Raw genomic sequence first — 72,089 nt, 5'->3', positions numbered from 1 at the left:
TCCTACTATACTGTGAAGCATGCCAAAGGCAAGGGTAATCTCTCTCATCATAGTATCTATTATAGCTTCAAAAGAGGCAATCTCTTGATCACACAAAATAAAATTGTAATCAAAAAGTTGTAATTGATTTACATTCACAATAAAGTGATTGCAAGTGACTACTACATTTCACTAAATAATTAACAAAAACTATGGAAACCCTCTATCCAACAAAATCTTATGCATAACTCCATACATGAAATTAATAAAGATGGCATTTCTCTGGGGGAAGCAAAATTGCCTCCACCTTGGCCGTGCCTGACTACTCAACAATCTATGATCCACTGCCTGCAGACCCTCTCAACTTCACAACACAGTTTAAGAAAAAAATAGATAAAAATACTTGAGCTTAAAACTTCAATTTCCCAGAGCAATCAACACCCCATTTTTGGCCTCAAATGGAGAGTTTGCAAGAATGATGATGATGATGATGATGATGATGGTGATGATGATAACAACAACAAAATATGACTGGGTTTTTTCTTCAATTGCCTAATAAATACAAGGCACAGTCAGGATTCAATGCCCCAGAGTTGTTCCCAAGGCAATTCCCTAAGCATTTCGATAATGGGGGAAATTTAGTATCTGTATGAATATAAAAATGGGTCAGATGTTTTCCTCATTGAAATATTAGTCTAGAACATGCCATTTCAAGTATAATGAAGCACAGTTGAAATCAGGAAATTAGTTTAATTATAACCCACATTATTATTCTAGTTTGGAGTTTTTCCTGTTCAGAAATCAGAACAGAAAAAAAAAAAATAGGGAAACAGGTTGCTATAGTTTGGATTTAAAATGTCCCTCAAGGGCCCATGTGGTAAATACTGGTCACCAGGGTGGTGGTATTGGGATCCTTTAAGAGGGGGACTCGTGGGAGGTCTTCTGATCACTGGGTGTGTACCCTTAAAGGGCAAAGGTGCTTACCAGTCCCTTTCTCTTTCTCCCTTTCATTTTCTGGCCCTAAGATGATCTGCTTTACTCTGCCATGTGCTTACTGCCATAATGTCCTGCCTCACCACAGCCCCAAAGCAAAAGGGCCAACTGACCATGGACTGAAACCTTCAAAAATGTGAGCCAAAGTATTAACTTTTCTCTTTACAAATTGATTTGTCTCCAGTATTTTTCACAGTGATAGAAAGCTGGCTAACATACAGGAGGAATCAAGGAGAGTTAGTGTACCACCACCAGGCAGTTTAAAAGTAGAGCAGATTGCTCCCATTCTAAGAAATGTTCAAAGAACTGAGTTTCAGAGAAATAAATGATAAATTGGGGCCTCCTTTGGTCCATGTCTCTTTCTGTTTTGGGTAATCTGCAACAGTTTACCCACTGAAGATTTACTCTAAGTAAAGACAATTAGTAGATTTCTGGCCCCCAAATAATTAGCATGTATTTTCACATAGTAGATTTCACAACTCTATCCTTTTGATTCAAATAATTCATCCTGAGCTCAAACACTGAGGTTTCTACATAAAAGAGAATGTTAATGAATCAAAAGAGTAAAAATCCAATTTCAAAAAAAAAATAATCTAAAGATGGTTATGAACACACAGATGAGTCAACCAAAAAATGCTAACAAATGATCTCAAAATCATTAATAATCAGAAAAATAAAATTAAAACAAAATGATATCACTTTCAGTCAAATACAATGCAATAATTTTCAAAATTTAGGCAGGTTTTATAGTAGGACATCAGAAAAAATTAAATTATCTTCACTTGAGATGAGGAAGGATAGAGCAGATTTTTGAGAAAAATCTAGATTTCTGGTGTTAGCACATTGACTTTGAGGTTCTATTAGATATTCAGGTGGAAAGGTCAAGAAGGTATAACCTTAGTTATACAAGACTGGAGCTTGAGTGACGATTTAGGCAGGGGACATAATTTAACTATTGTCAATGCATAGATGGCATCTAAATCTACGAACCTTGCTTAGATTATCAATGGAATAAGTATGGATAGAAAAGAAAAGAAGATCAAGATTGATCCATGGAGTTCTCCAAAAATACTATTAGGAATAAAAAGAGAGCCCAAGCAAAAGAGAAGGAAGATTCAGGGAGTAAAGGATAGATCAGAAAAATGGGGTCTCTGGAAATAAGAAGGGGTGACTGACCATGTCAAATACCACTGATGTCCATGGAATAGAAAGATAAGACTTGGTCCTTGAAAACAGGTTGATGTAAAACAAAATTTTTAAAGTGCAAAGGAAAGGTACTAGAGAATGAGAGTGATCAAATTATGTGTATGAACAAAGATGGCATAATGAATCCATTATGTATAATTATAATGTACCAATAAAAAAGGTTTTTAAACACTCAGTGGAAGAGAATTAGGAGGCTAAAGCATAGGAGCATTATTATCTTTTGCATTTTATTTCTATTATATGTTAACAGACAAGTAGAATGTTTATGAATCAAAAGTTAAACAACAGATTATTAAGTATGTCTGAGGAAGAGTTAGTAAGCCATTGGATACATTTAAAAATCATTACATTGCAACATAGAAATACCGGAAATTAAGAAGAGGGATAAGAATAAACCTAACCAAGTAGGTAAAAGACCTCTTCAATAAAAATCATAAAACACTGAAGGAAGAAGGAAGAAATTAAAGAAGACACTACAAGATGAAAAGACCTCCCATGTTCAGGACTGGGAGAATTAATATTGTTAAAATAGCCATATTACTGAAAGTGATCCACAGATTCAAATTGCAATTATCATCAAAATACCAATATCATTCTTCACAGAACTAGAAAAAAACAATCATAAAATTTCATAGAACCACAAAATACTCCAAATAACCAAAACAATTCTGAGAAAAAAAAAGCAATGCTAGAACTATCACAGTACCTGATTGGAAATATACCACAGAGCCATAGCAACAAAAACAACACAGAATTGGCATATCAGGAACATAATCAACAGAATAAAATAGAGGAACCAAAATAAACTGAAGCAGCAACAGCCATCTGATTCTAGACAAACATGCTCAAAACATATGCTGGAGAAAAAACATTCTTTTCACTAAATGATACTAGAAAAATTGGGTATTTACATGTAGCAGATTGACATGAGGTCTCTCTCTCTCCCATCCTGTACAAAAAATCAGTTCAAAGTGGATCAACTACCTGAAATTCTGAAACTGTTAGAGGAAAATACTTCAAGATATTGGCACAGGCAACAATTTCCTGAATAGGACACCTCACAAAATAAAAGCTAAAATTGAAAAATGGTATTACACCAAATTAAAAAGTCTCTGCACAGCCAAGGAAACTATCAAGAGACACAACCTACTGAATGGGAAAAAATCTTTTCCAGCTATTCAACTGACATAGGATTAATATCGCTCGAGTAGTGAAGGTCTGGGAATCGTTTCCCTAATGACCCATGCGCGCCTCCATCCCAGCATGAATCAATTTTGGTTTCAAATGTAGGTCTACCATTTTCCCTTTACTCTTTTGTGTGTGGTTCTTTTTGCTAAGGCTTATTTCTGAACTCTTAATTAATTACCTGATATATTAGTGAAGCTGCTGCAACCTGACTCTGCTGGAAACCTAATTTCTTCCAACATTGCCATTTAGCATCATCTTCAGTCTTTATAGCAGTCAAACTCTGCTAAGCCTTAAAGAGTCTCATCTGGTACATTCATATAAAAAAATGAATTTCCTCCAGGATTTTAGTATTCTCTCTCTAACACACACACATAATCACATTGCACCCACCATACATAACTCAGATATTCTTGTCCACAAAATTTCAACCACTATGATAATCTTGCACTTTGATAATTTTCTCCTTAACTCAGTATGACCACCATCTTACTTGAGCTTCATCTCCCTGTATAAGTGTGTTTTGTGCACCAGGCCTACAGTCATGTCTGAAATTAATACCTGAAAATGTTTAGTTTTTCTAGTTTTATACTCTTTTGTGTCAGGAAAACAAATCCAGTACAGTAGATCTATAACAGTTTCAAGCAAAAGTACTAAATTACTTATATCCTTGCCCATCAATAGTGGTAGAGGCACTTAGGTGAACTTACATAGAAACTGCAACATCTTACATACTCAACAACAATTTCATTGCCCATGGAACCCAAAATTAATTGAAAGACTAAACCCCAAAATGGATATCTGAAAAATAAACTGGTCAAAATTAGTAAGGCAGTCAGACTTAAGTAATCATATATTTTACCAATAGCACTAGCTTAAAAGTATGGGTCTACATTAACTAGAAAAATACAAGTTAATGCCTAGAGTCACAAAAGTTTCTATTACAATCCAATAGGCAGTCTCCAATGATGCTTTAATATTATATGATAGTTGTGAAATGATTACAAACTAATAATGAACATAATCTATTTGCATAATTAAAATGTTCTTCCCTGTATTATCTACAAAGTTTAGATACACTTCAAAATGTCCTGGAAAAGAAATTTCTTAACTCTCATCAAAATGAACTGCCAGGTTTTTTCCTACATTTCACATGACACAGTGTCAAGATTTCTAGTCCTGAATACACACTTTCTATAGGGAAGAGACATTTATCTTGGCAATTAACAGATCATTCATCTCATTTCATACAGCCAATTTTTTTCATAGGAAAAGAAATGTTTATGTATTTATTCTGCTGACTTTAATCTATAGTCTAATCAGGGATCAACAAACTTTTCCTGAAAAGCGACTGATAATAAATATATTAGACTTTGTAGGCAAGTCTTCATTGCTACTCAAGTGCCAGTGTAGCACAAAAACAGCCTAGACTGTGGGTAAATAATATAAGCTTCTGTGTTCTAATAAAACTTTGTTTACAAAAGCAAGTGTTATTGTTGGACACCGTGGTGTGCTCCAACAGTTGCAACTACTCAGAAAGCTGAGGCAGGAAGATTACTTGAGCCTAGGAGTTCAGGCCAGCCTGGGAAATATGAAGAGAGAGAGAGAGAGAGAGAGAGAGAGAGAGAGAGAGAGAGAGAGAGAGAGAAGAATGAAAAAAAAAAAGAAAGAGAAAAAAGGAAAAAAGAGAACAATTTAAAAAAACAGTGTCAGGCTGACAGCTATGATTTGCTCATCACTGTTCCAGAGCATTAATTAATGTTTATGCTCACAACAAATGTTTGGCTACGCTGTGTATATACATACATACATACATGAAAGCAATTTTGTTCTTTATGTTTGCTTTCTTTCATTTTTTCCATTTTTTTTGCTGATACATTATAGTGGTAAATCATGGCAGTATTTGTCATTACATATTTCCACATGCACAATATAACACTACAGTTTGGCCAATATCATTCCCCAGTATTTTCCCTTCACTCCTCCCTCTCCTGGTCCCTTTCCTACACTCTACTGATCTCCTTTTGATTTTCACTTTTCTTTTCCTTTTTCCTCTCTTGCTTTCACATACGAGAGAAAACATATGCTCCCTTGACCTTATGAGTTTAGCTTATTTTGTGTAACAGAATGTTCTCAAGTTTCATCCGTTTTCCAGCAAATGACATAATTCACCTTAATGGCTGAATAAAGCTCCATTGTGTGTATATGCCACATTTTCTTTATTTATTCATCCTTGATAAGCACCTAGTTTGGTTTCATAGTTTGGCAACTGTGAACTGTGCTGTTATAAACATGGGTATGCATGTACTACTCTAGTATTATGACTTTAATACTTTAGGATAAACATTGAGTAGTTGTATAGCTGGGTTATATGGTGGTTTCCTGCCTAGTCTTTTGAGGAACCTCCATACTGATTTCAATAGTGGTTATATTCATTTACAATCCTATCAACAGAGAAAAAAGTGTCCCTTCTTCTCCACATTCTCTCTAGCATTTATTATTGTTAATATTCTTTTTTTAAAGTAGTTGGACACAATACCTTTATTTTTATTTATTTATTTTTAATGTGGTGCTGAGGATCGAACCCAGGGCCTCGCACGTGCTAGACAAGCGATCTGCTGCTCAGCCACAACCCCAGCCCCATATCGTTTGCATTCTTGATGGCTGCTATTCTGATTAGAGTGAGATGAAAGCTCACTGTAGTTTTGATTTGCATTTCCCTAATTGCTAATGATGTTGAACATTTTCATAGATTTGTTGCCCATTTTTTATTTCTTCTTTTGAGAAGTAACTGTTTAATTCATTTGCCCAATTAAGCTAGGTTATGTGACGTTTTGATGTTAAGTTTTTTAAAGTTTCTTATATAGTCTGGATATTAATCCTGTGTCAAAAGAGTAGTTAGCAGGGCTGGGGATGTGGCTCAAGTGGTAGCGCGCTTGCCTGGCATGCATGCAGTCCAGGTTCGATCCTCAGCACCACATACAAACAAAGATGTTGTGTCTGCCAAAAACTAAAAAATAAATATTAAAAAATTCTCTCTCTCATTAAAAAAAAAAAAAAGTAGTTAGCAAATATTTTCTCCCATTCCGTAGGTTCTTCCTTCATGTTACTAATTGTTTCCTTTGCTGTGCAGAAGCTTTTTAATTTGATGCCATTCTGTTTATTAACTTTTGTTATTATTTTCTGAGCTTTAGGAGTTCTAATAAGAAAGTCATTGCCTGTACCTATATGCTGGAGTCTCAAACCTATATTCTCTTCCAAGGATTTGCATAGTTTCTGGTCTAATTCCTGGGCTTTTGATCTCTTTCAAGTTTGTACAGGGTCTAGTCTTATTTGTCTACATACGGATAACCAATTTTCCTGGCACCATTTGTTTAAAAGCCTGTCTTTTCTCCCAATATGTTTTGGCACCTTTGTCAAGTATCAGATGACTATGAACTGTGTTGGATCTTTTTCTGTGTCTTCTCTCCTCTCCCATTGGTCTATGTATCTGGTTTTATGTCGGAGCCATGCAATGGTTATTTCAATAGCTTTGTAGTATAATTTGAAGTCAGGTATTGTGATGATGCCTCCAGCTTGCTTTATTGACTTAGAATCGTTTTGGCTATTCTGAATATTTTATTCTTCCAAATGGATTTCAGGACTGTTTTTTCTAGTTCTGGAAAAATGACATTTATTATTATTATTACTATTATTATTATTATTATTATTATTATTATTATTAAATATATGTATGACAACAGAATGCATTACAATTCATATTACATATATAGAGCACAGTTTTTCATATCTCTGGTTGTATACAAAGTATGTTCACACCAATTTGTGGGTATTTTGATGGGAATTGCATCAAATCTGTATGTTGCTCATAAAACCAATTTCAAACATATACAATCATATTAGTAGTGATTTTAGTGTCCAAAAAGAGATCTACTAAACAATAATTACTGGGCTGGTTTGGTGACTTGTAGTCCTAACTACTCAGGAGGATTGCTTGAGTCCAGGAGTTGGAGATCAGGTTAGGCAACATAGCAAAACCCCCATCTTAAAAATAATAATAATTACTGATGTCAAAACACATCTCAATCATTATGATGTCACTAACTCTTCAGTGTTTTCCTTGAAATTCTAATATACAATTAGTGAATGTCAATTTAGGGCTAATTGTGCTGTTTTATAGAGGAGAAAGTTGATTATAATGGTAAATGAAATCACCTATCATGAACTGATTTGTGTTTATTTAATTACAATTATCATGCTGATGACTCTACATATTAAGTCTCCACCTATAGTCCCCTAGGTGCTAATTTTAAAAACATGAGTTTTCATTAAAATTAAGAAAATAAACCCCTCCATATGCATTTCAATAATTCAAATTATATCACAGTGCAAAAGAGGGAATAGTCTTGGAAAGGGAAGTAGAAAAATGTAAGATCCCTCTTAGATGTCAGAAAAAATAAATTAAAAAATGTGATTTTTTTTTAAAGGTAGTGTTATCTTGAAGTGGAAAACAAAAAGCAAAACACCTTTGAAGCAAAGTCAGTTGTGTTTACAAGGGCCTTTGGGTTTCTTTGATGTTTTAGTGCTTCTGGTTTTTAAAATGTTGATTTGTGGAGGATGGGCACAGGGGAATTGAATCTAGGTGCTTAACCACTGGTCCACATCACCAGCCCTTTTTTACATTTTTTTTTATTTTGAGATAGGAAATCCATAATTAATAAAGGCCTTGCTAAATTGCTGAGGGTGACTTTGAACTTAAGATCCTCCTGCCTCAGCCTCCAGAGCCACTGGGATTACAGTGTGCATCATGAAGCCCGGCCTTAAATGTTGATTTTATAATCCTTTCTTTTTAGCTGATAAGAGAAATTACAAAATACAGAATACTTGCAAACTACAAAATATAGGATACTTACAACTAAAGGTGCTTTGTTAAATGATCAGAGTTTAACTTAAGTTTCAAGCAGTGACTCTCAAACTGGGAGAGTGATACTATCTTATCAAGAGAAGTTTAGAAATGCCTGGGGGCATTTTGTTGTTGTTTCACCATGACTGAGGAAACTACTAACATTTTTTGGCCAGGCCCATAGATACTATATAACCTTCAGCTAGAAGGAAGTGTCCAAACCAAAGTACCAATAGAGTTCTATCAAGAAACCCTGATGCAAAAAAGTAATCTACCAAGGTCTCTTCCTTAACTGCAAGGAAAACACAGTTGCAGTTAAGTAAGAGAACAGAGCAGGTGCCGGGTGCAGTGCTGCATGTCTGTAATCCCAGTGGTTCTGGAGGCTGAGGCAGGAGGATCCTGAGTTCAAAGCCAGCCTCAGCAAAAGTAAGGCCCTAAACAATTCAGTGAGACCCTATCTCTAAATAAAATACAAAATAGGGCTGGAGATGTGGCTCAGTGGTCTAGAGCCCTTGAGTTCAATCCTTGTTACCAAAGAAAAATGGGCCACCCAGGTGACTTGTTTGTACCAGTAAGTCTACCTAAAATGAAAAGGGATTTTATGCAGACAAATTGTTTTATTATCTATTTAAATATAATTCTTTATTTCTTTATGTTTGTCAAGAAGTAAATATATTTAAGATAAAAATGAAAAATAATAAAAGAATGACAAGTGTAGGAACATAATGATGACTCACACTTTTTGATTACAGACTTGAGATTCATCTGAAATGACAATGCAATCCCTAGCTATTACAACAGAAATCTTAACCTCTGAGTGAAAAAAAAAGAGGGATGTTGAGATACCTTTAATCATCTTTTTTCACTTCTGCATAAGTACCAAGAAAGGTTGGCCAAAAATATTTTAAAACCTAAAACATACTTTTAAACTTGGCTTTTCTTTAAAATAAGTGCAAATATATGATATGGCCTAGTGTTAATTTACAATCCCTACTTTCTTATGCTGCGACTATCTTTAAATGTGCCCAGTTTGAACTGAGATGTGCCATAAGTCAGATATCAAAGACTTATTATGAAGAGTGTAAAATAACGGTTATATTTTTATTTTGATTACAAGTTAAAAGGATGATATTATGAATATATTGAATTATGTAAAATGTATTATTAAATGAAGCTCATCTGTCTTACTTTTTAAAATATGACTTCTAGAAAATTTAATTTACATGTAGAGTTAATATTATATTTCTATTGGTGGTTCTAAGGGATCAGTGAGAAATAAGAGAAAGATCATGTTCAGATTCTCTATTTCATCATTTGGGTTTGATGTCATTCACTGATCCTCTTATGTATTCCAAACCATTTCAAATTTCATGTGGATTTGGGTAAGACTGAGCTTTCATACTAATCGCAGAGAACTTACTTTCCCATATATGTTTGATCAGTGTCCCCCACTGAGTATAGTCTTCATAATAGTGTTTATGATACTGTTTCTAATTTTATACTGCATGCATCAGTTAAAATCCTGAAGATTCAGGAGGGCTTGCTTTGCTTCAATGTATGCTCTGGTAGACTATATGTTATCCCAAAGAACATATTTTCTCCTCTACTCTCCCTGTCTCCTCCAAGAGGTGCTTGTGATCTTCCAAGCACACTTTGGGAGGATGTTATCAGCCTTACTTTGTTTCAGTGAGAAGAGAACAGTTTCCAGAGTAGGCACTATCTAAAAATGGCTCCTTAGTGATGAAAGCATTTATTGCCAAGACTTTTGTTGCTTCGTCAATTGTCTATATTGGCTATAACAGCCAGGATTTTGCTGTTTAATTATTTAAACCACATAAATGGGCAATCTTTCATATATTATCTCATTTTCTTCTTAAAAAATGAACTATACAATTTTAACTTTGACCCATATTTGTGTAGATGAAATATCTGAGACTCAGAAAAGTTAATGATTTGCCTATAGTCACACAATTAGACTTCTGACTCTTACTACAATCCTATTGGCTATATTCCTTACTTCTGCTGTTGTTCTGGTAAGGAAGTAATTTATATTTCTGAAAACTAAATGGATCAAGCCAAACAGTGCAGGGCTGGGGATGCGGCTCAAGTGGTAGCATGCTCGCCTGGCATGCGTGGGGCCCGGGTTCGATCCTCGGCACCACATACAAACAAAGATGTTGTGTCTGCTGAAAACTAAAAAATAAATATTAAAAAATAGCCAAACAGTGCACTGTGTAAATTGAGATGTATAGGCCACATGTCCCCAATATCTGTTCTGCATTTATTTCAACACACCAAATATTTGACCTCCATGAAAAGAATGCCAAGGTAAATTAGGCAGAACCAGAAACAGGAACTCATATACATGCCATATATTAGTGGCAATTTCAGATGTTTGAGTTTCTTTCTTTGTACAGTTGAAAGTGGAATAATATTTGTCAGGGCTAGACAAACAGTAGATGCTGGCAGAAGACCTTGCCTTGTATATGACTCACTCCCATTAGTACAGTACACTTCGACATGACTTTTTAATTGTGGGGAATGCCTCAGCCCTACTGGTCATGCCCAGCCTAAAACTCCATCTTCCCTGGATTTAAGGACAAGATACTTGTTTAAATTCCACTTAAGTTATATGATCCCTTTACTTAAAGTCTAATATTTTCTGCATTTTTATTCTATTAAGTCTAAATCCTTATGCTTGATTTTCAAGGAATTTCATAATCTGACCTAAGCACACAAATATGTCATCCTTTATAGAATCCTTTCCTCTTAGCAAAATGAGGTGTCTTTACTGTCCTTTAAACATATTTCTTTCTGCTGAGTCTTTCTTATGCTGTTTAATTCACTTGCCTTTTATTCTCTTTTTAGAATCTGAATCCTATGTACTTATCCAGGTCTAACTCAAATCCCAAGACTCATCTCTTACTTTTAACTCTTTAGTGTTTACAATTTGTACCAAAATACATTTTAGAATTTATTTTGTGGCAGGATAGGGCCCTTGCCACCCTCCCACTACACTAACTCTTACCAAAGAGGAAACTGGTGTTACCAAGAAAGACCTGTTTATTTTTTAGGAGTTCCCACTCTTGAGATTATAATGAGGATCTAGAGTCACCTCCACCCTTGGAGATAGGTCCAAGATTGGGGTCCTTAGGCACAGGTGTAAAGGTTGATCCATTGCCTAAACCTCTTACACTGGCACAGTAGATGATGTACACACACACACACACACACACACACGCCAAAACTCAGAAAGGAAGGAAGGGAGGGAGGGAGAGAGGGAGGGAGGGCAAGGAAAGAAGGAAGGAGACCCTTTGAAATCCATTGAGAAATGATATTGTTCTGGTCAACCTGAAAGAAAATGGATATTTGTTGTCATTTTCTGACTTACCATATTGTGACCAAGCATAGTGCTCTTATTTTTATTAATTTTTTACTAAGACCTCTACTAGGATTCACCTGGTTTATAACTTTCTACCTTTAAATATAACTGAATCTGCTGGGAGGTGGTGGCAGAGTCTGTAATCCCAGATATTTAGGAGGCTGAGGCTGGAGGATCGCAAGTTTGAGGTAAACTTGGGGAACTGAGCCAGACTCTGTTTCAAAATAAAAACTAAACTGAGCATGGTGGCACACATCTGTAATCCCAGTGGCTCAGAATGGTGAAACAGGAGAATTGGGAGTTCAAAGCCAACCTTAGCAACTTAATGAGGCCCTGAGTAACTCAGTGGGACCTATCTCTAAATAAAATACAAAAGAGGGCTGGGGATGTGGCTCAGTGGTTGAGTTCCCAAGAGTTCCATCTCTGATAGCAAAAAATAATAATAATAGTAATAATAATAATAATAAATGAATAAATAAAATAAAAAGGGCTGGGGATGTAGCTCAGCAGTAGAGCACCCTTGGATATTTGTACTAGGGAGTACAAAAAAAATTTTTTTCAATGCATATTACTTTTTGTCTAGTTTATTTCATTCAGAATCTCCCTGTTTTTGCTATTATCAATAGTTCTTTATTCTTGCTAAGTATGTTTCCAAAATTTATTATCTATTTTCCTATTGATATACATTGGGGATTTTTTTTTAAGGAAACCAGGTTATATTTATACAGTTGAAAATTATTAAGCAATGAAAAAAAGAAGTACATTCACATTCAACAACTTGGATAAATCTTATAAAAATACATATGGAGCTAAAAAAGCCACACAGCAAAGAACACATGTGTATGATTACAATGAATAAAGTAACAAAACAGGCAAAACTAATCCTTGTTATTAGAAGTTAAAATAGTGCCTAACTCTGGGGGAGCAGAGGGAATAATTAGGGGAGCAATGAGAGAGGGCTCATGAAGGTGCATTTGATGTCCAATTTCTTGACCTGGGTTAGGGTTTAGTGGATATGTTTACTTTGTGATAATTCATTGTGCTATACGTGATTTTCTTTTGGCTGTTATATTTAATAAAAGAGAAGTTCTATTAACAGTAAAAAAAATCAATCTCTACATTCATGGAATAGTTAGTAATCAAATGCCTACTATATGGTTAATATGAGAATAAGGGTTCTGAGGCATGACATGTTCCCACAGTCCAACATTGGGGATTTTTTGACTATTACAAATAAAACCACCATGAATAGTTGTGCACAAGTCTCAGTGTGGATGTATGCTTTTATTTCTCTGGAGTAAATATCTCGACAGATGTGATTTAATTTTTAAAGCAACTGCCAAACAGTTTTCTAACAGTTTGTGCCATTGTTTGTACTACATGTTATTGTCTGCAGTTCTAAGAGAGATACCATAGTCTTCATCTTTGTCAACATTTGTTATGATCAGTCTTAAATTTTGTCCATCCTATTGTGTGTGTAATAACACTGCAGTTTTGATTTACATTTCAAATTATGTTGGATATCCTTTCATGTGCACATTCACCATATTTGTATCTACTTTGGTGAAGAAAAAAATCTTCTGCCCATCCTTTCAAATTGGGTCATTTTTCTTATTAATAAGTTGCAAGAATCATTTGTATATCCTAGATATCATTCTCTTGAGAGATATATGTTTTGCCAATACTTTGTCCTAGTCTGTCAGCTTACCTTTCCATTTCCATAACAATGAATATAGAATAGACAAAGTTTGTTGTTGTTGTTGTTTTTAGTACTGGGGATTGAACTCAGGGGCATGCCACCACTGAGCCACATCCCAGTCCTATTTTGTATTTTATTTAGAGACAGGGTCTCACTGAGTTGCTTAGTGCCTCACTTTTGCTGAGGCTGGCTTTGAATTTGCAATCCCCCTGCCTCAGTCTCTTGATCCACTGGTATTACAGGTATGTACCACCACGCCCAGCATGAGACAAAGTTTTTAAGTCTGATCTATTTCTGAGAGGAGAGAGAGAAAAAAGAGAGCATGAGGCAGAGAGAGTCTCTGCCAAGCAGCTTTTTATATTTTCTTCCAGAAGTTGTAGAGGTTTAGCTGCTACATTTAGGTCTGTAGTCTATCCCTACCAGTAGTGTGTGAGGGCTCCCATTGATCCACATCCTTGCCAACTTATTATTACCTTTTTGATTATAACCATCTTAATAGATGTGAAGTAGTATCTCACTGAGGTTGTACATTTCCCTAATGGTGCTGGGTATCCTTTCATTTGCTTATTGGCTTTTGCTTATTTTCTTTGGAGAAATGTCTATTCTAATTTCTTGCCATTTGTCTTTTCATATTGAACAATAAGAATTGCTTATATATTCTAGGTAGTTATATTCTATCTACATGAATTGTAAATATTTTCTTCTATGATTGTATTTTCACTTTCTTTGATGGTAGCCTTTAAATGTTTTAAATTTGATGAAGTTTATTACTTTATTATTTTTTCTTTTGGTGCTTGGGCCTTTGGTGTCTTAACTACGAAGTCATTGTCTACTCCAAGATTTACTTATGCTTTCTTACATTTGGTTTTGGTTCTTACATATATATGTGTTGTCCATTTTGAGTTCTTACATTTATGTCTGTGGTCCATTTTGAGGTAATTTTTATGTGGGGTAGGGTTTAACTTAATTCTTCTGCATTAAAGACTACATCATTTTGAAATATATTTTCATTTGGAATGCAATTCTAGGATGTCAGTGTTTTTCTCTTTCAGAACTTGAAAATATTGATGTACTGTTTTCTGGTTTGCATGGTTCTTGAATGAATTTTGAGATTTTACTCTCACTCCTTTGCACATAATGGTATCTGTTTTCTGTAGATGCTTTTCAATTTTTTTCTTAGCACTAGTTTTAAGCATTTAGTGTATATTTGTGTCATCTTTATCATTTTTCTTGTTCATTGAGCTTTGTGAATCTGAGTGTTCATCAGATATGGAACATTTTTATTTATTATTTCTTCAAATGTGTTTTTCTCACCTCTTTTAGGAACTACCATAACACATATATTGGACTGGTTGAAGCTGTGCATACTGATGCTCTGTTCAGTTCAGTCTCTTTCTCCGTGTTTCATTTTGGAGAGTCTTTATCACTGCATATTCAGTTTGCTGATATTGACTTCTTCAATGTAGAATTTGCTGTTAATCTCATTCAGTGTAATTTTCACCTTAGCCATTGTTTTATCTGAGTTTGAATTAGATCACTTTTATATCTTCTTTTTTCTCCTTTACATGCTTATGCTTTTCCATAGCATCTTGAACATATGGTATACAACTGTATTAATGTCCTTGTATAATAACTCTATCACAGTGTAATTAATGATCATTTCTATTAATTTTCTTTTCAACATGGGTTATATTTTCCTACCTCTTTGCATGCCTCATACATTTTTATTGGATTCCAAACATTGTGAATTTACCTTGTTGAGTATTGGATATTTTGTATTCTTTTAAATATTCTTGAGCTGTGTACAGCTTTTTGCTGAACTATCTTGGAAACATATTTTGTATTCTTTTAAATATTCTTGAGCTGTGTACAGCTTTTTTCTGAACTATCTTGGAAACATTTTTATCTTTTTAAGATTCTGCTAGACAGGAGTTACCTTCAATTTTGGGCTAATTTTTGCCTTTTACTGACTATGTTACTTGATGCCCTTTTATTATAGATTTTGCATTCCAGCTGGTGATTACAAAAATTGATCTCCATGCCAACAATCACCACCACCTTCCATCCTGTTTCTTTCTGAAGATTCTTTCTCTGGCCTTACATGTGTGCCCATTGTTACTTAACCACAGACTTCAGGGGAACCCTCCATAGATGTCTAGAGAGCTAGTACATGTACACACTCTCTCTCCCTCTGCAGTTCTCTACTCTCTCCTTTACTCTGATCTGTGACTTCTAGCTGCATCGGTCTCTTCAGACTTTAAAATCCATCTCTTCAACTCAGGAGATTTTCTATTTGAGTTTCCCTTCTCTGAATGTGGCCTGAAAAATTCTTTCCAGGGAGTAAATTGGGATAATCCTAGCACTCATCTCTCATGCTTAACTTTATCTTAGAGGTCACTCTTATGCTGCTTACTATCTAATATCTGAGAACTGTTGTTGTTTGTATTTTGTCCACTTTTTTCCAATGTTTCATATGTGAGGGTAAATCTGTTGCCCCTCTTGGAGAGATTTAGTCCCCCATAATGTTTAACACTATTCTCTGGCACATCATTTACAATAGATGAGGTTCTTCCTGGTAACGGCAGCATTAGGCCTTCTGAATGCTCCTAGGCAAGTGCCTTCACAAGTTTCCAATGGTATATGTTATTATGCTGCCAATTATTTGTTTCAGATATGTTTTTCCTGTCTCATTTAGATTGTACTCTGACATTAGGAACCCTTCATACTTACAATTTTATGTCCCCTCCACCCAAACTGGATACACTTACCTTTAACAATTACTCAACCCTTACCCCGTAAGAATTCCCTTTGAGGTATTAAAGAATAATGCACTTGAGATTATTTATCTCCATGCCAACAATCACCACCACATTCTATCCTGTTACTTTTCTGAAGGTTTTTAACATAACCTTATATTAAACATCAATGCCACATATTTAAATGCTATGAGTAAAAAGTGAATGCTGATTCATCCACTAATTGTATGTATCCTGGTAGAAAGAACTACCACTACCTTATTGTGGCCAGTTGAGAAATTTTCTTCTCATTATCCACCAGACTAGTTAATATGTCTTTAAGGCAATAAGTTTAAAAATGATACTGATAAATCAAAATATTGAAAACTCTACAAACTAAGCAGCTAGTTCTTCAGTAACTGGAAGCACTAACTATGCATATAAAATTATATCTGATTATGAGTCAAAGTAAATATCAAGAAGATAATATGCAATTAGATCATTTTGCTATTCTGATTTTTCCACCAATGAATTATCATTAATCTCTATTTTATAATAAGAAAAATTCTACAACATACCATATTCTATAATAAGAAAAAATAAGAAAAAATTAAAACTAGTTTTTAAAGATCTGCTTAAATATTCCAGTATCATGTAACCAAACAACTACTCTCCACAACAACTATGGTTTTATTCACCACAAACATTCAGGGGTACATTCCTGGAGTTGAGGATGCATGCTGCTGAGAGGTGGACCTTAAATGCCTTGTTCCCATAGCTTATTTCCTCTCAGTACTATTTATATATGGGGGCTTAATAGTTAATATATGTGTTTAGGTTAATAGTGTAGTATATTTATAATATCATTGGAACCATGAGTTTATCCAACAAATCATTTGTTAACTCTCTCATACATTCTAGGCATTTCCCTAGTCACTGATGTAACAGTATCGAACAAAACAACTAATTTCCTGCTCGTGTTGGAAATTGTGTTTGAGGTTGGGTTGGAGCAGTCAAGTAGATAAACAAATGTAAGGCAAGTAGTAAGAGAAGTCTATAAAGTGGTAAGGCAAGTCTGAAGAGAAAGAAAGGCAGGGTGATGGGCTTGATAGTCATGGCAAGAGGCTCTATTTTGTGTAGGGTGGCCAGGGAAGGCCTTTATCACATGAAATGCCACTGTTACAAAGACATGATAAAGTGAGGGGGTAGTTAGCTAGTCAGATGATTTGGGGAGTTAAGGTTGAGGCAAAGTTGCAAGTGTAAATGCTCCGAAGCAGGGGTGGGCTTGGTGTATTTAAATGGAACTAACAGAGCAAGAGAAGAATGTTAGGAAATGGGGAGAAAAGGATGAGGGGAGTCATATTGATTAAGAGCAGTCCATAATAAGGCAGGGCAGTCCATAATAAAGTCATGGCTTTTTTTCCTTTTTTTATTCCTGATACCAGAGATTGAACCCCCAGAGGCACTTAAACACTGAGCAACACCCACAGTCCTTTTTAAAATATTTTATTTAGAGATAGGGTCTCACTGAGTTGCTTAGGGACTCACTACATTTCTGAGGCTGGCTTTGAACTCAGGATCCTCCTGACAGCCTCCTGAGCTTCTGGGATTACAGATGAGTATGACCAGGCCTGGCTAAAGTCATTGCCTTTTATTTGGAAATGGGAAGCTATAGGAAGATTTTGAACAGAGAGACACAATCAAATTTATATTTAAAAATATCAGTCTAGTTGCCATCAGGACAATAGATATTGGGGAAAATGAGGGCAGAAGCAAGGACAGAAGAAGGCTATGGAAATCATTCAGGTGACTTATGATGTGGGTTTGGCCTGTATATTGGCTTAGCAGATGCAGAGGAGTGGTCAGATTCTGGGCATGTTTCAAATGCTTACTTGGAAAGAAGGAAGTCAGAAAATAAATAAATAAAATACTGTATAATTTATATCAAATTCTAGAAAATGCAAAGAGATGTTTGGAGACAGCTAGAAAAGGTGAGGGGAGGGATTACAAAGAAGGATGAAAGACTCTTTTGATTTTGGTGATAGTCTCATGGGTATATTCATGTCAAAACTTATCAAATTGTACACCTTAAACATTTGCAATTTATTGTAGGTCAACTATATCTCAATAAAATTATAAAAATAAAGACATAATATTGTCTAATGGACTGGAGTTGGAATGTGAGAGAAAAGAGATCAAAGATGGTTTGTAAGTTTTGGGCTTTGAGCACCTGGATAATGGGAATTAAATTGTCATTCTTATTTCTGAGATAGGGAAGACTGAAAGGAGCAGATTTTGAGAGAAAAATGAGTTCAGTTTTCAACATGTTGTTAGAGATGCCTACTAGATACATTTTATAACATAATAAATACATGGTAGAAATGAAATGAAGAATGACTCAGTTTCTCTCTATGATCCACTGGTTCTCCAGAAAGCACAGAAGTACACTGGACCAACGGGGACCTCTCATGGCCCCTGTAGACAAATGTTTGTGCACACCTTTTTTCCATTGTTTTCTTTATTTAACATTATGAACATGGTGGACTACATTCTTTTCTCTAAGTTTTAAAGATTCAGTTAATTTGGGGAAACAACTGATGGGTTCATTGTTGGAGGTTGATGAATAACTTTAGCAGAGACTATAGTAACAAGCCCTTGGTCACAGACAAATGAGAATGGCTCCACCAAGGATGGGAGCATTGCAGACACTCTTCCTTGGGCTGGCTAGCTTGTGCCTTTCCCCCCCTTAACTGTACATATCAGTAATTCAGCTATATTATGATTTAAATCAGATTTTGCTCCTCTTGTCAGAAAGTACAACATTTGCTTGTTAGTTGATGGGTTGTGATGAAAAGGAGTCTACTCCTTGGGTTTGAAACTTAGCTCCATTACTCACTGGATGTGTGACTGCCTCAATTTACTCTAAAATAAGGATTGGAATAGGACCTACTACTACTGTAAGGTACTATTGTTATGAAGATTAAATGAATCGATATGTATAAAACCTTCAGAATAACAACTGCACATAAAGAAAGTGTTCAAGAAATGTTAGCTAATAGCTTTCTTCTCTGACAATCGGTTTTGACAGTTGGTTCCCACTAAGTTGTGGACTTTTTCGGACCAGGACCAGATATCTTGTCTTTTGATTTTCATCCACTCCCACACCATGCTAGGGCTTTGTCCAGCGTCTGGCATGAATGGTAGAACAAAATGAAAGTTAAAAATATGCTGTTGAATTAAATGATTTCTTCCCTTATGGATAAAGATAAGAATCTCAAGATCTTAGCCAGAAGACTACTGTCCATCTCTCTGCCCTCACTTGTCCCCGCCTTAAAAAAAGCAGGCCATAGTCTCCAGTTTACACCCTCACTCACAGTTCCATTCACTTTCACACTTTCCCCTTTCCTAATCAGAGGGATCTTGGGGTAGGGCTTCAAGGAACCTCTAGGAGTTTGAAGGGGAGGGAGCTTGAAACCATAGACTAGCTGTCACAAGTCATGGGTGGGATTTGGTAGTTCAGAAAAGGAGGTACCAGACCAGGAATGGGGGATGGGAGTGATGGTGAAGTGGAGTAGGCTAGTTCAGGATGGACCAGAAATGAGACATTGAGGAAAGCCAGAAAGGACCAGTTGGTGGAGTGGAGGGGGATGGGTGGGTGATGAATGGAATCTCGCGGAGGGTGGCTTGTGAGGGTACAGAAGCAAAGGCAGGTGATTGGACGAGAAAGAGAGTCCTAGTTGCCACGGCAGCAACTAGAGGAGAAGGTCTTCAGTTGAGGAGAAGGTCTCCACTAGAGAAGGACTGGGAGCTCCGGCTCCCTGCGTTCCCCAGTAGAGCCAGTGCATCGACCCCCATATATCCCTGCTGACGTGTCAACCGGGAAAGGCTGAAGCCTTCCCGGGCGCCGCCCCTCCGCGCCTTGCTACCCACCACCCCCTGAGCCCCGACGCCGGCCACAGCCTACTCCACCGTGTCACAGGCTCCCCGAGGTGACCACAACATGACTGTGGCGCCAGGGCTGCTCTTCTGGCTGTTCGTGCTCTGTCCCACCTGGCGAGTGCTGGGCCAACCGGACCCGAGCACAGGCCAGCGCTTCTGGAAGCACAAACTCTGTGCAGACGACGAATGCAGCAGTGAGTGCGCACGCGGGCGGGCGGCCCCGGGTCTCCACAGTGGCTCTTTGGGGCTGCATGGGGCTCCAATCCCCCCAGTCCCCAGCCCCGCGGGCTGGGCTAGGGGGTCGCAGGACGACAGGGACGATGGGTGGGGCGTAGGAGTGACAAGAGCCTCGGGACCCTGCGTGTGTCCCCTCCGGCTCTGCTGGCGCTCTGGCCAGCCTGCTCCCGTTGCGGGGGGCTTCGACTCCCACTTGTTGCCAGCGTTTTATTTTTCTCTACTGACTGAGGCAGGGGTTGGGAAACAGGATTCCCCAGGGACAGCTCTCAGTTTATTTCCTTCCAGGATTCGCCTAGGATCTCAGTGGGTGATGGGGTTGCGTGCTGTGCACGCCCGGGGCTCCACACGCTGTAGCAGAGCGCTTTTCTACCCCCGCCACAGGGACCTGGGCCTGTGCGGTATCAGGGCAGATGCTCTCCAGGGCTCGGTGGCCCTAATCCCAGCGGCAGGTTGATGGTAGGGCTACTTGGGAAAGGCTCACTGGCCCCTTTGTCCTTTTGCTGCACTGGGGATTGGGCTGGTTTTGCCTTTTAACAGGGACTAGAGTTTAGGCTTGGGAAGAGCACCAAGTCCAGGCACGCAATGTGTTCTGAGGTCTCGGCCCTGACTCTGCTTCAATCCTGTCATTTCTGTGCATAGAAGCCTCCCTTCATATTTGAGGTAGGGTAGCAGGTGGGCCAGTAATCTTTTGCTTTTGAAAGAGGCCAAGGATCTGCACCAGCCACCTGGGAACTGCAGCCTCTTCTGTGCGCAGGAAGCAGACAGAATTGCTTCCCAGTCCTGGATTGGAGGTGGGTGGTGGGGAGGATGTAGCCATTCAGATTCAGATGAAGAGGTTCCTTGCAATAACAATAATAAAGACTCCAAGATTTTTATAAGCCAATTCAGTTTTAGACTCAGTCGCTAGTGTTGTTGGAACCTCTTTCCTCTATATATTTACTGGCCCAGAAAACTTCTTATGGCCTCCCGCTTGGTTTCTAGTAACCTTGTAACTTGATGACTGTGTTGTCCATAAATTGTAAGCAGTACATATTTTAAAATATTCATGCTAAAAAAGGCCAAGAAGTTTACCATTGAGCTCTTTATGCCTAAATTGGTGTTACCAAAAACAAATTTTATAATTTGAATTGTTTGTTCCACTCCAATAAAGAAAAAAGATGTCTCCAATATATGTTAAGCAGTTCCTAGAGGTAACCTTAAGGCTGGAGTAAATAAACACTCAGAAAAGCAAAGCAGCTGCCATGATATTTCCTTTCAGTTTTGGGTGAACAAAATCAGGCTTCCAGCATGGTAGAATGTTTGCTATTCTTTGCTATCAAGCGCTATCCTACGAGGGCTACCTGGACTATCTCATCACATCTCATCACTGATGCTTCCTCAGTACTAAGACATGGTGTTGGTAAGGTTCAGTGGGGTAACATAACTTGAGAAATGGCCTGTGTCCAAACAGATGTGACCAAACACAACAGGTGGGTCTGTGTTGTGTTGTAGGAAGTAGTGAGGTGTGTATGTCAGGTGTCCTTGTGTGCCTTCCAAATAAGTGCTCCAAAAAAAAAAAAAAAAAAAGAACTAAATAGGTGCTCCATAATATGCATTGTGTTGTCACCTAATATATTACTGATTTGTAAATCCTCTATGACCTAAGGGGGAACAAGAGAAACACTGCCATTTCCACTTGTGATGAGAATTCCCCACCTTAAAGTTGGCCTCTTAATTATATATGAATTAAGATGCTGACAGTTTTGAAAATAGTCCTATTTTAGCTTCAAAGAAACAAGTTACCCTCTCCAAATCTGTGTTTGTTCCTCAGACATATATTTTTATAAAACACACATTCTTGTGTATTTTACTGCTAATTGGCTTTTAGAAAAAGTGTTATTTTCATTTCTTCTTTGTGCTTTTTACATACATCTATTGTCCATTTAATCTTAAATCAGAAACTGTGTATTTGGTCAACCAAAAGAAAAATGTTGCTTCTACCAGTTTCTAGATCAATTGTGATTCTAGTCCTGCATTTTAAGCATGAAGGTATTACCTGACCTTTTCTCATGGTTAAACTTGTTCCTTGTCAGATAGGATACCCACTTTTGATTTTGTTTATTGAAAAAAATACGAATGAGGATTTTTGAAACAATCTTAATGTTGGATATAGTCAACAATATTTGCTCAGAGAAAATACATTTCCTGGTGCTCGCTTCGGCAGCACATATACTAAAATTGGAACGATACAGAGAAGATTAGCATGGCCCCTGCGCAAGGATAACACGCAAATTCGTGAAGCGTTCCATATTTTTAAAGCAGTATGGAGATTCCTGGGAAAGCTGGGAATGGAACCACCATTTGACCCAGCTATTTCCCTTCTCGGACTATTCCCTGAAGACCTTAAAAGAGCGTATTACAGGGATACTGCCACATCGATGTTCATAGCAGCACAATTTACAATAGCTAGATTGTGGAACCAACCCAGATGCCCTTCAATGGATGAATGGATTAAAAAAATGTGGCATCTATACACCATGGAGTATTACGCAGCACTAAAAAATGACAAAATCTTGGAATTTGCAGGGAAATGGATGGCACTAGAGCAGATTATGCTTAGTGAAGCTAGCCAATCCCTAAAAAACAAATACCAAATGTCATCTTTGATATAATGAGAGCAACTAAGAATAAAGCAGGGAGGAAGAGCAGGAAGAAAAGATTAACATTAAACAGAGACATGAGGTGGGAGGGAAAGGGAGAGAAAAGGAGAATTGCATGGAAACGGAGGGAGACCCTCATTGTTATACTAAATTATATATAAGAGGTTGTAAGTGGAATGGGAAAATAAACAAGGTGAGAAATGAATTACAGTAGAAGGGGTAGAGAGAAAAGATGGGAGGGGAGGGGATGGGGGATAGTAGAGGATAGGAAAGGTAGCAGAATACAACAGTTACTATTATGGTATTATGTAAAAATGTGGATGTGTAACCCATGTGATTCTGCAATCTGTACTTGGGGTAAAAAAGGGAGTTCATAACTCACTTGAAGCTAATGAATGCTAATGTATGAAATATGATATGTCAAGAGCTTTGTAGGGTTTTGAACAACCAATAAAAAAATTAAAAAAAAATAAAAATAAATGAGAAAAAAAAAAAAGAAAATACATTTCCTGGTAATTTACCCAGATCCTGAACACAGAGACAGCAACTCTGCTGCAAATGAAATTGACAGTGTTTACGGCTGCATGGTAGCACTTGCAGCCACTTAAAGGTAATGTCTTTTAGCGGTTAGTTCAAGTTAATTAACCCCTTGGGGGTTCCTGGATATTCTTCCCTCTTCCCTCCCTATTACCTCTGCATGAAGCCATACTTAAGCCTGTCCGTGTCTACACTTGGATTTACATATTTGCAAAATGAAGCTTTTTATGATTATGAAACAGAAAAAATTGAGGCCTGAAAGAACCAAGAGTTTCACTGAAACCAGCCATGGTTGGTGGTAGCCACATGGCTTTTTATTTCTCAGCACAGAGAAAAATAGAGAAGCTTCCTTTTTCCCTGTCTAATTGCAGGGAATATTGTATTTTATAGCAATAAAATCTCTAAGAATTTTAGATACTTTGAGCAGGTGAATTAAAAGTGATTCCAGAGAGTACTGGAAAAACTTGATTTTTGTTCATAGTGGGATTCATATTTCCTGATGGGTCAATGTGGATTGTGAATAATCAAGTTCTAATGTTTGGTTTTCTTTTTTCAATGTTCATATACAGTGTTAATGTACCGAGGTGAAGTTCTTGAAGATTTCAGAGGCCCAGATTGTCGTTTTGTGAATTTAAAAAAAGGTGACCCTGTATATGTCTACTATAAACTGGCAGAGGTATCACCAGAACTTTGGGCCGGAAGTGTAAGTAAAAGTTTGACAGGTTTTATATTCTTACTTTTGATGGGTTTTTTCAGCAGTGTAGATTTAAATGACTGATTCCTTGGGGTCTTTGTAGAGTTAACCTGACCTCTGTGCCAGGCCCTGTGCTCCTAATACGCCTTAGGCCTGGCACAGCATAGAAAGTCAGTAGACTTTCTGAAACAGAACTGAACTGGTTGTGGTTGCTACCCCTCACATCAAGTTCCAGAAGGCTCTACACAGCATAAAGGTTGTCATGGTGAAAACCTGACAATTCTTAGCTTTGCTGCTTCAAAAGGGAAGGATTCATGGACATTAGAGTTAATCCTGTAAATTAAGTCTGAGACAGTAACTCAGGCATGCATATTTAAAGTTGATTTTTTGTGTATTTTACCTAATCATTTGTGCTGTTTTTACTCTAAAAAAGCAGAATATTATGTTCATTATGTGCTTTTTTTTTTTCTTTTTTGCGACTTCTGGGTCATCCATTTCCTGCTTTTCCTATAATCTATGCCTGAAGGTTCCCCCAGGGGTTCTACTTCTAGCCAGTTGTATGGATCTTCTGATGAAAGACATGACATTGCTTATATCAAGCTTTGATATTTTAAATGGGGAGATTCACTAGGAGTGACCTCATTGAGAGACTTATGAGTATTGTCCTTTTCATTTAAAAAAATGTGATATGTGGATTGTTTACTTAAAATAGTAGCAAGGGTCTTTGATGACTGTAGGAATGTTCCAGTTTAGAGACATTCCGGGTTGCATCCCTGAAAGTCCTCACCCTAAATAAAATACCACACAGCAGAAAATAAGACAGAAAATAAGAGTAATCCCTATGGGAAAACTAGTTTCATTTTGTTGCCATTTCTGATTCTTAGGGAATGATCTTGAAACTTGGTGCCTTTAGGTACAAACTTTATATTTAGACAGAGTCCCAGTTGCAGTACTCCATATAAAGAACCATCTATTGTTTCTTTCATACCAAATAGGATTCGTAATCTTTAAACTTGGAACTGTTTTTCCATGTACCTAAGTGGCATTTTTCATACAGTAGTCGTCTTTCTCCCCTTCTTTGAGCTTTTGGATAAATGGGCTTGATTTACATTTTCTCCTGTCACATTGTAGCCTGTTAACTATGTTCATCCCTAGGACTCTTGCCATTCTGGGTGGCAGCACTCATCCTGTCTTCCTGAGGAGCCCTGCTTTCAGCACCTGACCAGAAAGGATCTTTGCCGACTGATGAGTGTTTGGGTGGCACTTTGTTTGCATTGCTCCTGTGGCATTCATTTGTCTTCTTTGCCTTCAGTCAGGTTGTGTTTTATCTTAGCTCCCTATAAAGTGAAAAACTCAGTTAGGAAAGGACCCCTGTCTAATTCATCTTCCTTTTGAATATTTCCTTTCAGGGCAGTGGCACTTAAGTACATTTGTTCTGATAGTAGCTTATGCACAATTTGTTCTCTTGTGGCAGTTCTTTGCTCCCCACCCACAAATCAAATCAGCAGCACCTTGGCAGGGATGATGTATGGAAGCAAAATTAGGTATAAAAATTATTTCCAGTCATGAGCCTCTGTGATTCTGCATCATTTTTTTTTTCATATCACAAGAAATGGGATACCACCCAGTGTGTAATTATGGAGCTTTATATAATCTATGGTCTCAATTGACACAGATTAAGAAGAGATAAATGTGTTTCCTTTCTCCATACATCTCTGGTTTTTTTTTCCTTTTCCAAATTTAACCTTAATAGAATTTTCATCAGAAGGGAAAAGTGTATTTCCCCTCAGACTTGCCTCTCATGTCATGAATGTTATACTTAGGAAATTAAAAACTCTTTAGTTTTCAAAATGATTCTCCTTTTGAGTTTTTAGTTTTCATTCTGCAATGTTGTTGGTTTTCTAGAGTCTCAGACTTTATCTGCCAGTGATGAAGCTTTTAATTGCTCCGTCTTATCTAATCTTCATGGCAGTATTCTACCACTAATACTGGCTCTCAGATGGTTTCTAGATATAACAAGAACATTCATGAATGGGGATATTTTAGAGTTAGTGATAAGATGCCTTTTTTAATTTTCTTTTTTGGGCATTTGATTTGCCTATCAGTTTCCTTTAATTATTGGCAAGAATCTTCTGTTCCTTTTAGTCAGTAGTTAGTAATAAGAGTGTCTTTCTCAAGGGGAACTTTATATACCTTTTGTACACTTTATGTAACTTCATATAATTTAGCTGTTGGTGCTGAAAATAAATGGGGTTCTTTTCTGCAGAGGATTTATTTTGGGTGAAACTGAAGCTTGATATGTGGTTTAGTATGCATTATATTGTAATTTTATTTTCTCCCCAAGTACTTGTAAAAGTAGATTTGGAAAAAGCTAGGAAAGCATATACTATCAATACATTTGCTATAGTGGTAATACATTTTAGAGATTTTGTATTGTTTTTACTTATTAATTTTCATGACTGTTGTGTATTGGTTAAGAAAGACATAAATATTGGTTTATGAGCAATGCTACAAAATGTACAGGTAAATTCTTGCTAGAGGCTATTTGGAATTGCATTTATAACCAGCTTTGATTTATATAGTTTTAGCCATATAATATACAATAATCTCCTATGCAGATCTTTTATTTACTTCAGAAGTCTTTACTTTATATGCTCTGTGTTGAGAATTAAGCTAAATGTAAAAAAGAAAACTTCAGTGGTTGGAAATGTTGTTTTAACAGTTCTGTACTTAATTTTTATTTGGAATAATAATCTCAGTGTAATTGTTATAGCAACTTTCTTTCTTGGTTATAGCATATACCTATCTATTATGTGTATATTTCCTGCCACTTCTGAGAATCTCTTATTTATATTCCTTGTACAGAATTTATTTTATATTTGTCTCTTTTGCACTATAGGTTGGCCATATTTTGGCCATATTTGGCATTATTTTTGGACATTTTCCAAAAGATTTCATCAAAGTAGTTCGTGAATATACTAAAAAAGAGCTACAAATTCTAACAAATGTAAGTTATGGATTTCTTCATCTAAATGTAAGTTAAGCAGTTAACTGCTTCTGAAAGTTTTATAATGTGTTCATAACATTTGTGTATCAGATTTTCATTTGAAATCAGACTACCTATAAAAAAAAGTTTGAAAGGCATTCAAGGGTGATTATATTATAATCTGAGAGTTTTCTAATATATTGAAACAGATATTCTTATAGAAGGCTGTTTACTCAACTATAGGGCTTTTCTCTTCTGTTTTATATGTGAAAAATAAATAATTTAATATATTTGTACTTGGCTATTAAATTTAAGAGGTAAATACTTTCATTTTACAGGCAAAAGGAGGTATTCCAACTTGAAAACTACTCATTGGATAGTTATTAGACATTTTAAGTATATTTAGGTTAAATTAATAAACTCTAACTTTTATACTAGGCTAGAAATACGTACTTACAAAGGTTTTCTTATTCTTAGTCATATATGGGATCATAGTCATGTTATAGATTTGGAAAAGGGGACCTGAGCGTTTCAGATGATGTTCAGTCTCAGATCTTTTAAGGCCCCAACTGCTTCCTTTATACAGCATTCCTGTATTGTGCTCTGACTTAAATTGATTTTGTGACTGAAAGGATTTCGTGTTCTAGAATTCTCACTTCAGCTGATAATTTTCTAGAGTTTTAAATTGTGTAGTAATTATGCCCACCAACATTGAAACATCTTTGGGCAGCTCTTTGTAGTGGCTGTAGAATATGCAAGCTGCTAGGCTAGGATAGTTCTTAGATTAGATGGGGTGAATGGATAAAGTTATCCTGTTTGTTGTTGCTGTTCCTAAAATTTCTTCATAATCTCAGGGGCCATAAAATCACTTCTGTTGCTTGTTGGACTTCATTGTTGGTAAAGAGAGTTAGTTCTTGGGATTTAAGCTGTGACAGCAGTTCACTGATTACAGAGAACTCATTTGTTTTGAACTCTGCCTTCTCATTATGTTTCCCATTACATGCATCCCTCATGGCTTAGAAATGCATGTGATGGGGAGAGGAAATCACTCATCCCTACTACATTGAACTGCCTCCCCCACCCCCAGAACCCCCACAGAATATTATGAAGATTTAATTAGGAGATGGAAATTTTTAAAAAAATTTTCATTCATACTATGGCTCCTTTTATATGTCAATTTGCTTACTAGTGGCAAGAAGGAAGACTAGATAAATATATAGATAGTCCTGAGAGAGGTCTTAGTGACTGTAAAATCCTGATGAAGAGGAAGGTGTATAACTTGTTGAATCTTGTTTTCAGTTTGTTCTTGTGGTAATAATAATGTGAGGAGCCTCCTTCATATCATTCTTTATTCCATCAAATGTACTTGTATCTCAGTAAGATACTTTAAAACTGATTCATCTTTCTTAATGCTGCAGGATCTTCCAGCTTCTCCTGAGCAAATGATTAAGAATTAAATTCCTGAAACATAGGTGTAGATATTAAGAGCTGGAGGATCCTATAAGTGATACCTTGCCTTTCCCTACTTATGCTCAGAGCAAATTGAGAGAGACCCAAGAGTCAGGCTGTTGGAGACCAAATTGTCACCATTTTAACTCATTATGCTTTTTAAAGAATATGACCCATGTTAAAAAAAGAAAGAAAGAAAGAAAGAAAGAAAGAAAGAAAGAAAGAAAGAATAGACTTTCTAACACTGTAGTCTAGAAAAAGACAGATTTACTCAGCCATAGAAGGAGTTAGCCAATGGGGGTTGGAGGAGGGTAATCTGGTTGACCCCAAAGATTCTTTAGAACCAATCCTGAATTTGGGAGCGTGGATGAGTTTGCTTTTGTGACACTTTGTTATTGACACACTAATGTTTTCCTTTTCCTTACAGGAGACAGATTTTGTCTGTTTTGATGGTGGAAGAGATGATTTTGATAATTATAATGTAGAAGAAGTTCCAGGATTTTTGGAATTGTATGATTCTGCAAATGAAAATTCTGAGAAAGCTATAGAAAAAGTGGAACAATTTCCTGAAGTCTCCCAGGACATTGAACCTGAACCTAAACCAGTAGTAGCAAACTCAGAGCAAATTGAAAGTGCATTCTCAGAAAATACTATGGATCTTGAGGAACAATTTTTGGCTCAGAAGAACCATCCTCATGCAGATAGTCAAACAGATAATGCTCAGGGTGAACAAACTTCATTTGAACCCTTTGAAGAAATACTACAAGATGAATTGATAGTGCCAGAAAGTGAAAACAACAAAACCAGCAACAGTTCTCAGGTCTCAAACGAACAGAAGACTGATGCTTATACACTTTTGAAAAAAGAAATGACATTAGACTTGAAAACCAAATTTGGCTCTACTGCTGATGTACTTGTGTCTGATGATGAGACGACCAGACTGGTGACTTCATTAGAAGATGATTTTGATGATGAGGAATTGGATGCTGATTATTATGCATTTGATAAGGAAGAAGAGGAGAATGAGGAAAGCTTTGGGGAGCTCCCGTTACTAACCTTTATAAGTGAAGAAGGCATGAAATTCCCAGTGGAGTTTGGAGTGGAGAAATATTCAATAAGTGAAGAGCAGAATTCAAATGAAGAAGATAAGGTTGAGGTAACTCTGCCCCCAGGCATCAAGGATGATGATAAAAATATACTGACAACCTTGGAGGATACTTTATTTATTGGCACAGGTGGTGACGAGAAAACAGATATGATGGATTTGGGGAATTCTTATTCAGAAGAAGAAAAAGAAGATGAGGAAGCTTTAGTTCCAGATAGAAAACAGAAGAAACCAAAAGCAGCAACAGATTATATTTATCCTGAAAGTGCAAAATATGGTCTTTTTGTGGAAACCTCTAAGACAGATAATGATGAAGAGCCAAAAGTGGACATCGAACTTCATATTAAAGGAAAAGAGACAGATGTTCAGGAGCCTAAGAAGCACCTGATGCAAGATGTTTCAGAATTAGAGGATGAGAAGATAGAAGGGATGATTGCATATACTTCTCCCCAAAGCAATAAGCTCAGCTCATTGCCAGCTGTTGAAAAGGGCAAGGACACATTAAAATCAGCCTTTGAAAACAAAGAGAATGACCTAAAAGAAGCAGTTATCCATATCTCAAAAGACTCAAAAGAAGTGAATGAAGAACTCTCTTCACCTGGAGAGAAGATTTTGGAAGATAGCTTAGAGAATAAATCTCTACATAAAGCTGTAGGGAGTCTGATGACCCAAGAACAGAGTAAACCACCAGAATCCTTGGGTATTGCAACATTCCTGGGAGATAATCAAAATGATGCATCCAAAGATGGAATGGAGGAGCCAGGTTCAGTAAATACACCAACCCTGCACATAGACTCAGTGGAGCTTCAACCTCAGGAAATTAAAGAGGGACTAGTTCTGAAAACTGAAAATCAATCTGGATTCTCCTCTCCAGATGGAATTGGTTTGTTAAGAGAACGGGAAGAAGAGGTCCCCAGTCCCAGAAAAAATCTTTCTTGGCAACAAGAAAGAGATGTGATTGTTACAGTTAGTCATGTAAATGAGAAGATAGGGCTTTCCAAGGATGAGGGTAAAGAGCAGTCTTCGGCTGAAGAATTGATTCAGCATAAGGCAACACAGGGGACACAGGAAATTAAAAAAACAGAGCAAACTGATGAGGTAGAAGTTCCGGGTCTCCATACCAAAAGGCCAGCAGCAGTAGAGGAGGATTATTATCCCCCTGAAGAGCTACTGAAAGATGAAAATGCTGTAAGTGCAAAACAGTCAAAAGAAAGACATTCTGGGATTCAGAATGTTAACCAGCACGTTCTTGAGAAAGCAGTTTTAGAGACTATCAATCCTGATCCAGAAACCAAAGAAAACAAACAAGAAATGAGTATAATTTGGGAGATTTTTAAGAAAAGTGAAACCACAGCCAAAAGGGTAGACATGATGGACAAGGAACGAGGTGATATGGAAATGGGAAAGGAGGAAAGTCCTCTGGCAGATGAGGAAGCCCAGGGACTCTTTGATGGAAGTGATGAGGAAAACACTCAGACTTCAGGGATAAGTGAAGTATTTCAGGATAAAGATTCTGACGATCTTGAAAAAGACAACCCTAAGGAACATCTGAACACTTCAGGGTCTACAGAAAAGGCTACTGGAAAAGAAATCTCAAAAGAGGACCTTGAGGACATAGGGCATATCACGGATGCAGAAAGCCAGGGTCCTGCTTCTGCAGACCTTGAAGATGATATACTCCCACAGAGTCCACATATAGCCCTAAAGCCAGAGCTTAGCGATCAGGAGGAAGACTTGCCCATAATCCGCAGCTTCTTTACAGAACAAAAGTCCTTGCAACGCTTCCTGAAGTACTTTGATGTCCAAGAACTGGAAGCCATGTTGCAGGAAATGTCATTAAAGCTGAAGTTGGCACAGCAGGAGAGCCTGCCTTATAACGTGGAAAAAGTTCTAGATAAGGTCTTCCGTGCCTCTGAGTCACACATTTTGAGCGTAGCAGAGCAAATGCTTGATAATCGTGTGAATGATATTAGAAACATAGGAATAAAGGAAAGTAACATATTTGAAGAGGCTGCCGTGCTTGATGATATCCAATACTTGATCTATTTTGTGAGGTACAAGCACTCCACAGTGGAGGAGACTGCTCCATTGATAACAGCGCCTCCTCTAGAGGAAATCTGGGCTAAAGCTGAAGGTAAATTCCTGCCTGCGGCTTGAGCTGGAGAAAAGGAGTTGTTCCATCCAGGTGTTTTTGTGTATTATTGTAAAGTTCTATTCAGTTTCCATGTGCCTAAAGGAGAAAGAAGGCTGACTCAGGAGCCCCATATGTTCCTTTATTCATTCTTTTGGACTAGAGCATGAAAGTACATTCCTTATTCTTTTTTTCCTTTAGGACAGTTGGGATTGGTTAGCATGTTCAAAGAGAAATTTTATAAAAAGCTAAAGAGAAAGATATAAATGAGAAACTAATGCACAAAAGTAGACCTGTTAACAGTACATATTTTCTGTTAAAATTATAAAAGGGCTTTATTAAACATAATTTCTTAATCATAAAATATCTGTACTAGATCATGTGGGTGTGGAGTGACTAGCATAACTTTTTTTGTTTTTTTAGAATTTAATCTCTTTTTATGTGGTGCTGAGGATCGAACCCAGTGCCTCACCTGCACTAGGCAAGTGCTCTGTCACTCAATCCTAGCCCTAGAATAACTTTTAATGGATAGCTTGCCTGAATTCCCCTCCCCATCATTTATCTTTTGTGGATACCATGCTATTTCCAGTCTCTTGGGGGAGAGGTCACTTATTCTGGTTTTACTCCCCTGGGTTCTAAGGTCCTTGCATTCATATTAATCAAGGATGGAACCAGGATGACAAGCCTTATAATGTAGTGCTTGACACATAGAAGCCTTTCAATTAAATATTCCTCAAACTGACAATGAGCCAATATCCTGATAAAAGCTTTCTGTTTCCTGGTTTCATATTTGATCATCTCTATCCATTGTTTTTCAAAATGAAATATTTCAACTGAGAGTATATGATAAGAATTCCAGAAGGACATAAAGCCATTGGAAAATTTACATCCCAAGAATGCTAATTTTACCTGATAATTTGGGGAAGAAAACAGTTGTACATTTAATCAAAGCAGATATATTTTGGATAAGAATGCAAAGTACAAGTGAATGTTCAGGGTAGAATATGTAAAGAGATAATCTTTGCTCTGGATCTTATTGGTCTATGTCCTGAGCTCAGGAAGGAGATAGGTTCACCTTTTGGCTCCTAGGTTACTTTGAACATATTTGAAAGGCACATTAGCAAGCTAGACTTATGGAATTCCCTTCTCTATACTGGCTTGGTGAGACCAGCACACTTGTAGATGAAAGAGTTACTGTTATTTCTGAGCAGAATAGACATTTCACATTTTTGTTCTGGACCAGAATTCTCTTCTGCACATTTATTCATGTGGGTGTATGTTGGTTTGCCAAGGGAAGGTAAGTTATTGAAGCCTCTATCATAAATGTATTTGTTTATGAAATACTTTGAATTAAAGGCTTCTTTATAAATTTGACTGTATAGTTCAGTCATCCTTTAAATGGGATGAAAACAATTAACCCTCCCGTATCCTTGCCCAGTGTTCTCATGGGCGCATGCCAGGACATGGAGGGCAGTGTTGAGGTATCTGGAGCTGTGTGCTGAGGGGGAGTGCTGATCATTGGGCTTAAGTGGGGGTAGATAGTGTCATCCAGCTGGCTCAATGCATTCTTCTCCCCTGTAGAGATGCAGCCACCCCACGAAGATGATTTTCCTAAAGAGAACACAAATCATCTTAATAGAAATCTTTATGAAGAGCCTCGCCTCCTGAGTCATCATTTAAATATGAACCATCCTAAAGAGCCCAGCCTCTTGAGTCAACCTGTGACTGAGGACATGGGTGTCTTAGAAGTGTCTCAGATCCCAAATACTGAGAAAGCAGACCCAGGTAAAGCTTGCCAATTTTTCTCTACAAAGTAGAGGCATTATCATAATGAAGGCTTTCAAGGATATTTGTTGCCAAAGGTACAAAATAGAGCAGAGAGTGATATAGGTACATGTGAGTTCAAAAAAAAAAATCTCTTAAGTGAGAGAAAATCAAGAATAAAGATGACTAGATATCAAAAATAGGCCAGAGACTGTAACTCACCTAAAAGCAAATGTTTAGCTATGACTAGCTTGTGTAAACCATTTACAACTAAAATATTATTCTTCAAAGGCCTTATGCTCTAAAACTGTAATTTTCAACCAGACGAACAGCACCAGAAACTCTGGGGGTGGGACCCACAATCTGTCTTTACCAGGCCTTCCAGGAAAGTCTGGCCTGGTACAAGTTAGCTTGAGAATCACTGTTCATAGTCTCATAAATGCTGTGTTTTTTCCCTTTTCTTCTAAATGGAATGTAATATAGCTCAAGTCCTGTTTTGACTTGCTTCCTGGACATGGTAATTAAACTTTTTCAAATGCAGTCAATCATCCAGATCTTTATACTATATACTTACAGGAAACAGTACAGAACTGCAATCCATTTTAGTCTGACACTTATGAATACTTCATCATAGTACACAGTATCCAGTGGGAGATGAGAAACAATTTTTCAAAAAAATCCCCAATAATGGCATCAACAGCATTCTACTTTTGTGTTGTTCACTCTCATTTTATCAGTAAATTAGATGATGACTAATTGTTTTATTTTATCCATCCAGTATGGTGCTATGAAGCCATAATTACTGTATTTTGTGTTTTTAAAGGTTCTGGTCTGTAAGCATAGCTATAGCATTATCCTGCACCAGTGCAGGGCTTAGCATCACTGATCCTGACCCCACCGCCATCTGCACACACAGAGTGTAGGAGAACTCATAGCAGGGGGGGATTCAGTTAATTTGAGAAGGAATAACATATCAGTTCTCCCATTTTCCAGAAGACATTGCATCCATATATGAACACTACTGACTTATGAACTGTGTTTAACTCCATAAGGTTCTGAAAATGAATCACACACCATTAAGATTTGTTATTTTCATGCTCCAAAACTTTCAAGATTAGGGAAAACTTGGATTACAAAATTAAGCATGAATTATTTCCCTGGCCTTTTAGGTTCCACCACAAAATGATGTCAATCACCTTTATAGGTAAAATCTTCCCAAATGTCATTTAATGTGTCTCAGATGCTGAGATGCTGAGCCAAAGGGCAGACTTCACCAGCAGTCAAATTCATAGACCAATAGTGAATGGAGGGCCTGGGGTTGTAGCTCAGTGTTAGAGTGTTTGTCTAACATGTGAGGCACTGGGATTGATTCTCAGCACTGCATACAAATAAATAAAATAAAGGTCCATCAAAAACTAAAAAAAAAAAATTTAAAAATTAGGCAAAAGCTTAAAAAAATAGTAGTGAATGGAATCTCAGGGTTGAGAAAGACCTTAGAGGCAACTGGTCCAACTTCCTTTTTTTTTAGAGAGAGAGAGGGAGAGAGAGAGAGTTTAAATATTTATTTTTTTAGTTATCAGCGGACACAACATCTTTTTTTTTTTTTTTTTTTAATGTGGTGCTGAAGATCGAACCCTGGCCGCACGGCCAGACGAGTGCTTGAGCCACATCCCCAGCCCAACTGGTCCAACTTATTAATAACTGCATGTTGGACTCCTAGCTGTTTAATCAAACGTACCCCAGGCTCATGTAACTCATACTGAAATTCCACCCCTACAAGCTCTCAGGTCTAACTGGAATTCTACCTCATTCACAGAGCCTCAATGCAGGTCTGTACCCAATTCCCTTTAGTCTCTCTTGGTATTACTGTGTTCTTTTTAAATAGCTGTCATCTGTCCACTCAATAAATAGTTGTTGAGTATCTCTGCCAGGTGCCAGATGCTGTGTTAAGCCTTGGCTCATTCCACCTGTAAATCTGCAAACCAAGACTCCCTCTCTTTCAGCTTTCCTAAAATTTTTAACAAAGTTTCACCAGCACTAAATCCATGTTTGTTGAATGTGACCCTGTCTATATATCTCTGGTTTTAAAAATTTTCCTTTAGTAAATATTGTTCTGATAGCAGTTGTATGGCCATGGAAGTAGTGGAAAGTAGACTGGAGATTGTTCATTTTATAATTGAAGGGTCTGACAGCTCTAATTAGGATTTTGAAGTTTTCTTCTCTGTGTTAATTGTCTTTAGGAGAACCACATATTCCAGGCACTGTGACTCATATATTTAGTGAAACACTCGATGAATATTGAAACTGAAGAGAGACAATTCTTATTCTATAGCATAAAATAAAATAGCCATTTCCCCTTTCAATTTTAGAGCTACTTATAACAGAAGGTACTCCTGTTGATGATGCTGATACAGAAAAACCACTAAAGGAGATAAAGGTGGAAGAGCCAGCAGATGCCACCCTTTTGGACAACGTGCTTTCCTTGTTATATTCATTCTTGCTTTATTTTACTAAGATGGTAAGTTTGACATAGTTTCTTCAATTAGAATGTTGATTATTTATTAGTTTTTAAGTGGCTTCTGGTCATGAAGTGAAGAACTTAAAATGTCTTTATGAAAATGACTCCTGACCCTTTGAGTAGATAGCTCCTAAAACAAAAGCCATAGGGGTGTGGCTTAATGGTACTTAGTTTAGCATATGAGTAAGATTTGCTGTCTACCAAGGCTGGACATTTGTACGCCTGTAAAAACTTGGTTCTTCCCCTCAGAACCTTTCATTCTGGCAGGGAGATAATAGCATTCACTTGAAACACAGTAAGATTATGGCAGAAAGAGAGGTATTTATTTGATGGTAGAACATTATTGTCCATAAATGCATTTATTATGGTTGGAAGGGTGATCAATAAGGTCAGAAAGTAGTAGAGATGTGTTTGAAGCACAGGCAAAGGGTAAACAGGAGTGTGACATGTGGTTTGTTGTTGATTAGACAGGCTGGGGTGGAGGATGGTGGGGGAAGCTGGCAGTCAGAACAAATGTGTTCAGAGAAATGGAAACATGAAGAAAAGGATATTTGGGGAGGCCAGGAGAATGTGAATAGTTGGTGTTGTATAACGTGTGAAGTTGGAGGGGGATGGTCTGTTGGAGAGGCCAGCAAATCTTAAAGGAAGTCATGAGCCAAAGTAGCATTAGACCATTAATAGTGGGGATCCTTAGAAAGTTTTAAGAATGAAAGGAATTAGGTTAGATCTGTTTCTTAGAAAGAGTCACTTAAGGCTGACCTTTCTAAAGAAAATCATGATCCAAACAAGACATTTAATCTGTCTAGAAGCTTATCTAAGTATTTTAGGACTTACCTCCTCCTCATGGTATTTGTTGATGTTGGACTTTTAGAGTTTAATTATAGGAATGAGAAAGCTTTTAGAGCTTGGAGGATAAGATGGTCCTAGGGCTATTGTGACAGTAATCCTTCTCAACTGAAGTTGTTTCCTGTAGGTTGTGTTATTTCAAGACTTGTGTAAGAAAAGTGATGTTGTTGTTTTCCTTGTAAAATGTATAGATTTTGAAGCCAGGAAGATCTGGTTTCAAATCCCAAGGTTATCATTTAGAAGTTTGGGCAAATAACTAAACTTTTCAATATCAGATTTCCCATCTGAAAAATGTAGATAATGCTTACTCCAATCATAAGAATTAAATGATTTGACAAGGTAAAGTGTCTGGTGAGGTGTCTGGCATTTTGTAGGGTTTTACCCCCACGCACCCCCTAATTCTCATGTAGGCAGTCAGAGGTGGTATAAAGACAATGAATACCTGGGGAGGAAAGACCACCAGGGTGGAAAAGATGTGATGGGGAGAAATGAATCATTTTTCAGTTGGCTCCATGTTTGTTCATGGTGGTGGCAGCCACCTGGGTAAGGAGTATGTACAAGCCAGGCAGTTAGAATAATGATATTTCCAGTGATTAAAGCCCAGTCTTCCACAGTCATAATTTGATTATCAGAATGAATCAACATCACTTGGAAAGTTTACAGCCTCACAATATGGGAAGGATTTCTTTATTCATATTTTTAGGTATGCACAGAGCCCTCCTCTAGGTCTAGGTCGGGGTACACGAATGTGGTGCAGGTATGGTCAGTGATTTTGTGGTGATAGGTAAGACATTGATGTGAGTGGCAAAGAAGAGGCACAATGTTACGAGACTGATTTGAAAGGAGCCTTCAAAAAGGCATTTTGATGGCCCAGTATGTACAGGACATTGTGCGAGGACTAAAAGAGTCTAACAGGTGTAAGGCATGATTGTGATTTTTGAAAGCCTTAAGAAAAGGACTTAACAAATATATGCAAAAATTATGAACAAGTCAATGTAAAATCTTAAACAAGTAGTATGATATCTGATAGGACTGGAGAGTAATAGGCTCTGATGTGTTTGGGAGATGTGCACCAATCAGATTCATTGATCAATGGAATCTTAGTAGAATCTTAGTGTTAGAAGAAATCTTGGAAGGCTGTTAGTCTAGTTTCTCACTCATTGCTGTAATTTTCTTTACTGTGGCCCTGACGAGTAGTTATGAGGCCTGTACACCAGTATTTCCTAGCATGAGTCACTCTCTTACAAGGCTATATGTTCTTCTGTTGTCTAGTTCATCCTTCTATTGACTCCAAATTTTCCTCCACATGATTTCCTCTATAAAATTGAATTCTTTTCTACATAGAAATCCTTTAAATATTTGAAGTTATATCTTAATTTAAAAGTTATTTTTAGTATTTTTATCATGGAAACTTTTAAATAAGAGCAGAGAGAATAGTAGGGGACTATAGGTAACCATAACATACTGTACATTTCAGAATACTAGAAGAAAAGATTGTGAAAGTTTTACCATAAATGATGTTTGAGGAGGTAGATATATTTAACCTGATTTAAACGTTACATAGTGTATACATGCATCAAAATGTCATGTTACCTACTTCAATAATTATAATGTTTATTTCTATGTACTAATTAAAAAATAAATTTAATTAGAAAAGCTTTAAAGAAAAGCATAGAGAATAGTATAATGAACCCACGGGCCATCACCCAACTTAACAGTAATTCCTTGATAGCCAATATCAGTGAGTTTTTTTTTTAATTTGTTCTAATTGGTTATACATGATAGCAGAATGCATTTTGATTCATTGTACATAAATGGAACAAAACTTTTCCTAGTTGTACTCAACACATGTAGTAGTCCTACATGTACCTCGGGTAATGAGGTTCATCTCATTCCACCATCTTTCCTATCGTTATGCCCTCTCGCCTGTCTTACCTCCCCTTTGCCCAATCAAAGTTCCTCCATTCTTTCCATGCCCCTTGCCACCCACCTCACCCCCATTATGGGTCAGCACCACTTTCAGAGAGAACATACAGCTTTTGGTTTTGCCATAATTTTTTTCTCTTTTAATGCTATAAGTAACATTTCATTTTGTATATGTACCACAGTTTCTTTATCCATTCATCTGTTGAAGGGTTGTTTCCACAAAACTATGGAATGCTTCACAAATGTGGGTGTCATCCTTGCTCAGGGACCATGCTAATTTTTTCTGTATTGTCCTAATTTTAGTATATGTGCTGCCAAAGCAATCACACTCTGAGTTTTAACAAATGTAGATACCCATGTAAAAACTACCATAATCAAGATATAGAACAGTTTTTTCATTAGAAAAGGGGTTTCCTTGGGATCCTTCCCAGTGAGTTCCTTCACCACCTGTTCCAGGCAACCACTGATAACTTTTTTTTTTTAAACTATAGATTCATTTTTCCTACAGTACTATTTCATATATATGCCCCTATAAGTGGACTCATATCTAGGAGTGCAATTGCCTCCTACATTTAATGTATGTTTTTATCTTATGTGATACTGTCAAGCCATGCTAAAAAATGACCACAATCATTTTATACTTCCACCAGCAATTTAGGAGACTTCCACTTGACTTCATCTTCACTAGCATTTGGGCCATTCTAGTGGGTATGTCTTTGTGAGTTTATTTCCTGACAATTAATGATATTGAGTGAACTTTTTTTTTTTTTTTGAGATAGGGTCTCACTAACTTGCTTAGGCTCTTGTTAAGTTGCCAGCTTCAAACTTGGGATCCTCCTACCTCAACCTTCTGAGTTTCTGGGATTACAGACATGTGCCATCATGCCTGGATCAAATACTTCTTCATGAGCTTGTTGACCATACTGTTTTTGTATGTCAACTCTCTCTGGCTAGCTGGAATCCAGACTTCTTCCAGCTCAGTGCCAACTGTGGGATTGGTTAACTAATAGTTTGTTCTTGGCCCTCACAGGTACTGCTTAGAATGTAGCCCCAAACTGAAGACCACCTCCATGCAGATTTCTGGAACTCTTTTTCTTTGTGGCTCCCATCTTTCTGGTAGTTTTCTCTACATGTTTTTGACTGCTTAATCTCCTGGAACTCTGGTCTCTTTCTCCTCAGTGAGACTGTTAGGCCCCATTTGGGTTCCCCTTCCCAAACTGAGGTCTAGAGGGTGCCTCAAGGTAGAATGCTCACCTATTTGTTCTCCTGCTCTTAGGGGTGACAGTTGCATGTCCCTTGTGGCTTTCTATATGAAAAATAGCTCTGGGCATGGTGGCACATGCCTTAATATTCTAGTGGCTCGGGAGGCTGAGAGAGGATCACGAGTTCAAAGCCAGCCTTAGCAAAAGTGAGGTTCTAAGTAACTCAGTGAGACCCTGTCTCTAAATAAAATACAAAATGGGGCTGAGACTGGGGATGTGGCTCAGTGATCAAGTGCTCTTGAGTTCAATCCCTGGTACCAAAAAAAAAAAAAAAAATATATATATATATATATATATATATATATATATATATATATATATATATTCCAACTTTCTGGTTGCTTTCAGTGGGAGAACAAGTCTCATATAAGTTACTATCTATTGATTTCTCCTTTTGTTGTAACTTTTTGCAATAATTGAAAAAAATATGTTTGTGGGACTTCTAGGATATATTGTAGTTTTGGTGAATAAATGACAATCCCCCTGGCACAACAATTTAATCTGTTTTCTCTATTGCCTTTTTTTTTTTTTTTTTGATGGTGCTGGGGATTGAACCTCGGGCTTTATGCATTCTAGGCAAGTGCTGAGCTAACAACCTCAGCCTCTCTCTGTTGCTTTATATTTCTTGGAAATTGGTAGTCAGGTTTAGGTTCAATTCTGTTTCTTATGAAAACTTAATAGGAAATATTGCATTGACATATGCATGTCCTCTCCTTTGATGTTGACTACTAGTCAACAGTGACATTGGTGAGATTTGCTAATATATTATAGGTTGCAAAATAGCAATGGTCTGAGTTGCTGGGATTTTTCTTTCTTCATTTAAAGGCTGGGATGCCTACACAAATAAAAATTTGATTATTCTTTTTTTTGGGGGGGTACTGGTGATTAAACTCAGGGGCACTTGGCTAGTGAGCCATATCCCCAGCCCTATTTTGTATTTTATTTATATACAGTGTTTCACTGAGTTGCTTAGCAATTCCCTTTTGCTGAGGCTGACTTTGGACTTGCTATCCTCCCTCCTCAGCCTCCCTAGCTACTGGGATTACAAGTGTGTGCCACGGCGCCTGGCTATGATTGATTATTCTTTACACAGATATTTGGTTTGTATAGTTAAGGCAGGAGATAAATATTTGTTTCCTTTTCTTCATTTAAACACTTTTCAGAATAGTAAGGTATTCTTCTAGCTTATCAAATGATACCCAAAGGGTTTTGAAATCTTTTTATTGTTTCATTGTTTTTATTTGTTGCCATAAAATTAATTAGTTCTTTCATATATTTAAGTTTTTGTCTTAAATGAATTTTTTAAATTATAAAAACCAGGTTATCTAAGAGAAAAGAATGATCCAGAGGGATTCTAGCCAGGTGTTAGACAATGTGATGATATAGGGCCTGTTACAAACTGGAAATGTATGCTCAATTTAAAGTATTTAGATTCAGGCTGGGGTTGTGGTTCAGTGGTAGAGCGCTTGCCTAGCATGCATGAGGCACAGGGTTAGGGTTAGGGTTAGGGTTAGGGTTAGATTTAGGGTTATGGTCAGGGTTAGGGTTAAGGTTAGGGGTTCGATCCTTAGCACCATATAAGAACAAAATAATGTGTCCACCTGAAACTAAAGATACATAAATAATTTTTTTAAAAAAGTATTTAGATTCATTATACTTGAAAACACTGCAAGTGAACAAAAAATATGAGACTGCCAGTATCCTTTCTCTTGAAGAAACTATTGGAAAATATTGAGGAGGTGGATTTCTGACGAGGAGGTTGGTTTAGAATTGCCATGATTCTTTGTGACTGTTTTGTTATAAATTTAAGGTTTCCCATTTCTTCTAATTTGTCTGTTTCAGCTGTTTACTATATTGCCTGATGAGTATCAACCTGGGCCTGATTTTTATGGACTACCATGGGAGCCTGTAGTTTTCACTGTTTTCTTTGGATTGGTATCCTTTGTCATTTTCTTTTGGAGAACTGTTCTTGTTGTGAGTAAATTAACTTACTTATACCTTAGCACATAAGCACAAGGATTATTTTATATAGTCACTGCCCCCCCACTTTTTTTCCTTTTCAGTTGCTAAAACACAAATTAGTGGTTTAAGTCAAACTAACCTTATAAAATAATTTAGTGTGGGTGCAGTTGGTAGAACTGGTAATTCTTACAGCCATCCTGATCAATAGTTTCATACATATCAGAAGTCTTAAAAGTCGGATAAAAGATGGGATAGGTTAGATAAATATCCTTTTATGTAGCATATATGTCTAGTAATCTATATTAAAGAAATAACTATTCTTTGAAGATTTTGGTAATGTTTTTCAGTGGAACAGTGTATTAGATTGAAGACTTAGCACAACATAATTCATTTAGGGGTTATTGTATGTTTGCTTAATGGAATAGTAGGCAGATTTATCTATTTCAAAGCTTTGAGGTACAGAAAATGCTCACAATTAAATGTGAAGTGGAAAAAAAAAGCAGAAACTAAGATTTAAATGTTGATGAACTGTATGTTAATATAAACACATATAAACAGGGGGAAATGCTACAAAGAAATACAGTAAAATGAGAAAAAGGAGATGAGATAATTTTTCCAGTCTTTTATATATATTTTTCCCAGATTTTATGATTTGATCATATGTTCAGAAAATACCTTTTTATTTGGAAGTATAGATTATGTGTTGTCCAAAAATCCATTAAATGTTTTGTTCATTAAGTCTTTTTTTTTCTGAGCAGAATTAGTCTATCTCTGTGTATGTGTGTACACATATATATAAGCGTATATATATACCCTTATACATACTTATGTTTGTACTGTAGGTCATTCTGTTTCATAGTTATTTAACATAATTGGAAGAAAATTATTTTAGGTAAATTGACTTTGCATATGAAAAGCCTAACAGTTAAAGAGGCCAAGCATTGAATACAAATCTTTTCAAATCTGAGTATTCTTTTTCTGATTTCTTAATTATATCAGACATATCATTGTTAAGATAAGTTTCCTCTCCTTGTACAATTGAGTGTAAAATCTCTTAAAAAGTATTCCCTTCTTAAATAGAAGAATCATTTGCCTGGATTCCTGTGAGGAACAGTTCAATCTCATTGAACTTTTTCTCAGCTAAAAGGAAAAAGGAAATAGAAGGATAAAGAGAAGGAAAAAACATGAAAACACTTTATATTTCTCTCTTGTTTCTCATTTCAAGAACCCCGGGACCTGTTTCTCTTTTCACTAGGTTATGTGGGATCTGGTTCCTAGTTGTTGCTCCTCAGTTTTGGCATTTGACTTTGGAGCTTTAGTCTCTTCCTTAGATGACTGCTTTTATGACACTTCCCATTTTCCTCTGTTGTCATTTTGAGTAAAAGGTTAGCAAGGCTATGACATTAAAGAAATGCCATTTCTTTCTGTGTTGGAGTTTTCTGAATGCAATTTCCTATTATGAAGATCCCATGGATGATCCATGGACACATCTGAGTATCCCATCACCATTTATAACATTTGAAAGGACAAGTATATGCTAAGTTACAAAGAAATTTAGTGATGTTTTTTAAAAATTTCTGCTTAGGTTTTATTATCAGGCATTTTATTGCTGTCTTTAGGAAATGATTGTTTTTGTCCTTTCCAGAATATGTTAATTGTCATTTCTCTAGTTGCTTGTGCATTTTCTTCTAGCAGTCTTCCCTTTCAGATTTCTTGCTATATATTTAGTGGTTTGTAGAAATAAGATGATGTAGCCTCTTAGTTTCTAAATTCAGCCAATAGCCAAATTTAAATTGGAGTTCTAAGATGTTTTCTGGTGAGTGAAAGTGGCATATCTTAGTACAAATATTATGCCTTTAATATTGTTTCCTCGGATTCCTTTTGAATAGTCATTGTTTCTGGACTTTATCCTGGTTATTTAGAATTCTCAAGTAAATGATTTTGAGTACACATACACACACACATTCACACACATCTTTACTGTGAAATAAGGTACATATCTTAGTGTTTTTATGTCAGAGCCTATTTATGAAATATCACTACCAATTAAATTTAAAATGCTTGTTAACCTTTACTTATTTTTAATCCTATAAATTTATTATCCTGAACCAGAATGTTATTAAATTCTCACTTGGTTATGATTCTGACTGTTGTTTTAGGAATGCTGTTTCTATTGAGCAGATGTTTGACATCAAATTTAATCTTTTTTCTCTCTTCTAGGTAAAAGATAGAGTATATCAAGGTAAATTTTTAGGTTTCTTAAACTTGTATTGTATTGGTGTTTGATGTGTGTTTTATGTATGTTAGAAGTAGATACAGTGACTTTTAATGTCTATTACTTTTTTACCTCCTGAAAATTTTACTATTCCTAGGTTGCTAGCATGGATAATAGAGTAGATGATGATGGTTCCAACTCTGAGATAGGAGATAAAGAGGAGGAACAAATTGTGGATAGGGAGATGATGTTTTAATTTGGGGCAGATTAACTTTGAATATTGATGTAATGCAGATGTATTACATTTGAAGAGTATTTCTATGCTAATGATTTAATCATGCATTAAGTAATTGAGTAGATAATTTAAAGAATGGTAATGTGAATCAGTATGCTTTCATTTCTGTTTTTCTTTGCAAAGAATTAAATGATTCCATTTTCTGAAAAGAAAGTGTTTTGAGAAGGGAGGAATATCAAGCTACAACACTTTAATGTATTTCCCATCTGTGAAATAAGTTTAAATTGAAATATCATTTTGGATGGGAGGGGTACCTGGGATTGAACTCTGGGGCACTCAACTTAGCCACATCCCCAACCCCCTATATTTAGTGATCAAGTCTCACTTGGTAGCTTAGTGTCTCGCTATTGCTGAGGCTGGCTTTGAACTTGGGATCCTTCTAGCTCAGCCTCCTGAGCCACTGGGATTACAGGTGTGCACCACTGCCCCCAGCAAAATATCATTGTTCTTATATTTTTCTTAAATTTTAATAATTTTATACTCTTATTGCTAATAAGCATAGATTGCTTTTTAAAAGCATAATACTTATGCTAAGAAGTATTTCCTCATAGTACCATATAACATGTCTTTGCTTTTAGTAGATTGAGTAATTGAATTTCATTTAGTGATTGTAATAATCTTGTGTATTTCCCCCTTTTAGTCACTGAACAGCAAATTTCCCAAAAGATAAGCAATTTCATGAAAGAAAATGAAGAACTGATACACAAATTTTCAAAGTATGAAGAGAAGGTATAATTATTTTTTTGTTTCTTTCTCCCTTGGTTCTAGCTTGAATCATTTCTACCTGTTTTAATTTAAAAATTGTATTTTAAAATTTTTGTTTCATTATTTCCTACAAATCATCCAAATTCTAAGCAGTCATATGTATTAAGTACTGCTTTCTTCTGGAATGGGTCACTTGTCTGGAAGTAACTTGTATAATAGCACTATAATTTGTGTATCTTAATTCTGAATGCTTTATTTACATAGATGAAGGAATTAAAGAAACAGGTCCAAGAAACCATGAAACAAAATATGATTCTTTCTGATGAAGCAACTAAATATAAGGTAAAAATCCCTTCTTTGGGGGGAATTACATTCTAAACTCAAAAGTAAATGTAATGAGTGAGTAATCTTGACACCTTTTTCCCCAGGATAAAATAAAGCTTCTTGAAAAAGCTAAAGAATTTCTGGATGAGAGAACTAAAACTCTTCATGTTATGTTAGAATCTGAAAGAGAACAGAAAGCTAAGAATCACGACTGGGTAAGAGTTTTGCTGCTAAGTGTTCCTGTAATTTGGCTTTTGAAATATTTTGTAAAATTGGTTAAGTTGAACTTAGTCTAGCTGTTAACTAAAGTAAGATTAGGAGTCAAGGAAGTTGAACCCACTTCTGTGCCCATTTTGTGGAACTTTTAAGTACTGATACAACAAATTATTTTTATGGGCCTAGGAAATATTTTTATTCTCAACCTTGGATAATTTTCATATTGCTTTGCTCTGCCCTTGGAAACATGCATATCAACTAAAAAACTATTGTCCAATTGAACAGTATTTGTTTACTTTTTACTTGAAAGAGTAATGAATTAATCAATTTTCTGTACTTAAAAAAATTTTACTTACATATTTCATTTTCAATTTCTATAAGTTTCTGTAATTACATAAAAGTTGCAAAAGATAGTAGAGAGTGTGTTCTGAAATATCCTACCCTCAAGTAAGCTTGATCACCTAGCTGAGGTAGTATTTATCAGATTTCTCCACTGTAAAAATTCTTTCCAATCCTTTTCATATTATATTCTTTGGAAGTTACCATGCACAGCCCACAGTAAAAGTATGAAGAGTTACGAGCTCAGGATGCAGCTCATGGTAGAGCACTTGCCTAGCATGCATGAGGCCCAGGATTCAATCCCAGGCATTGCAAACAAAGATTGCAGAGTTATGTCCACTTCCTTAAGGAGCGAATATCTTTATAAATTTTGGGGAATTCTTCTGTATGTGAGATTAGTCTATTCTCCCTTAAATTTTAACATTTTTTACTTCAAATAAGAAAATTTTAAAAATGATCTTAGGAAATTTTTTTCTCTATCACTAGAAAAAAAAATTACTAATTTGAACTGGTTTATTTGAAACAGTAATTAATTAATTTTCTATGCTTTAAAACATTTTATTATTGCATTATGATTTTCTATAGTTGACCTTTTTTTCTGGTTATCTCATAAACAGTAAGGTTGTGGATGCCATGAAATATTTATGACTTCATTTTCCCTCATCTCTTTCAGTTCTTGATTTTTTGCTTAGTCCAAAGCTGGATCCCCTGCATTTACCTGAAATGTAATGGGATGGCTTGACAAATATTTTATTGTGTTTATCTTTTTAGTATATATATGTGTGTACACACACACACACACACACACACAGACACACACACATCAGTATTTCTACTGAAATTCTAATGCATATTTTGTGTTCTGTTTTCACCTGGCAGATAATGGAAAATAAGAAATCTATAGAGAAGCTTGAAGATGTCATTTCAGTGAATACTTCTGAACTTTCAGAGGTAAAGCTGCCAACTCTTGCTAACGGGATATTAATACTACATCTTAGTTTTGTTGCGGACCAAAAATTTGAAGTGTGCTAAAATGTGCAAAAAATGAGAACTATATGATGTCTGGTTTGGGAAAGTATAACTCTGTTTTTTCTTTGGAATTAATTCACTAACTGTAGTGTTTTGCATTAGCTTCAAATTGTCCTCAATGAAGCTAAGCTTCGTGAAGAGAAGGTGAAGTTGGAATGCTGTCAGCTTCAGAAAGAAAATACCATGCTTACGAAGACGAAAGAGCAGGTAAAGAAAATTTGATGTCATACATAATGTAAACTAGAGAAGTGAATATCATTATCTTGTATCTTTCTTGGATCTGTTTCTGAGGTAAGAAATATTCATTTAGGACCTTTTCTAGATATGCAAAGTTTAAACATGCTCCCTAAATTGAGTGCATATATATGTTCTCCATCTGTTTTGTATTTTTGGATTATTGCTTTTCTTATCAAATGTCAATCAGTTATTAACTTGCATAGCCCCAAAGAAACTTTTTAAACCAGAAAATTAAGTATTTTATGATCCTCTTTTGAGTAGTTACTGATTCACCGGCCAAGGGAAGATTACATGATAAGGAGTCTAAATTTAGGAGACAGTCATATGTGTCCAGCCATTCCTGCTGGAGGTAAATAATTTGAATTGGCAGCAATTTTCTGGGGAATGCAATAAACAGGGTCAACTTCCTGAGAGCTCTGATGTTCTTACTGCAGCTGTGAGAGTTGGGGCCACTCGGCCCTCTTCCTTAACCAAGGTCTCAACCCCCTCGATTGAGGCAGGCCACCGAGGAGTATGGTTCTCTATTTCTTTGTCTAAGTCTTGTAGTCCTGATGTATCCAGTGCAGAGACCCCTCCCTAACCCACAGGAATTCATGTGTTTTGACTTTTCAGTTGCAGCAGGAACTCAAAGACTGGTGTACATCACACACTGAGCTCAGTGAACACATCAAATCATTTGAGAAGACCCAGAAAGATTTACTTGTAGATCTTAATCACAAAGATGATACTATTAATGTAAGTTTATACTCCAAATACATGTTTCATCTCATGAATTCTCCTGAAATCTTCTGAATTAAAATTGAGAGTCTTCCAAACTTTTGCTTCTTTTCTAGGCTTTGACTAATTATATCACACAGTTGAATCGGTTACAATGTGAATCTGAATCTGAGGATCAAAATAGAGAAGATGAGTCAGATGAATTAACCAACGGAGAGGTAGCAGGTAAGATCAGTCTCAGGGAGGTTGAATCCTTTTTTTGCTTTCCTGTCTTTAATTAAGTATTTATACAGATGCCACTTTTTAGCTGGCTGATTTTCTTCTTAAGCTTCAGGGTTGTAGACACATATCACTGGATCTATAGATATGTCTGTTGCATTGGCAGAGGTGGGTTGTTGGGGTATAATGTAGCAATAAGCATGTGAAGAACACTGACTTTTTCTATCCCATTGAAAACTAGTAAGTACACTGCAGCTACAATAGTCACATCCTATACAATACTTAGAGTATTGAACATTGTACAGTAAGAGAAATTTATTTCTTAACTTATGCAGATGATAGTTGATTTTGATAACTCATCTTCTCTATGGCTCTGTGGTTTTAAGGTCCACAGTCAGTCTTAAGAGTTCGGAGATAGTTGGAACCATAAACTAAGGCTGTGAAAACAGAAGCTAGAGACTATCAGAAAGCTAGAGAGAGGGAGTTTAACAGTGTTTACTGATGAGGAAAATATTTCCAGTTGTTTTCTCCCAAGTTGGATATTGCTTACATAGCAAGTATTTCAAACCACACCTGGTAGTAGATTCACGGAGAAAATAGAGGATTGAATCTTTCTAAATAAGACACTTACTTGCCCAGGTGAAGATAGATCTGAGAGAGAAGAAAAGCTTTTATTTTACAAGAATAGCATAGATAGCATTTTAGTTGTGCAAACTAGAAATTCACCTTTTTTTTGTTTTGTTTTTAAGACAGACACAGTACTTTTATTTATTTTTATGCTGAGGATCAAACTCAGTGCCTCACACATGCTAGGTGAGCACTCTACCACTGAGCCACAACCCCAGCCTGAAATTCACCTCTCTCTCTTTTTTTTTTTTTTAAATCTAAGCTTGCAATTCTCTTAAAAGTCATTAGTCTAATCAGTTTAGTTATTTAATTGATTTTTTTTCTTCTGGTGTTTGAACACAATCATTATTTAGTTTGGGGAGGTTAGGAGAATATAGAGTTAAAAGTAAGGAAAGAAAAAGCTAAAGTCTTTTGTTTTTTAGGTGATCGGAATGAGAAGATCAAAGATCAAATTAAGCAGATGATGGATGTCTCTCGGGTATAGTTCTTTGTAAGAGTCTCATAGTGCCTGTGAATTCTTCCTGTGCCTCACTTTTAAGAATACCTCTCTTTTCTGCAATTTTTAGACACAAACTACAATATCAGTAGTTGAAGAGGATCTAAAACTTTTACAACTTAAGCTAAGAGCCTCGATGTCCACAAAATATAATCTAGAAGGTGGGTTCTTCTTGAGAAGAAATTCCCATGTTGGAAAGACTTAAAATTTTATTGGAAAGATAAAGAATGGCTTCTTGCTTTCATGCTTCTTACTTTTCTTGGCACTACTCCCTCAAAGAAGTTCTTAAGTCCTTGTACACATATAGAGATAAGCTGTTTTATCCTTTACAGACCAAATAAAGAAATTAGAAGGTGACTGCAATTCACTACAGTCTTCTAAAGTTGGACTGGAAGAGGAATGCAAAACTCTAAGGCAGAAAGTGGAGATTTTAAATGAACTCTACCAGAAAAATGAGATGGCACTACAAAAGTAAGATTTTCATTGTTTGTTATTGTTATCACTGTGTGAACTAATAGATAATTTTATCTTTTCTTAAGATTATTTACAATTTCTTCTAGTTGTAATAAATAGAGATTTGTCTTTTTTCCTTTGTGTTTTGTTCCCTATAAGTTGCATTTTTCTTTCCATTGTCAGTCTTAAGGGTCCTGAGGTAGTTGGAACCGTAAACTAAGGCTGTGAGGACATCATAATCAATTGTCAAATTCATATGAAGGCAGGAAGTGGTAAAATGGTATTAACAGTCACTGATGTGGAAATACCTCTCAAAGTTCTAGACCCTTTCTATGATCCCCCTATTTATTTTAATTACCTTTCATTTTGATCAGTTATGTAATTCTAATGTTTGAACTTATATCTCTAACTCTGGACCTTTAAAAATACTGAGTGATTTGGAATGACATGTTTTAGTAGAATAAAAACTTCAAAAAGGAGTAATATTTACTTATTGATGGTACAAGTTTTGGACTTGAATATCTCAGATGTTCACACAAAATGGAACTGTGGCAAGGACCTTAGGAGTTATGATTACAGAAGTACTTGTTTGTAGTATATATTTATATATTAATCTTATTAGTGTGGAGCTAGTTATTTTTTGAAAGTTCATTTGAAGTTTTTAATCCACAAAAATACTTGAATGCGGATAACCCCATTAGCTGGTTTCCTTTTCTGTGGGATTTTTTCTCACAGAATTTTGTTTTATGGAATGCCTGGTCAGTTTTGATTGGCCAACATTGCTGTGATAATTATAGATGAAATTTGAGGACTAAGACGAAGTTATCTTCTTATTGAAAAGTGTTGAGGTTACTTGAGTAGGATTGTCACTTTAAACTTAGTCAGCAATTAAGATAATTCAAAAATGACTTGTCTTTTCAATGTTTCAGTATTGTTCCTTTTGGATTTTTTGCCTGTTCATCACTTAAGTGTGCAGTACTTTCTAATCTACACTCAAAGACTAGGGCTTTTATTAAGGGTTCCTTTATTGGTAGCCTCTTTTTTCCTCTAAGCCCAGGAATTTAATGAAGCCTTCGTTCAGACTCATATCTTTGTGTTATCTTTAATAGGAGAAAAGTACCTTAAAGTGCCAGCCTTACTTGTAATTCTGAGATTCCTTTTTCTAATGGATCTTGGCCACATACATATATCTTCACTGACTTTTTAGCTTGGAATCCCTTCAAACACAATTTTATATTCTTATAAAGATGTTTTGATTGTTCTTAGTGCTCTCGGACTAACTCTTTGATAATTGGAAACAAAATTCTCTCTGTCCTTCAAGATTCAGTTTTCTCCATATTCCTTCTTAAGCCAGTGGGTAAAATTATTATATTCATTTAGGCATCATTTATACCTGAAACAGTGAGCTCTTTTATTCTTTAGCATCTTACAAGGTAACTAGTATACTATAGCCACTCATAAAATACTTGCTGAAGAATTAAATGAGAAGCTATATAAGAATATATAATCCCCTTTTTCTATTTGGTATCAGTAATGCTTTTTTACTGTAGTTCTTCTGATATATGGAAAATTAAGTTTCATGTTAATTATCTTTTGAATTGGAACTATGGCTAAAGTAGTACAAGGATAGCAGAAAATAGTATTTTTTAAATCATTAAATGTGGCTACCTTTATGTCAGTAGATGAACATCTTGAGTTTCATGATCAGAGTTAAAACTTGTCAGTAGATAATACTCTGATAGTGGATCAGTTTGGCTTCTTTTTCTGGTTGATAGACATTATCAAAACTCAGATTTGTCTTTTTGCTTAATTTACAATTATTTTGAAATAGATATCTAAAGTGTGAAAAATGTTCTGTGGTTAATTGCATAGCTAAAAGACATATTCTAGAAGATTTTTTCTTTGACTGACTATATCCTTATTATGGTACCAGTCTTGGATTGAGAAAAGAGTTCCTCCATGACAAAGATATACTTAGTGTCCTACCCATGGCAGAAACGAGAAAAGAATTATCCCCTGCTTTATCCTAATATGTTTAATTATGTTAGGTTGATCAGTCCTGATCTTCCACATTGAAGTAAAGTGAGTTTTTATTATCTTACACACAGGAGACTCGCCCTTGGGGCACATGTTGTTTTCACATTTATTTTATTTACTGGTAAGTAGAGAATTAAGAGGAGAAGTTAGAAAATGTAAGTGATTTGCCAGAGTTTGATTTATGAAATTGCAGGTTTGAATTCCTATTTTATGTGCCTAAGCATTTTATAGAATTGTGGGAAGTGATATTCACAAAGAGAAACTTTTGATTTGATAACTGGCTTTATTTTAGGAAACTGAGTCAAGAAGAATGTGAGAGACTAGAAAAAGAGGAGCAGCTGTCAGCTGCAGATGAAAAGGGGGTTTCCGCTGTACAGGAAGTTAAAAATTACAAGTGAGTTCAGTTTCTAAAGGAGGGTGTCAATGTCTAATGAATTAGTGTTAGCTTTCTTTTTAATCTTTTTTTTTTTACATTATGTAGATAGAAGAAAATAGCATGGAAGTATAAATAACGAGAGGATATGAACACATTCAATTCACACAGGAGAAAAAATAAATTTCAACTTAACAAATGAAAAATGTTAACAAAAATTTACTTGTACCCAATGGGCAAGACCATAGGGAACTTGGTCAACGCAAACAGTTCTGGGGGTTTTGTATGTTGTAGTAATTCTTTAAGAAATCAGTTTGCTGTGTGTTATATCAAGACCCACAAAAGTGTGGCATTTGATAGACCTTGGAAATCTTCTATGGATATAATTTGAAAAAAAAAGAAAAAAAGTTTTAAGGAGGAAGATATTTCTAGCAGAATTACTTGAGAACACACTGATGAACAGTTAAGGAAATTATAATTTATCAATTCAGAATTTCTAGCAATTAAATGATAAAGAAGTTATTAGTATTAGGTTTTTATTTTATTTATTCATTTATTTATTTTTGGTGCTTTACTACTAAGCTACATCCTTAGACCTTTTTTTTTACTTTGAGACAGGGTCTCAGTTGCATAGGTTCCCACTTAATTGCTGAGACTGACCTCGAATTTGTGATCCTCCTGCCTCAGCTTCCCAATCATTGGGATTACTGGCATGTGGCATTGCACCTGGCCTGTAGTATTAGTTTTGATCACACTGGATTCATTTAACTATAGAAATGTTTTTTTATGTATGATAAAAGTCTTTAAAAGTATAGCTGATGGAATAAAGTGAAAATGGTCAGAATGTTTCAAATTTTATTCAATTGTTGTAATTCTTAGGCGGAGAATTGAAGAGATGGAAGAAGAATTACAGAAAACCGAGCGCTCATTTAAAAACCAGGTAGTAATTAATACTGTCCTGTAGTTGCAGAATTCTTTGATATCTAATACAGACAATTATAGGCTATTATAATGAGTCCCTAAAAACATTTTTTTTAATGTGTTGTCTTTTTCAGATTGCTATGCATGAGAAGAAAGCTCATGATAGTTGGGTAAGATTTTTCCCCCTTTTCTTTATTTTTTGCATAGCCTACCGCAACTGAATTTGAATATTTTCTCTTTAATAGCTCAAAGCTCGTTCTGCAGAAAGAGCTATAGCTGAAGAGAAAAGGGAAGCTGCTAATTTGAGACAGAAGTATGTGATTTTTGGTATCTTACTGTATGTTTTATAGTGTTTTAAGGTTATGCTAGATATTATCTATGATTGCTGTTTCATAATTCAGCCCATTCTTTCTCAATATTCAAGACTACTGGAAATGACCCAAAAGATGGCAATGCAGCAATATGAACCTGTGATTGTAAAACCAATGCCGGGGAGACCAAATTTACAAAATCCTCCTCAGAGAGGTAGGGGGCACTTTGTAAAAGGAGCTATTTTATTTCTTGGTGCAGAATGTATGTAAATTACTTTTTATTTCTGTGTGTAATGGTTATGAAATAATCTGAATGATTTGCTAAAGCGGGAGGTGTGGGGGTTGGTGTCAGGGAGAAGGCTGCCTTAAAGTAGTAACACGGCATTGTTGTCTTTAGGTCCACTGAGCCATAACGGCTCTTTTGGTCCATCCCCCGTGAGTGGTGGAGAATGTTCCCCTCCACTGACAGCAGAGCCAGCTGGGAGACCTCCTTTTGCTACTCTTAATCAAAGAGATATGCCTAGAAATGGATTTGGTGAGCATTCACATGTTGCTTTATAGTAAACTGCTTCAAGGTTTTGGTTTTTTTTCCCTTTTGAATATTCTAATGAAAACATAGAATTTGGGCCTGTACAATATATAGAAGATAATTTCTTACTTTATCTTAGTGAATGTTTTCTGTAAAATCTGTTCTAGAATAGAAAACATTTTTTTTTTCCTGGAGGTCCCTGTATTGTTCTTTTCTTTTAAATTTTACACTGTGAAGTGTAAACCTTTATCTTTATATTAATTCTCTATGGTGTTCCTTTCCCAAATATTTTAAAAGTAGCCTTAAACTTTATGTAGCATACATATTTCCAATATGAAATACTGAGTCTTATTTCCAATTCTAAATAGGACTGTAGTCTTGTTAAGATTGGAAGTCAGGTTATACAGACTAAAGAAAAGCCAACCTACACATACCTCAAGTCTATAGCTTAAAGTTTAGGACCAGTACATTTTAATTTGCTGTTCTATCAACCCAAGGCAGTTCTTTATTTTACTTAAGTCTCTTCATAAATTGTGATTTACGTTTTGGGCAACCCATTTTTTTTTACATATTTTTAATTGTAGATGGTGTGGTGTTGAGAATCAAACCCAGTGCCTCACACATGCTAGGCAAACACTCTACAACTGAGCTACGACCCCAACCCCTGGGCAACCCATTTTTAATGTTGCTTTCTATTTATTGTTGAACCCTGACCTGTCCACCAGTGGTTTATTTCTTCTGAAAAATACATACAAGGGCTCTGATCTTTCTTTCCCAAAGGTCAATGGATGGACCTTTACCTCGTACTCAATGGTCTTCTGAGGCATCTGGGAAATCTGTTGCCTCTGGTAAAGAGACCAAGTAATTTCAAAGAATCTGTAATTGTGGATGCAGGATTTTTATTCTCTTCATGTTAGAATAAGTCTGAATCCATTCTTTGATCTCTAACAGACCCAGGATGTGGTCCAGCTCACATGAACAGCAGCTCCAGAAGTTCTTCTCCAGCTAAGGTGACGGATGAGGGCAAGGTAAGTTCCGTAGTTACTGTGAATCACGTGGTCGTGCAGGAACATGTTGCTTTCCTACAGTACTTGCTCTTTGCTTTATCCTTCTTTGTGTTCTAGTTGTACTATCCCATTTGTTTTTTAAAAAGCAAACTGTTCCCCAAGAACCTGAGACCCCCTCAGTTTCTACCATTACTTCTTTGACTGAGCATCCAGTTGGAGTAAGTACTTAGAGGTTGAGAACTGAATTGTGTTTTATTCTGTGCATTTCTGGGAAGGATATTCAGAGCATGACACTGATCTTGTTTGCTTTGAACTGCATGCAATATTGAGCTGACTTTTCTCCTTAACTTGGAAATGTGGCTTAAGTGTGTACAACTATAATGAACTACAGAATGTGAAAAGTTATCACTCTAACTTTATATGGTGTTTTGTGTTGAATGTTCTAAGGCAAAGTAAATTCATTAAAAATTATATAATTCATCATTTTTATTTTTGTTTGGAAGAATGCTATTTAAGAATTCCTCCATTTGTGCAAACCCTATTTTGAGTGATTTGAATTAGATTGGTATCAGATTTTCTGAAAATGAAATACTGTTTCAGTGCAAAAATGATAATCTGAAATGACCTCTTGAGCCAGTCCCAAGCAATGGTCTCATTTGTTCACATAAGTGCATTCTCTTGTAACTGTGTTGCTATTATATCTGGTAGGTCTTCTGCAGCTCTATAATAAAATAAATTTTTAATTGTTTAGTTTCAAACCCACTACTCATAGGAAATGATAAATCAATATCTCAAATGGTGTACAGTAAATGAAATTAAATATTAAAGCCTTGTCTTCCTAATTTGTGTATATAACATTGTGTTGGAAAATACTTCTCAAGTTCCAGTGTATACATATTCCAGGAATATACATCTCTGGAGCAATCTAAGGGCAGCTTAGATAAGACCCCCAAACCCCTTTGTAGTAGAAGATTTAAAAGAGAGCAAAGACCCGTTGTTAGAGAGGAGTAGAGGTGGGAAAAGCATGGCTTGGAGGCAAACCTGGGATTGAGATCCTTTAATATGCAGTGTGGCCTTCAACAAATTATGATAATCCATTTGCTTTTGTTCCCTCTTATTTAAAACAAGACAGTCTACTTAAAGATCTCAGAGGTTGAATAATATATGAAAGACTTACTGAAGATACTCTGAATAGTAGCTATTATTACATCGGTACAGAATGGATTTTTCATTTTATTCTGTTCATTCTTAATATGGAAGTAATGAGCTATTGTGATGAAAGGGAAGTGATGGGGGGGACTCCCTTTGAAATAGGTTGTAGTGAATACAGCATGACATACTGGTCAGAAATCACCTCTGTTAAAAACCTCTGCCAGTCCTTTTGCCTTTCCCTTTCCTGTGCAGATATAATCAGTAACAAACTGCTCCCTCTTGTGGAATCCTAACTTCTGTAAGCTGTCAGTGGGAATACACAGGAGGGGTGGGTAGAGTTTTTATTGCACTGATGGTGTTCTCTGGACAGGTGCCTGTTTTGGGTTTTAGCTTTTATCGGTGTTGGTACTTTGTCTTAATACATAGGAATTTTAAAACTTTTAACTGCTTTCAAATCTTAAATTGCAGGTTAATATGGCTATGAAAGGGCCCCCTCCTTTCTCAGGGGTACCCTTCATGGGCCCCCCTATGGAACCCCCGATGGGACGGCCTCCACCACCTCCCTTTTGGTATGGACCGCCATTTCAGCTCGGTGGGCCTTTTGGGCCTCGACCAATTCCTCCACCATTTGGTATGATTATCTGAACAGTAGTGATTGACTTATAAATCACATTCATCTTTCATTTCTATTGCTTGCTAAAACAGTTGGTTGCTATCTCAGGACTTAACAATGAAAGGATACAGCTGAGTACATTTTAACTTTTCCTCCAGTTTTCTGGGATATATGGGACACTACATAATCTTATACTGAGATAGGCAATAGCTATCTCATAGACAAGGATAAGGGGCTATATAGAGAAAAGCCAGAAATATTACTTCTGCAGATGTTTGTTGAAAATATGTTGATATGCACTGCAATAGATGGAAAGGTGGATGAGACACATGCCATAACTTAACATTTTGTCACAGATATGAAAATCCTATAACATAAAGTTTGTAATCACCCATAATGGAAGCATAAGCAGTAGGTTATAGAATATAGAAAAGGAAAAGTCAAACCCTCCTTACCTTGAGAAAAGTCAGAGGGAAGTGTTAAAGAGGAGGATTTAACAGTGACCTAATAAATGTTGCTGATTTAATTAGGTGGCTGTGGAAGGCCTTTTCCAGGGGGGCATGCACCTTGATTCTGATGGCATGTGTAATGTCCATGCTGAAATACTTCATGAATTTTTAATGGATACAGTAATAAATAGTGGGATTTCCTTTTATCAATTTTTCTTTGATGTAGTAAAGTTCTTATTTCATAATCTATCATCTTGTCATGGTAATATAGTACTTCCAAATATAAATGGAGCTCTTGTGAGATAGAAATAATTCTGCAATTATATAGTAGGGAAAGAAAAAAGATAAGCCTGGAGCTAGGTAGAGCCATGTTTAAATCCTTAATATGTTGCTTCATGGCTGGTTGGCCAGGCTATAACCTAAACTTTTTCCATTTCAGTTTGCCTCATCTGGCAAGTCAGGATGTTCACCAGTTGATGTTCTAGGCTTGGGAGAAATTAAAGACTATATTAACGTACTTGAAATTACCCAAGTTTAGAAATTTCTGGGTATTTACATAACTTCCTTTTTATTTTCCAGGTCCTGGTATGCGCCCACCAATAGGCTTCAGAGAATACGCACCAGGTGTTCCACCTGGACAATGGGATTTGCCTTTTGACCCTCGTGATTTTTTTCCAGGACCTGCACCATTTAGACCTTTAGGCTCATTTGGCCCAAGAGAGTACTTCATTCCTGGTGCCCCATTACCACCTCCAACTCATGGTCCCCAAGACTATGGGCCACCACCTGCTGCAAAAGACTTAATGTCTTCAGGCTTTAAAGATGAACCTCCACCTACACCCAATTCTCAGAGTAGTGAGGGCTGTTCACAGGCCTTAAAACAGGGCCCATAAAATTAACCTCTGACACTTAGTCAGAAAGTGGACTATGAACTATTCATTGTGTTGAAGGATTATTGGCTTCAAAATATAAAAGTTTATTTTAAATGGTTTATGTTTTTAGAATGAAGCTGCCTTGGTGCAGTATACATTTGGAGCCAAAATATTTTCCCCCTAAATATCCCCCACTTAAACTAGAGTATCCTTTCAACTTTAAAATGTGCAATAAGGAATACCTTTGTTTTAGTTAATGTAGCATATACAATTGCTAAATGATTTAGAATGTCATAATTATGGACATTTCCTGTGGAAATGCTTTAAGAACATGTATTTCCATTATCCTATTTTTAGTGTATTCCAGTTGACAACAGAGAAATGGTGTTTTATAAGCTTGATTTTTCTCTTTAAATATCTGGTCGCAGAGACTGTTATGCTAAAAATGTTTACTCAAAGATCATAAACTTCATTTTCCTTCTTGCTGAAGTTCTTTGTTGTAATATTTCATAAAAAATTGTTTATTAATATCTCCCAAGTGTCTGTTGATTCATTGGATCGTCATGTGACTTTGTGCCATTGGGGAAGCATGTAAACTCACTCTCAGAACTGAAGATGGTGACTTGGCAGCATATTTCCTGTTGCTCACTGTTAAGGAGGCTGGACCTTGGTCAACTGTGGACTTATACAGAGGAATTTCTTTTACTTGTGAGAAGTCTTGTGGCTCTATTTTTGTAGCACATTCATGTACTTTTTTCTAACCACTGTCCATGTGAGAATGGTTTTCTGAGAATGAGTTTACATTAGTAGCAAGAGTTGTTTGACCTGAAGTTCTACTGCTTTTGCCATTATTGCATTATAACAGTAAAATATAGGGTGGTATGTTGTGTCTATAAAAAATAAGGAACTTTCTTTTAAAAAAATGTACACACACACTCTTCTCTTTCCCATACCTTGCCACTGATTTTCAAGGAATATGATAAAAAAATTAGAAAAGTATAATCCTCTGAGAAAGAAAGAATGAAACTCTAAGGCTTATAATGTCTTTAATCAGCAACTATGGGCTGAATTAAATTCTTTTTTTTACAGATACTCAAATATGTTTTATTTAAAAATCAATTAAAGCAAGTCCTGAATCTGTAACTACTGTCTTTAAAACAATGTTTCTAAGAACTAGCTCTCCAGAGCTGTAATTTTAATTACAGCAATTTTAACAGTACATTTTAAGAGGTTTAAGATTTAAATAAAATTATAAAAGCCTGGTACTTTTGTTTACTGCTAGACCATATTCTTCCATTCTTTAAAGTTCTAGAAAGTAATAGGATTGTTGAAACCTAGAACATATCATTGTTCTTTTTATGTCCCCTAAGTATTCTCAAAATAGGGGCAAAAGCTTCAGTGTGAAACAAAATCTCTGTGAAACAAAATCTCTAAACTACTGAAGATGACTCAGAATCAAAAAGAATTTGAGTCCGTTAGGAAGAATTCAATCTACATAGCCTCCATTTAATATCAGAAGCAGCAGCTATGTGTAAGAGGAAAACCATATAATAGCTTATGCCATTTTTAACCATGTAAAATAAAATTAAAGTCACAAACACCAATTTTGAATGTGTCTTTCAACCTCTACAGTATACAAGGCAATGCTGAAGTTACTATAACTTCTAATTTTAAAATAGCATTTAAATAAAGGTGATGTCAGCTAGAAGATAGATTTTCAAGGAAAGGCAGATTTATTTTTTTATTCAAAGCAACAGTAGTTTTCCCTCTAAAGCCTTTTTTGTATTTATTCTATTAGTAAGCTATAACGTGTTCTACGTAGTTTATCTGAGCAGTTGTGAACCCACCCATAGTTGCCTCTCCTTACATCCATCTGATTGTACCACTTCTGTAGCAAAGCCCAAGGTAGCTGCCCATATACCGGTTGTGAGAGAATACTGTCCCTTGATTCAATTATACTTTTGTATCTCAAAAGTTTTAGAAGTCCTCTCCAGCAAATTGTGTTTGAGTTTAGTTACTAAAATCATTTCATTTGTGAAGCAGTAGTGTTTCAACCTGAAAGTATTACTGCTATAGTTGTAATTATTGTCCAGTGACTCATCCCCTCCCACACTAGAAAGTAAATTTAAACAACTAATTTGTGAGATACAGATTGTTTTGTGTTAATTGCTTCAAGATAAAACCACCTTTTTTGGAGGGGAAGGTTTGGTCATTCAGGTCTGAATTAAAGCTAAGCTAATGACAATGTTCAATTTAAGTTTGTTTAATGCTGATGAAAGACATTCATACAAAGCATCCTCTTTTTTTTTTCCATATAACCCCATTCTTTGGTGGCAGCTGGGGTTGTGGCTCAGTGGTAGAGTACTTGCCTAGCACAGGCAAGGCCCTGGGTTTAATCCTCAGCATCACATAAATAAATAGAGGTTAAAAAAAAGCATTCTTATGTGAAGGATGCTAAATGTTTCTTCATATTAATGATCACTTTGAGGGGCTGGGGTTGCATGTGAGGCACTGGGTTTGATCCTCAGCACCACATATAAATATAAAGGTACTGTGTCCATCTACAACCAAAAAAAAAGTTTTTTTTTTTTTTTTTAATTATCACTTTGATATACATGTTTTATAGTCTATGAAAAAAACAGAAAGAACAATGTATCAGTTTTGCTACATTTTAATAGTAGATTTTAAGGGAGCAACTTCAACATCAGTAATATCAAACAAAAAGGTACTGAGTACTCCACAGAGTACAGAGTGCTTCCAAGCACCTTGGAAAGTTTACATGACATGGAGAAGATGAGGCCCTTCTCTTGAGAAGTTTACAGTCTGGAAATTTTGACTACTCAAGAGTTTCAGTTGAGTGAACATTTTATTAAGGCAAATTCTTCATTTCCTAGAACTACTGTAGACTGAACTATTTTTGCACTTGTGAAATTAACCCAATCCAGATGAAAGAAAAGACTAAATTTGGTTGAGAATTCTTTCAGGCTCATATAGTTTTATTAACATTCATCTAGTAAACAATATTGACCTAACAGACAACTGAAAAATTAAAGACTAGATCTCTTGAAGTGCAAGGGCTAAAATAACTGTTATTCGTTTTAAAAAGCAAACAGATGGTATGATTAGGGTTTACACTAGTTTAAAAATAGGCCAAGTATTGCATTCCCTTCATGCATTGTTCATTTAAAATAGTGAATATTAAAATACATGTGTTCTACATGTAACCCACAAAAAAGCTCCTCACAAATCTTTATGTTCTGTGTATCAAATATCCACCTTGTGTACTATGAAAGTTTTATTTATATCTCATCATTAAGTTAAAAGTAATGTAAATGGTGAAATTATAATAGGCTAATGACCTGCATATTTTCATATGAATGTCAATATATCTAAATAGGAAATAAATGGCAGTTGTATCTACCTATATTAAAAAAAAATAGAATATCTTTCCATATTTTGCATACTCATCACTTTATAAAGACAAGGTATGCAGGTTTTAAGGTTTCACAATCAGTTGTCAGAAAAACAGCAGTTGTTCCTGCAGTATCTCATTAGCATCTGACTCAATTATTTTTAGATTACATGATTTAAACCCACCCAAAAATTTGTAATTATTCTGAGAGAGATGGTTTTAATGTTAACCCTAGAATCATTAATGTTAACCCTAGAAACAATAGCAATGTGATGTAGAACAACTAATCAACATGACTAAAAATATGCTTACTTTCAGAAAAACAATCTGGTCATCTGGAAAAAAATCACAGCTACAATCTCGGGGGCACGCCCATATAAGATATTGCTCTGGTCAAGGCACACTATTTCTAAGTAGAACTATCAGATGAGGGTGAATTTAGGTCAGCTCTAAGGAACAGCCTATAAGACAGACCATAACTGATCCAATTTCCTTTCAAAGCAATCTGGTACTATCCTACCCAATTCAATTCAAAAGTTTGAAGTTGATTCAAATCAAAAGACCATATTGGAGCAAAAGTGAGCAAATGTGTAAACTCTAGCACATTCTTATTGCTGTATTTTAAATTTTGAAGATGAGCATACCTACCACAGCAGTATTGTTCCAGGAAGCAGGGTAGGAACAGTGGTAAATTAGGAAAAAGACTATTAATTGCACAATTAATAGAAAAGTAAAAACATGTTTCAAAATCTACAATAGACCTTGTATCCAAAGGAGTCATAACAATGAGGTGCTGGACTTTAGTTCTGTGGTACAGCTTTGCCATGGACTCACTGGCCTATAGGTACGGCTCACTTCCTGCCTCCTGAAGGATGAATATGCTACCCAGAGCTATGATGGTTTCTACTGAGTGGTAAAATTCACAGAAATTTCACATTATTCATGTCAGAATCATTCCTTGTGCAAAGTTTGATGTAGATGAAGATAAAGTGGTTTCTTGGTCAATAACTGCAATTTCTTTCTTTTAAAGTCAGTGGGTTTCTTGTATCTGTAACCACAATAGAAAGATGATTGTTTAAAATACTTTAATGATTGATTTACTCCAATGTTACATTCTAGATAAGAGGGACTAAGAAGAAACATGAACTAGTAACCATTAGAACAGTATGAATCCTATATGTATATCACTTACAGTTCTATTACAATTGGCCCAGGTTTAATCTCATCCATCTCCATGAAAGCAAAACACTTGGTGCTGGTAAACCTTTTTTTAGGCTTGTAGTGTTTGAATTCAAAGAAGATAGCTGCACCTAAGGAATTAAAACAAACCACATAAGCCAGAGACCACACATTTCTTATGTGTCACCAGAAGCCTATGATTTTACAAAGTAAAGTGTCAAACAGTCTGATGACACAACTGTTGATAACTCACTGTGGCTGTCACTCCAAGCTCTTCTACCATGTCTGAGTGACATTTCTCCATATCATTTAATTCTACAAAGTACAACAAAATTGTATAGCAAGAATGTAAGTTATGTACACAGGTAGAATCATAAACTATCAAAGAATATAAAATATTAAATACCACAAGAAAAACAGAAGTTACTTAAGTATCAGCAGTACCTATAGAAATGGTTTCAATAAGCACCTATATTAGAATTGAAATTTAAAAGAGTTCCTTTGATATTTTATTTCTCTCCCTCCTGAAACCACCATGCCCAGATTGTCCTTTCCATATTCTTACAAACTAACTGCCAGTTATAGTATCTTTTTACCCAATGCATCTTATTGAAAGAAAAAAAATAATTCCTTAACTGTTAGAAAGTAATCATTAGGTTCCTAAAAGGACTTAAGGTAATTATTAGAGAACCTGCTTCCTTAACTCTGTATTATGAGAAATACTTCCCTGTCAAATAATATTTAACCACATTATTACACAACTAGATAATGCAACTGCTAATTCTCATATTTTAAAAAAAATGTTGATTTGACTTTCTTTAAGTCAATATTCATAACTATGTGACATAAGATCTTGTTTTAAGTACACTATCAAGACAAAACCAGATAAATAGTGTCCTTAAGAAGTCCTTAAGAAGTCAGTAACTGATAATTACAAACCTTTGGTTAATTTTTCAATATGCTTCTGGAGCTCAATGTCCACATTAAAATGAACATATGTATCTTCTTTTCTTGAAGCCACAGTAGTATCTTGCACAGGAGTTAAATCTATGCCATTCAGATCTGGAGAAACAAATAAGTTTCTGCTTATGAGCATTCACATATACAGATGGAAAATCTAGAAACTGCAAAGGTTACAGTTCCCAAAGAGGCATGGAAAGAGCTGAGAGGAGATTCTCAGGCTAAGAGATTCCTATTTGGTGTGAGCAAGTATGTGAGAGTTGTTGAAGTTCATTGGGTATGTGGACAGAAATGAATATAGACTGGATAGGAGACCTCATGAAGGGGACAAGGAAGCCTTTACATGGCCAAGTGGACAAAACTTGATATTCATAGTGAAGTGGTAAAAAGAACAAACGTTTTCCTTAGGGAATAGCCCACTATATTTTTCTATGCAAAAAAAAAAAAAATCTGGAGTATATAATTTGCCACAATGGACCTCTGCCACCAATTTCTAACTTTGATCAAGTATATGGCTTATTTAGAAAAGCCTTTAAACCTAACCTTATAATTTCCCTGTTAAGAACCAAAAATGGATGAGAACAGCCAACAAAAACCCTTTTGTTAATGAATAATTTTTCATATATATTATCTAAATTCTGGTTATACTGTTTACAACATATGCTGAATCTACAACAACCAGATGGTACGTTATATATAGTTTTAATTTTCTGGGTTTTAAAATCTCAGTTTAATCAAATTCAACATGGACTCATTTAATAACTCCTCAGTGTTTATGTGTTATTCATTTATGTGTCTCAAAAAGCTCAAAAACAATTTAGTACATTTAATAATTAAAAAATATTTACATAAAATATTTCAGTGTAACATATGCAAAGGTAACTTAACATTTACAACATCATTAAATATTTTTGTGTTTTAAGTATACTTTCTGAATGAGTTTGCAGTTTTACAAATGGTCTATCAAACAATGTAAATATTTTCCAGTATACTATATATTTGATAACTGGTAACATCGGAATTTAAAAGTGTACCAGTATTAGTGCTGTGGATTATGTTCTTTAAATAAATCTTTTTCTTTGTGGTCATATTTTTCTTTTAATTAGCACTAATGAACCCATGGATCTGACTTTATTTCTGCAATTGATAAAAGTTCCTCCATTTAATTTCAGCACCGATCTGTTTTTTTGGTGCAAAACTACAGATTAAAATAAGCCATTTGTACTAACTATAGTTATTTCTGTAAAGTGGTATAATTTATTCCTTAATCACATCATCATCCCACGGGATTGCTTTCAGGGCATGGATGTTATGGACGCACCCTACTTCCCTGTCCCCTGATTTTCATCTGCCTCTGTAGGACTCACCTATGTAGATGCCTCAGTAGCACAGGAAGAAGAGGGGCTAAAGCAGGAGAGATGGGAAAATTGGACATGGGGCTTTGTGTAGAAAACTACACACCCATGGAAGGTGAGGAGTGCTATTGTTAATCTACATCCTGAAGGCTGTAGCTGCTGTTAAGGACAATGTGTATGTTTAGTCCGCACATTAGCTGGAATCTGAAGAGCAAAAATCTATACAAACTCAAAAGCAAGTAGGAAATATATTTTGTAAGTCTTTCAGAACTATGTTCTGTTATGATCTCTTCTAGGATTTTGCCTCATTATAGAATGCATTAAAGTAAGTTGTCACATATACAAGACCATCCCCTGTCAAAAACTTTGTCCCATATGAGATAAAACATAATGCAATTTGCCAGTTATTTACCCTTTACACTAACTGTAATATAGGGATCGATGCACTGTCCAGCATCTTTCAGACCAATTTTCTCAATCCTGATAGTAAGTAATGTCATTCCCGGTTCTGATGGCAACCTTGGTAATAAAGTACCTGGCAACAGAGAAACCTCAATAAAAGTTAGCTCCACCAATAATTCAGAGTAAATACTTTGACAAACAGAAGATATAGCCTACCTCTTAAGAACTAGCTAGGCATTATGTATTTTTATTTCCAAAATTCATGAACATCTGATTTATACTTTTTTAGAAAAATATTTAATTTTACACATAATATATCTGCATTTCCCAATCATACAATCACCTTTAAGCAGAAATAATAATTTCTATAATAATAATGTATACTATGTATAATAAAAGTTTGTTAAAAACATCACTTGAGGAAGCCCAATTATACATAATAGTATAATATGCTCACATAATATTTATATTCCATATGTACTTCTATATTATACTCAGCATCTTAATATGAAGTGGTAGAACAAAGACAAGAAAAGCTTTTAAAATACTTGTTATTCTGTTCTAAAGTCTGAGACATTTAATATCAGAGTTGATCAATACATTCTTTCCTTTAGTTACTCCTAATAAAGAATAATTTACAATTTGATATTTATGTTTTAATTTAACTATATAGTCTAACTTCTATTCTTCATTCTATTTTGTATGATTTATTCTCAGAAATTAGTACTATATAGACTGCCATATAAAAGGGCCATTTGTATAACTGAACATTTTCCCCAAAACCAACTAAAATTTTTAAAACTAAAAACCCACCCAGAACAGCATGACAACATTCACCCACCAAGAACATATGAAGGAAGAAATCAACTGTTCAGTATGTTCCCTTTTTTGAAACTACCAATAGAGAACAGATGCAAATAAGCTGATTTTAATCAAGTATGTATACAGAACCTCAAAATACATTTAACAAAAGGTTTTGTTTGATGTTTTTCAAGTTTCTATTCATCAATGTGTTATGCTACTTTTAATGATGAGTTATTTGAAATACATGAAGCAATCAACACACTATATTTGAAAATACACATTTGATTGATGGCAAATGTGGCTTGAGGAAATTTTGGGAGGTAATGGGAATGTTCTGAACTTGTATAGTGATGACAGATGCAAAACTCTATAGAGGTGTCAAAAATCAATAAATTTTATTCTTACAGAAGGGAAATCTTATGATATACAAATTATACCTCAACAGTGCTGTTAAAAATGTATTACTTTCTAATTTAAACAAATATGAAGACAATACAGACAAATGCAAGAATGGGAAGGCCTGGAGGCTGCATTCCACTGTTGCATTAACAAACCTAAATGGGCTCAGGCTGATATCATTAAATATATACATAATACCTTTTATGCATCTTCTTTGATTGACAAATGAGGGTACTTTTCGAAGAGGGGCTTGTACCTGGACATCTGAGATGAACTTCAGAGAGCTAAGAAACACCTCTGAAATTTTATGAAAAATGTGAATATGTATACATTTATATTTATATACATACATATTCACGTGTATGTATATCATATACGAATTTTTCTGCAGAAAAGTTTATTCTATTATGTAGTACATGGCTGTATAAATATGCTACAGTTTATGTACAAATTCTTGTGTTGATAGATATTTGAATTACTTCAAGTGTTTGGATATAGTTAACAAGACTATTATAAATACTCTTCTGAACATCTTCTGGTGCCCATAAGCACCCATTTCTCAAACAGAGGAATCACTAAGTCACCTGGCATGTTACCTCCATACCTACTATGTAACGACAATCCATTTCCCAAGGTGGTTGTGCCAATTTTTATTCCTAGCCCAAGTGCAGTAGTGTTCCCATTGCTCCACATCCTCACTAGGTACTGTTTTCTCAGATTCATGTTAGCCAATTTTGGTATAAAGAGTTCAATCATTTTAATTTGCATTCCTCTGAAGATTAATAAGGTGAGCACCTTTTTGAATAAATCAAATAAATGATTTTCTCTTTTCTGAAGTGTGTTCCAATATTTTGCTCGATTTTTTATTGAGATGTCTATCTTATTGAGCTGTAGGAGGTCTCTATTATTTTGCTGGACAAATGTTTTACAAATAGCTTCTTAGTAGTTTTCTTTTATAAAGACTTTTTGTTGAAGTAGAGCATATACAATTTAAAATGTACAAATTGTTAGCACAGTTTGCTGAACTTTCACAAAGTGAATACACCTGTATAACTAGCATCAGATCTAGGAAAGATATGATCAGCCTCCTGGGAGTGTCCTTCCCCACACCCTATCCAATTCACTCTTCTAAAAGATAGCAACCGTTGCTAACTTCTAACACCAAGTATTAGTTTTGAATGTTAAGAATGACTTTTGTCTATCATGGTGTCTTCTGATTATAATAAATACTTACTGCTAGTAATATCAAATTTCTTAATATCTTCCTTTACAATCAGTGCTTTTTATGTTATATTTAAGAAAACTTACCCCACTCCAAAATCATAAAGGTATTATCTTGAAAGCATTTTATTGTTTTGCCATTCACACTTAATTCTATATGTCACACAGAATTATTGTCTATGGTGTATAGTAGCAGCTTTAATTTCATTCAATTTCACATAAATACTCAATTGTCTCAGCACTACTTATTAAAAGACTGACATTTTCCACCACTGATCTGCAGTTCCACCTCAATCATAAATCATGTGGCAATCACTTTCTGAGTTTTCTGTCTTACTGAACTGTTTATCCTCTTATCACTAATACAGTGTCTAAATTCTATAGCTGTATAAAAGGTCCAGGAACTGCAATAAAAATTCAGATGAGTTTCAGAAAGAGTCTATCTTTATAAATTACTTCTTCTAATTTATGAACTAGTATATATCTTTACATTTTAAAAATCATAACATTTATTTAATAGAAGTTTATTTGACCTAAAAGCCTTCAGAAATAAAGACCTACAGATCCAGGGAAAACTCCTGTTTTTATGTTTATGTTCCATGAAGAATGGATGGCCATGTAGAAATGACTGGAAAGGGGGTGTGAGCTAATGGTAAAAGGCTGCCAGGGTCCTAGCAAGCCCTGTCTGGTCAGATTCTTCTTGGCCTCTCTGTATAGCCTTCGTTCCTTCTGGACCTAAGGCAGGTCCTGTCTGGAATGAGGGTTTTTAAGGGAGGGGGGAACGGAGGTTAACGGGACAGGAAGGGAATAGCAGGGAGGGTAGAGGAGAGAGAGAGAGAGAGAGACAGAGAGAGACAGAGAGAGACAGAGAGAGAGAGAGGTTTTATGAGAGAAGGCTTTGGGAGAGAAGGGTGAAGGACAGGAGGGCAGGAGGAGGGCAGAGGCTTTGCTGCTGAGGTTGTTTTCGGGATTCCAATCTCCTTCAGTTAGAAGTTCTCAGCAGGCCAAAACCCCACCCTTTGGGCTATCATATTCTGATCTGACCCTGCCCACCTTCCCCCTCTCCCTCCCTCCTCCTCCCTTTCTCCTTTTAAGAAGGGAATGTGTAGATCTTTTCATCTTCTAAGATCTTCTTTGATTTCTCTGTTTAGGGTTCTGTAGTTTTCATTGTATAGATCTTTGACTTTTTTTGTTGATTCTCAAGTATCTTATTTTTTTTTTTGAGGTTACTGTAAATGGGGCAGTTTTCCTCATTTCCTTCTCAGAGGCTTTGTCACTGATATACAGAAATGCCTTTGATTTATGGGTGTTGATTTATATCCTGCTCCTTTGCCGAATTCATTTACTATTTCTGGAAAGATCCACCTTGCTCTTGAGATAGGCAGAATTAATATTATCAAAATGACCATACTACCAAAAGCACTATATAGATTTAATGCAATTCCAATCAAAATCTCAATGGCATTCCTCATAAAAATAGAAAAAGCAATCATGAAATTCATCTGGAAAAATAAGAGACCAAGAATAGCTAAAGAAATCCTTAGCAAGAAGAGTGAAGCAGGGAGTATCGCTATATGAGACCTTAAACTATACTACAGAGCAATAGTAACAAAAACAGCATGGCATTGGCACTAAAACAGACTGGTAGACCAATGGTACAGAATAGAGGACACAGAGACTAACCCACAAAATTACAATCATCTTATTTTAGATAAAGGTGCCAAAAACATGCACTGGAGAAAAGATAGCATTTTCAACAAATGGTGCTGGAAAAACTGGAAATCCATATGCAACAAAATGAAATTAAACTCATAACTCTCACCATGCACAAAACTTAACTTAAAATGGATCAAGGACCTAGGAATTAAGCCAGAGACTCTGTGTCTAACAGAAGAAAAAGGTAGGCCCTAATCTTCATCATATGGGTTAGGCCCCAACTTCCTTAATAAGACTCCTATGGCACAAGAATTAAAACCAGGAATCAATAAATGGGATGGATTCAAACTAAAAAGTTTTTTCTCAGCAAAAGAAACAATCCATGAGGTGAACAGAGAGCCTACATCCTGCGAGAAAATCTTTACCCCTCACACATCAGATAGAACACTAATCTCTAGGGTATATAAAGAACTCAAAAAGCTAAGCACTGAAAAAACAAGTAACCCAATCAAAAAATGGGCCAAGGACTTGAACAAACACTTCTCAGAAGAGGATATACAATCAATCAACAAATATATGAAAAAATTTTCAACATCTCTAGCAATCAGAGAAATGCAAATCAAAACTAAGATACAACTCTAATCAGAATGGCAGCTATTATGAAGACAAACAACAATAAGTGTTGGCAAGGATGTGGGGAAAAAGGCATACTCATACATTGCTGGTGGGACTGCAAATTGGTGTAGCCAATCTGGAAAGCAGTATGGAGATTGTTTGGAAATCTGGGAATGGAACCACCATTTGACTGAGCTATTGCTCTCCTTGGACTATACTCAAAGGACTTAAAAACAACATACTACAGGGACACAGCCACATCAATATTTTTAGCAGCACAATTCACAATAGCTGAACTGTGGAGCCAACCTACATGCCCTTCAGTGGATGAATAGATTTTTAAAAATGTGGCATATATACACAATGAACTTTTTAAAAAGAGAATAAAATTATGGCATTTGCAGGTAAATGGATGGCATTGGAGAAGATAATGCTAAGTGAAGTTAGCCAATCCCAAAAAAACAAATGCCAAATGTTTTCTCTGATATAAGGAGGCTGACTCATAGTAGGGTAGGGAAGAGGAACATAGGATGAATAGATGTATTCTAGATAGGGAAGAGGGGAGTGAGGGAAAGGGAGGAGGCAGGGGATTAGCCTCCTAATGAATGTGGAATGAATGTGATGGACATCATTATCCAAAGTACATGTCTGAAGACACAAATTGGCTGTCAACCTACTATATATACAAACAGAGATATGAAAAATTGTGGTATATATGTGTAATAAGAATTGTAATGCAAAAAAAAAAAACAAGTACATGTATAACGTGAATTGGCATGAATATGCTTTATACAAAGATATAAAAAATTGTGCTCTATATTTGTAATAAGAATTGTAATACACTCCATTGTCGTGTATTTAAAAAAAATAAAATCAATAAAAGAAAAAGAAGGGAATGGGGAGTGGGTAGATAGAAACTGTGGAATGAACCCAAACTAACTTTCCAATGCACATATGTGAATATACTATAATGAAACTCATCATTTTGAATATCTATAAGATACTAATTCTTAAAAATGTAAATAAATAGATCAGTAAAGTGGATCAAAGGGAACAGTGGGAGGGAGGATGGGGAGGGTGAAGGGACTGAATTGGAGCAAATTATATTCCATGCATTTATAATTAGTCCAAATGAATCTAATGTCAAGAATAACTATTATGAACAAATGAAAAAAAGAATAATGACTTCACTGTTTTTATAAAATGCATTCTTATAAACAATTCAATCAAGAGAAATGAAAAAGTAAAAGAGAACGTACAATTAAACATCTCACCAACCATAACAATTATTAAGTCACTCTTCCATCTTTTTCCCTAATTTCAAGATTACTCCAGTTTCCTTTTCCTTTTGATATTCTTTTCTTTCTTTCAACAAAGGTTTATTTTCTACATAAAATTCTTATATTTATTTTGTTGAATTTATAATAAGGTCCTTGATATTATTTAATACTACTATAAATATTATAATAGTTCATTTTCTAAGCAACTATTACTTGTTTGCGATAGAATTGATTTGTCTGTACAGATTTTATATCCAGAAACCGTATTATCTTATTAATGAGTGATGAATAGGTTTTTTGCATATTCTCTATATATTCATAAATATGCAAATAAAGAACATGCCCCCTTTTATATTTCATTTTTCTTATCCTAGTGCAGTAGCTAGGGCTTCCAAAACAATTCTGATGAAAAGAAGTAATAGACACTCTTGTTTTGTTCAAATTCATCATTAAATGATTTTGGGCTGTAAATGTCATGTAGCCATGTTTTATCAAGTTAAGGATGTTTTTCTGTTCTTTGCCAAGAATTGTTTAAAATCAAGGCTGTATTTCAAACTTAACTGAGAACTTTTCCTGCATTGTTGACAACATTA

The 72,089-nt window shown here is 35.7% G+C and overlaps 2 protein-coding genes and 2 non-coding genes across 4 annotated transcripts; 2 read left to right on the top strand and 2 right to left on the bottom strand.

The window, feature by feature from the left end:
* The first annotated feature begins 20,082 nt into the window (after positions 1-20,082).
* LOC143640030 (transport and Golgi organization protein 1 homolog) lies at positions 20,083-48,791 on the top strand. The gene is made up of 16 exons (XM_077108011.1): positions 20,083-20,707; positions 24,004-24,137; positions 27,028-27,135; positions 27,453-27,462; positions 29,049-31,802; positions 33,381-33,584; positions 35,933-36,081; positions 41,958-42,093; positions 45,228-45,316; positions 45,557-45,634; positions 45,721-45,831; positions 47,051-47,122; positions 47,303-47,407; positions 48,050-48,172; positions 48,271-48,379; positions 48,760-48,791. Exons 1-16 carry the CDS (start codon positions 20,083-20,085, stop codon positions 48,789-48,791), a joined length of 4,839 nt encoding a protein of 1,612 aa, XP_076964126.1.
* On the top strand, positions 22,446-22,552 carry LOC143640034 (U6 spliceosomal RNA). The gene has a single exon (XR_013154847.1). It is a non-coding gene; the product is annotated as a U6 spliceosomal RNA (small nuclear RNA).
* Positions 39,074-39,180, bottom strand: LOC143640035 (U6 spliceosomal RNA). Its single transcript, XR_013154848.1, has one exon. It is a non-coding gene; the product is annotated as a U6 spliceosomal RNA (small nuclear RNA).
* A 13,785-nt stretch (positions 48,792-62,576) lies between the features above and the next one.
* Positions 62,577-65,655, bottom strand: LOC143640032 (axin interactor, dorsalization-associated protein-like). Its single transcript, XM_077108013.1, has 4 exons — positions 65,532-65,655; positions 63,744-63,866; positions 62,818-62,935; positions 62,577-62,673 (listed from the first exon to the last, which is right to left on the bottom strand). The coding sequence occupies exons 1-4, from the start codon at positions 65,617-65,619 to the stop codon at positions 62,577-62,579; spliced, it is 426 nt and encodes a 141-aa protein (XP_076964128.1). The 5' UTR covers positions 65,620-65,655.
* Between the last annotated feature and the right edge of the window lie 6,434 nt (positions 65,656-72,089).

Source organism: Callospermophilus lateralis, unplaced genomic scaffold (genome assembly GCF_048772815.1).
Source record: "Callospermophilus lateralis isolate mCalLat2 unplaced genomic scaffold, mCalLat2.hap1 Scaffold_1098, whole genome shotgun sequence".
Taxonomy (NCBI): Eukaryota; Metazoa; Chordata; class Mammalia; order Rodentia; family Sciuridae; genus Callospermophilus; species Callospermophilus lateralis.
Note: the sequence above shows the minus strand (reverse complement) of the source record. Positions and strands in the feature narration are given on the sequence as shown.

Bases quoted from the DNA above. Each gene is read 5' to 3' on its own strand.
- LOC143640032 (XM_077108013.1), bottom strand. From the start codon at position 65,619: ATGACATTACTTACTATCAGGATTGAGAAAATTGGTCTGAAAGATGCT. The intron at 63,867-65,531 runs GTAAATAACTGG...TTGTTTCTCCAG, and splicing joins TATTACAGTTAGTGTAAAGG to ATCTGAATGGCATAGATTTA. The intron at 62,936-63,743 runs GTTTGTAATTAT...TTAATTCCTTAG, and splicing joins TATTGAAAAATTAACCAAAG to GTGCAGCTATCTTCTTTGAA.
- LOC143640030 (XM_077108011.1), top strand. From the start codon at position 20,083: ATGACTGTGGCGCCAGGGCTGCTCTTCTGGCTGTTCGTGCTCTGTCCC. The intron at 20,708-24,003 runs GTTGATGGTAGG...GTTCATATACAG, and splicing joins GGCCCTAATCCCAGCGGCAG to TGTTAATGTACCGAGGTGAA. The intron at 45,832-47,050 runs GTAAGAGTTTTG...TTCACCTGGCAG, and splicing joins AAGCTAAGAATCACGACTGG to ATAATGGAAAATAAGAAATC.